The sequence below is a fragment of the Pelodiscus sinensis genome, chromosome 17, assembly GCF_049634645.1.
Source record: "Pelodiscus sinensis isolate JC-2024 chromosome 17, ASM4963464v1, whole genome shotgun sequence".
Taxonomy (NCBI): Eukaryota; Metazoa; Chordata; order Testudines; family Trionychidae; genus Pelodiscus; species Pelodiscus sinensis.
In genome coordinates, this window is record NC_134727.1 from 39,639,997 (window position 1) to 39,711,743 (window position 71,747).

Sequence of the window (71,747 nt, forward strand, 5' to 3'; positions counted from 1 at the left end):
TGCACTAACACTCAGTGCTTCCGCTGGCCCTGGCCTCCGGCCACCTCTTCTGCCTTAGTACAGTGGCCGTGGCCAGGAGTTGTGGGCCCCTTTGAATCTCCGGGCCCTGGGGCCACTGCCCCTTTTGGCCCTCCTCATCCCCATCACTGGGCCTGCACACGCATAGCAGCCTAATAGGCCGCAAGTTGCCCACCGCTGCTGTAGCATAAGCCTGGCCTGAGAGCGGGAGGCGGGGCGGGAGGCGGGCAAAGACTTGTCTGAGACCCAAATTATGAAAGGGTCGGTGGGCTATCAGCAAGCGCTTGAGTAGAGCCCTTAGCTTCACCCGCAGCCAGTGCAGACGGCAGACATTAAAGCTCATTGGGCGTCCCTTTCCTCAGCTAAACAGAGCAAATCTCTTGCCTTGCGTAAGAAAAGCAGAGCGGCACCCCCTCAAAATGACCCCCCCCCCGATCTTTCTCCTGTGCTACACAGCCCACGTGTGAGATCAGGTTCCCCGCTCAGTATTGCAGAGTCTAGGGGGTGCTTGGGCCCTGCCTGGCCGCTCTGAGCCCGGCTCTGACATCTAGTGGAATAATTGCACTAACGCATCCGACAAGCAAAGCCACTCAGGCAGTGGCTGGCTTTACTGGCGTGCTGCAGCTCGACACCCCGCTCTGCCATGCACTCGTTTGTTTATTGCACTTAACAGAGCCGACACACTTGTGGCAGGAGAACAGGAAAGCCCTGAGCCTGGACAAAGAACCAACCTTTAACTGATTGCTTCTGTCCTCTTCCCCGAAGAATGTACTTTCTTCTTGCCAGACGAAGGGTCTTCTAGCGGCAGGATTTCAGGCAGCAATTTCACAGTTATCTTGTGATTAATGCCACATGAAATAAAATCGAACTTGCCGGCTGTCCCACGGGGCTTTAGGGTAAAATCTTGGAGGCCTTGTGATAATCCCTGTGATAAATGTGTATTCATGATGGGCTACATTTTCACAGAGGTCTCTCAGGAAATACACAAATAATGTAGCTGAAGTCGACGTACTTACGTCTGCTTACCATGGTAAGTCAACTGCTGATGCTCTCCCATCAACTCTGCTTACACTTCTCATCTTGGTGGAGTACCACAGTTGATGGGAGAGTGCTCAGCAGTTGATTTATCGTGTCTATACTAGACATGATAAATCAAACCCCGCTGGATTGATCCCTCAGACTGTACCCGTGCGGTCTGGGAACACAGCTGTTGGCTTTAGAGCGGAACAAATAACTGATTTGTCTGTTTGGTGGCAGGTCTGGAAAAAAAATCATTTCAGATTTAAGTGAATTTGAAAATGTAGGGGAATATTTTAATTTGAAAAATCCCATTTCAGGACTGTTCGCAAGCCAATGTTTGAACCTCAGGTTTCACATTCTAGGGGTGAATGCCCTAAGCATGTGCCAAGGATTATAATAGGATGGTGGTTGCCATGGTGACAAATACAGCACATCTACCTCCATCTTCTCTTTTGGCCATTTTCTTAATGACCAAAGCGTTTTGTGTCAAATATTGCCAATAGTAAACTTTCAGGTCAACTGAAACGTCACGTCTTATTGAATAAACGATTTGTTGGAAAAATGTGACCCAACGCTAGTCTGCATACTCCAAGGCCCTCTCTTTTCATGCATGAGCAAGGCATTGTGCATGTAAATGGGAATTTTGTCTAGAGAGGTGAGATTTTCAAAGACACAGATGGGAGCAGAGCATCTGATTGCCCTTTGTGCCTGCGCAAATCTCCCCTATAACGGGATTTTGTGCTCGGGGAACGGTGTCCTAGCAAATGTTGTGATTGTTGTTTCAGAGGCCCTGTTATATATTTGGCTTTACTGGTGTGTTGCTGTGATATGAGCAAGAATGCTTAGACGAGGAAACTTTTTGAGGTCAGGGGGCCGCTGACCCACAGAAAAATCAGTCGGGGGCCACGCACAAGTGAGAAGCGAAACAAAACAAAACAAACCATGGGATGGTTTGATGAGATAACATGGTAACTAATTGACCATTCATTATCAGTGGGAAATAGGTCAATGGAGGGATGATAGGAGTTACTATAGAGAACCTTCTGGGTGTCTGGCTGGTGAGTCTTGCCCACATGCTCAGGGTTTAGCTGATCGCCATATTTGGGGTCGGGAAGGAATTTTCCTCCAGGGTAGATTGGCAGAGGCCTTGGAGGTTTTTCGCCTTCCTCTGTAGCTGTGGTCCCCAACGCGGTGCCCGCGGGCGCCATTGCGCCTGCCGGGGCATTTGTGTGCGCCCGCCGACAACCTGGGCCAGCCCCGCCCCTGGCGCGCGGCGTGTGAGTGGCGCCACCCCCCGGACGCCCGGCGTGTGAGTGGCCCCACCCCCGGGCGCCCGGGAGCATCTAACGGTTGAGGACCACTGCTCTGTAGCATGGGGCACAGATCACAGCTGGAGGATTCTCTGCATTTTGGGGTCTTTAAACTATTTGAAGGCTTCAATATCTGAGATCTAGGTGAGAGGATTATTCCAGGTGTGGGTGGGTGAGATTCTGTGGCCTGCACTGTGCAGGGGGTCAGACTAGATGATCATAATGGTCCCTTCTGACCTTAAAGTCTATGAGTCTATGAGTTTAAAACAAAACAAAAAACCCCTCACTGATGTGGCCCCAGACTGAGAAAGAGAAAGACTCTCCCTACTTCCTCCCCCCTCCCCATGCCAGAGCCTAGAGGGGCCTAGGCTAATAGATTTTGTCTGTTCCAGCCCCACTGGGAGGAATGTGTGTCTGTGTGTGTGTGGGGTGGGGGTGGGGGGGATGGGCGCTAGAGCACCAGCACAGGCTCCCCAATGCTAGGGGGAACCCTGAGCCTCAGGCTCTGGATCCAGGCAATCCAGAGGCCACATCCAGCCCCCAGGCCTTAGGTTCCCCACCCCGGCATAGATAATTCTGATAACAGCAGTGACCTTCCCTTTGTATGTGGTCCCTTTAGACCCGTGTTTCTTAAACTTTTTAAGACCAAGGAACACTAAACTATTTTTTTCTTTTATGGGGAACACCACGAATTTTTTTGATGAGAAAACAAAAAGCTCCCAGGCAAAGTTATTGAGAGGAAAAAAAAAAAAAAAGGAGGCTTGGCCCTTTAAGGGTGGCCATTTTGAATTCTGTTCTCTCTGCGGCACACCTCCGACTGCCTCATTGCACACCGGTGTGCAGCGGAACACGCTTTACGAAACGCTGCTTTAGACTGTGCTAGTGATATTTATGGCAGATGAGCAAGCCCTTCCAAGTGTTGCTTTCAAAAGGCTGCGCAAATGTGGGCACGCAATCGCTATAGCTGGCAGATTCGGAAGAGGACAAACCCAGTGTTCTTGTGGTCAGAGGGGCCCTGCCGTGGTTTGGGTACAACAAGTTTCTGCTTGCTTGCTGTCAGGGGAGCCTTGTTTGGTCACTTTCCCGCAAGCAGGATCTTGCTTCTGTCCTGATAAGATGCCAGCCCCCTACTCCCAGGGAAACAGCCTGCTGTCATTGTATTGGGACGGTTCTGTGAACCAAACTATAAAAGAATGATCGTGAGCCAGCTCTTGCTCCCATGGTGGGGATCGGCCGGGGTGCGGACAGGCGTCTGGCAGGGAGAGACAGAGATAAGATCTCCTGTCTGCTGCAAAACCAGAACTCAGATCTCGCTGACGTTTCAGAAGCAGGTTATGTGAGCCAGATGCAAAGCAGCCTGTGAGCGGGGGATGTATCGGAGCTAATGGCATGCTGGGCCGCAGCCAGAATCAGCCAAGCCAATCCAGGGGCATGTTGTGACTCTTCTATTTGCGCCCGAGTCTCGGCTAACACACAACTTCTTGTGTTGTGAAAACAATCGCAATGAATTCCACTGATCTGGGTTGGCCCTTCCGATCACAAGGGCCAGGCTCAGCCAGTCGGAGGCTCCAGAGATGCATCACATGATTCTAGGGTTGTCAGGTGTCCGGTGTTGGTATTTTGTGTGAAACTATCTGGCCACCCTACCTGATTCGCCCTTTCCTGAAAAACAAGGCCCAGGCTCGAACCGACAGCGTGAGGCCCTCCAGGTGGAAGAAAAAAAGCCCTGTGCTCCCCAGGGAAAATGGAGCAGGCCACTGAGACAGACTGCTCACCCAGGCTGAATTGGGGTGCTGCGTTGTCATCAGACTCAAGGCCTGTGTGTGGCTTGCATCTCCCCTTCTGGGTTCGCCGGCTAATAATGGAGCCAGGGTCACAGAGCAGCTGTCGCGCCGTAAGCCAGAAACAGGGCCAGCTGCCCGAAAGGAGACGCAGTGGCAAGGCGCTTTCATGGAGCTAACACCATTACAATGTGTACGGTTGCCAGGTGTCCTGTTTTGAACCAGACAGTCCAGTATTTGAGCTTTCTGTTCGGGAAACAAATTGAGAAAATAGAAATGTCCGTGATTTTCTAAATACGATGCAATGTCGATTGTGATGTCATAGCAAGCGTGTCCGGTATTTTTGTTGAAACCATCTGGCAACCCTAACAATGAGGGAGCTCAGGGAGATTTTCATACGCCAGCCGCTACCTACCAATGAAGAGCCGCCTTGGATATTTCCAAAGATTTGGCGACGTTCAAGGAATCGGATACAGTGCGAGGCAATTAAGCATGTAATCTCGTCTGCGATTCTCACCTGGGGTCATGGGGCTGTTACTGTGTGTGAATACAGGAGCCGCTGATAAATGAATCCTTCTCTCTGAGCCCCTGCAGCTATTTACACAGGGCAGGCGTGCTCTTTACACATGCCGAGCGGGGTGTGGCTAGAGATCAGCTCAGCTCGTGCTGTGTGGACTCTGGACTTACGAACTGGCTCCGAACCATCCCAGGACTCAGCTGCCTTTAGTTTTTGTGCCCCGCTCTGTGAGGGAGCTGGGGTCTGGGGGGGCCTCTCTCTGTGTTTAAGATGAACGTGATGTTTGTTTAACACGCAGGGCCAGGTGCAGCTGACCTGAAAAGACTGCAGCTCTTACCACTCCCTTGTGCATTACTCGGCTCCTGCCGCTGTCGTGGGCAGCCCCCCCCCCCGTGCTGTGTTAGAGAAGCCGGAGGGGAACTGTGTAGGGATGTGAACCCTTAACTGCTGATGCTTACTGGGTACAGGTTAACCGGCACTCGGGAGCAGCCCCCCATCCCCAGCCTGCTGCAGCCCTGCAGGGCTTGGGAGCCCCCCCCCCGCCCCGCCCCAGATGGGAGGGCCGGGACCAGGAGCCTAGGAATCCAAGAGTGGGGCCAGCAGCAGCCACCCTAAATGTGGGGGGAGGCAAGTGTGAGAGTGGGCAGGAGCAGAAGCTGCCCCCCTCCCCCCATCCTGCAGCTGGGATCCCACTTAATCGGTGAATTGATTAACTGGGATTTTCCATCCCTATAACTGACCCTGGCTGCAATCGTTATACAGACAGGCCCCAGCCTAATGCAGGGACATCCTGGCTCTCACTTGTAGCCCCCATGCGGGCACTGGGAAGAGGCAGCGCGTACGAGCTCTGCCTGGCCATGCAGAAGCCCCGCCTGACGTTGCAGCCTGCGCCGAGCCTGTTACACTGGGTTGGGGGCCAGGCTGCGCTGCTGGGACGGAGCCAAACGAAGGGGTGAGGCCCGGGCTGTTGTTAGTCCCTTGGGTTCCCAGGCAGCTGGTGTGAAGCAGGTCGGCCTTGTGCCGTGCACTGGGGTGGCCCCTTTTGCGCCATCCTTCCTGAGCTGTGTTGCGGGCGGCTTAGCCACAGGGCTGCTGAACGGGCCTGCCGACTGGGTGGCTAAAGGGGGCACTTGCAAAGGGGCCTGGAGCTTTTGGCCATCGTCACTCTGTGCTGTGATAAGGGCTGGGGAGGAGGGCCCAACGCTGTGTTCTGGGAGGTGCTAAAGGCTGACTGCCCTCGGCTCCGCCTCTTCCCCCAAAGCCCCACCTCTTTCTCCCAAACTCCACCCCTTCTTCCCAAGGCCCTGCTCCTTCCTCCCAAGGCACCACTTCTTCCCCTGAAGCCCCACCCCTTCCTCACAAGGCACCACCCCTGCCCCTGAAGTCCCACCCCTTCCTCCCAAGGCACCACCCCTTCCTCTGAAGCCCCACCCCTTCCTCCCAAGGCACCACCCCTTCCCTTGAAGCCCCACCCCTTCCTCCCAAAGCACCATCCCTTCCCCTTAAACCCCACCCCTTCCTCCTGAAGCCCCGCCCCTTCCTCCAGAGGCTCTACCCGTTCCAGGGCCGCAGAGCCACGCCAACCACACCTTGCCCCCAGGTCCCGCTGAGACTGAGTCATAGGCTTTGGTGCAGTCCAACTCTCCGGGGACAGTTCAGGTTTCCATTACGTAGAAGGAAAAGCCACATCAGCGACACTGGAAAGCTTGTCTGGTGCGGGGCCGGCCACTGGTCCCTTTGCTCCCCTATTGCTGCTGCTGCCTTGCAATTCTGAGCAGTGTCTGCCATGGGATGGCGCCAGCGTGGTGCTGACCCTCTGCTGCTCTGTTCCTGGTCCGGTTTCTAAGCATCCAGAGCAGCCGCTACATGCAGGAGACCTCCCACCACGCCCCGCTGAGATGCGCGGCTTTATCTCCCACCCGCTGGAGGCTTCTGCTCCGGGGAGCAATGCGCTCTGATTGGGGACCCTACCGTTCTGACGACACGTGTGTGCGTGCCTGAGCATGTGACACACGTGAATGTCACATGTTTGTGCAAGGCGGGCAAGGGAGGCGAGGCGTGTGCATGCGTCATGTGTGGCTAACCAGCATGTGCTTGCATAGGTGTCATGGGGTCATGTTCTGTAGGGGCAGGAAGGGGGAAACTGACTTAGCTATTTCCCCTTTCTCTGTTCTGCCGTAGAATACACAGGCTTCCAGCACCCCTGGGGGCCTGCCTCTTCCAACGCCCACAGCTGGGCTGGCAATGTGTCTTGTGGGCTGGCTTTGAGAACACGGCTTTACAGCTTCCTTTCTAAGAGGTTTGATTTCTTATCCCTTCCCAGCTGGATAAATCATAGACTCATAGAACACTGGAACTGGAAGGGACCTCACGGGTCAGCCAGTCCAGTCCCCGGCCCTCCCGGCAGGACCAAGCACCATCTACAGCTTGAGCTAGAAAGCCAGCTGGCTCTCGCTTTAGGCTGCAGAGCTCCCTTGTTCTTAACTCTTGCTGTAAGTGGTCTAAGTGCCACTCCATAGGCCAGTGAACCACATTAGGTGCGTGGGTTACATCTACTCATATCAACGGACTCTCGGGGTGATTTTTTAAAAAAATACGGGAAGCCCGAGGCTTATGGAGAGGCGAGGAAAAGACTCAGAAGTTGGGCTAACCAGATTTATTGTCATTAGTACTTTTTCCCGTGCCAGGTGGGATCATGGACAATGATAATCATACCTGGCTCCCACACAGCACTTTCCTTCGTTAGATCTCAACCCACCTTGCAGAGGAGACCGGTGTGGTTATCCTCATTGTAGGGAGGAGAAACTGAGGCACTGGGAGGAGAAGGGACTTGCCCAAGCTCTGCCAGCGGGATGGTGGCCGAGGGGAGAACTGAATCCAAGTCTTCTGAGTCTCAGCTCAGTTCCCAAAACACCATAGGTGGCTGCAATTCCAGGAGAGAAAAAGCAGGATGTTCCATGCTGGAGCGACACTGGTTTGTGTCTGGAGTTAATTGAGCCCCTATATCATCCACTCCATTTGATGGGAGGGGGTTGTTTCCCAGAAAGAAATTTCTTTAGTGCCAGCATGGCTGCAAAATAGACTTGTCTTCTGAGTCTTTCTTCACCTTACTCCAGCACTAGGACTTACTTTCACAATCACAGGCAAGCCTCGTGTGCCATTTATAGCTCTGTGTTTTGCTTTGTTATTTGCATTCTGCATTGAATGCCTTTATTTCAAAGGCGATAGTGACCAGATTTGTAAATTATTCCCAGCTACTATCTGTATCAAGCAGGTGAGTTCCTTCCCTGCCACCACTGGGGACTGTAACGTCTGTAATATTTCTGGTCTCTGACCCTACCTCTGCTGATGTCCATTACAAATGTTTCGTTATACCATGGCATCCATGTTCCTCTGACAAGTATATTTCACGGGTCTTGCAAAGAGCTTCCTTAAAGAGGAGATTGTATTGCAATAAGCTGATCCGATGAGTTAAGTTCTCTGTGGAGGAAAGTGTGTTTATTCAGGACAGCATGTAAACATTGCTTAAAGTTAAGCCCACTGAAGTTAAGTTTTCATGTATAAAGCAACTCCGTTTCTGGCCTTTATGATTGCAGAGAAAAAAACCACACAATCCAAAACATTTCCCCCCCAAATCCAATGATTTTTAAGCCAAGCTCGTGATTTTTGAATGTTCCATTGAATTCACTGAGACTTAAGCACCCCGTTCAAGTGAAGCATGTCTTGAGTATGGCTGGACTTAAGCATGTGCTTAAGTGCCTTACTGAACTGGTGCCTAATTGAGTTAATAATGATTTGTTTGCAAAGGCAATCCCTTCTTACTGTCACTGACAGGCACTCAGCTCCTAGAAAGGAAACAATACTGTGACAGTCACAGATAAAAACCAGGCAGTTTATTTTAAAAAAAAGCTGGATTTTCATCCTTTTCAGTAAAAGAGGAAACTTGATTAAATTCTCTACACTTGTAAGCACCGTGCTTTCAAATCAAACCTGACATTAAATATGTTAGTGGGAGAGGAGTCTTAAATTTCCGGTACCAGAACTTGTTGTGATCCTCTGACCTGAATTTTCTGCCTTAATCTGCTTTATGGAACATGCCTGACCCTCGAACGAATATGAAATCCACACAAGAGCTAAGCTGTTAATGTAAAACAACAACGCAGCAACAAAACAAAGCAACTCTCTAAGAGACATGAAACCACAACCTAAGTAAACAGGGAGGCAGCCAGTTACAGGCATGTATTGTTTTTTAAAGGAAGAAATGTTGTTATTGAAAGTGTTAAAGAATCAAGCCTGGGACTAAGCCCAAAGCTACTGAAAGGGGCTTTTCATGCTACGCCCCCCCTGAAAAACTACAAGCCTCCCATAAGTCATCAGATATGGTATTGCAAAGGCATTCAGATGTGAGGTCCTGTCAAGCAATGCAAAAGCCCATGATGTATGGCCCAAAGGAGTTTATCTTGCTCTGGGAAAAAAAGACCTTGGAACTGACACTTTATATTTCAAAGCCAATAAAAACATCTTAAAATAACGCCCCCTCCCTTCCCCCAAGAGCAACTGACAGAGAGAGAGAGAGAGAGCAAGCGCAGGGGCCGGAGAACACTGATCACAAATGATTCAGTTTCTGGGTCTGAGAACTTTGTTGTGGGCCGTGCACTGTGAGTGATTTATAATTAACTCTAACATGGAGCATAAAATGCAGTGCTTTCATAACGTCGCTACAAAAATAACCCGATTCGCAGCGCTTGCAGAATTGGAAACAAATGTCCCAAGGAAAACAAGAAGTCTTTGCAGCCCTCCCCTTGTGTTAGAGAAAGGAACATACTGGAATTCAATCATTACCGCAAACGATGAGCCAATATCATTTGTCATGGGAAATTCATCTGGGTAAAGCAGGATTGCTCCAGTACTCCTCCATGGCGCTAACAAATAATTGTATTGAACTATCTGAAATTAAAAGCAGTTCAGTTTGTTTCTTCGGCTTTGGCAACTGCATTTTCTCTTCCATTTCTGGACTTCGAGGACTGAAAGTAAAAAGCAATACACTGAGTATCTACTTTTGGCATAACACAGCTAGTGTTTCAGATCAAGAGTCTTATGTCCTGGGTGGTCATCTCAGTGTTCTTAAATAATGGAACATGTAAAAACATCCGATGGCGCAAGTGATAGCAAAACGGGGCCCAATGGATTTTGGTTTAAGGGTTTAGTAAGTTCTGATCTGCCCCTTTGGTGAGTATTAACGGTAAGCACAGGAGTAGTCTCATTAAAGTGAATGGGACAACTCAAAGTCAGGCATATGCTTTAGCACCTAGCAGTGTCAGGGTCTGAATTAGGTTAAAATTTGAGAGACTGGTTGGCCCAAAGTAATGCCTTGGAAAATAACAGTAAGGATTCTGTGTTGGCTGAGAAAGTGAAAAGTTTCTCCACTGAAATCCTGCACAGACCATAACAGTGCTGCCTGTCTGCAAGAGCTAAGCACGAGTTTTGTGAAACTGGACATCTTTCTTACAGCCCCAGCTCTGAGAGTCACGGGAAGAAGAATTTCACTTTTCACTACAACTAAAGCGTCTAGCTCTAAGAGTTGTCCATAAAAAAGAATCCCCCCCCCCGCCTTTTTTTTTTTGAAGCCTCATGATTTTTAAATGCTTTGGGAGCCTGAATCCTGCATTTTTGAATGCTAGAAGTTGGCAGTGCTGTAGAAATGAAATGGAAGGGTGTGATTCAAGAGAACAGCATGTTGCAGCTTAAAATTATTGACTGTTACTCCCATGGTTCCTTATCTCACACTCCTGACTTGCTTAGCTGTGTCTGATAAAGCCTTCCAGGCACAGGCTAAGTTCTCCACCGTGGTATTCTCTCCAGCTCCTCCAGGATTATTATGTCCTGTTACAAGGCACTCGACAGTTGTGCTAAGTGTTGTACAGAATGTAACTGAGCAAAGCATTTAGTGGTGTCCCACATGTGTATACAGTATCAAAGGCACAAGCTGATACAACCAAAGCTATGGCACAATTGAGCAAACACAAAGCTACACAGTAAAGGGAGGATAGAAAGTAAATATTCACGATAATAAATGCATCTTGTGATTCATATTTATATATATAGGCCATTGGATGATATAAAATACAAGTAAAAATGATTTTCATATATTACCCAGGGATCGATCGATCGATCGATCGATCGATCGATCGATCTATCTATCTATCTATCTATCTATCTATCTATCTATCTATCTATCTATCTATCTATCTATCTATCTATCTATCTAATCTTTAAGTGAAAGGCATTAGGTAATGTTGTCAGTCATTATTTGGGTTCAGATAGTAACTTTTCTTTTCTTTTCTTTTCTTTTCTTTTCTTTTCTTTTCTTTTCTTTTCTTTTCTTTTCTTTTCTTTTCTTTTCTTTTCTTTTCTTTTCTTTTCTTTTCTTTTCTTTTCTTTTCCAATAAGGACTCCAGTCAAATGCACCTCTTAGAAACAATATGGTCAACCTCCTCTGTCATTTCCCTCCACTGGAGGAAGTCTTAACAGCACTGTTTATTCATTAACCCCCCCCCCCCGGCTTTGTGAGCATTCGTCCGCACCGTTATTGCAAAGTTTGATGGTTTGAAACCTAATTTTGATTCATGAGCTGCATCTCCATAGCTCGGCCTTTGTGGAGTTTGAAATCTGGCTTTTTTTTTAACCCATCCTCATGGACAGGTCATCAACCTATTGACCACGTCTGGAAGATTTGGATGCCATCCTATGGAGCAAGCACAAAGATGTCTCCCTGGTGGACAGACCCTTCAAAGTGGATTGACAAAAAAGTGAGGTTCATAACCAGGGCTGGCCTTAGGGAAAATGGCATCCTGGGCAAACTGGCATTTTGGCGCCCCCCCCCCCAGCATGGTGCCCCCCCCATTTCCCTTGGAAGCTGCTCAGTCCCTTGCTCCCTGGCGTGCAGGGCTATCGTCTCTCCCCCTTGCAAAGGGAGTTGTCACAGCCCTTCTTGGCCAAGCCCTTTCTGTAAGAGCGCCATGCCCCCTATGTCTGGTGCTTGGCCTGCAGCTCAGGGCGATCTCCCTGCTGTCACCTGCGGGCTGCGTCTTGCCCATGGCCCTAATACAGCCCTCTGGCCACTCCTGACTCGCCAGAGTGCCTGTTCAGATTGTGGTGGGGCTGGGGAAGGCAACTTGCACTGTGATTCCAGAGGAGGCCTATTAGGATGCGTCTACACTGCACTGTTATTCCGAGATAACAACGGGAGTGTCTACACAGCCATTCTGTTATTTCGAAATAAACAACCCCAGCCCCCTCTCACCACTGCCGCTTGGGGCCAGGTGAGAAGCACCATGGCGGATGCAGCTCCAGTGGGCACAGCCAAGGGAGGGGGCATGTCCCCCGGCTGGGGCAGGTCCAGGTTCATCTGTCCCCTGCACCCCCCATCCAGAGTGAGGAATGCAGCAAACTCTGCACTTTCCCCTCGCTCCCTGATGAGGGGAACAGCCAGCAATGTTCCCATATGAATCAGGGGGCATTTCAGTGCCTTCCACCCTCCCTAATGGGCATCGGGGTGTGTGTGATAGGGCTTGGGAATGGGGCACTCCTGGATGGCAGGTGGGTGCCCCCAGACAGCCCTTTCATCTGCTTGGTGATTCTGTCTCTTCTCTGTATGGCTTTATGGGATGCAGTCTCATTCCAAGCACATCCCATTTTCCTGGCACAGCCAAACTCTCGCCTTGCTTTAAGTTATGACGAGCGAAAGCTGGATACTGAACTTGGTGGTCCTAGAGCTAACTGTTGAGGAGGAATTCTTGAAGAAACAGACAGACAGATGGACACACAAACTCTCTCAAATATTTAGCAGATCCATAGTGTTTGGCGAGATCCCTTTGTAGCTTCTCTCAGTCACCTTTCACCTTAACTATCTTGAGTAATTTTGTAACATCTGCACATTTGGCCACTCCCAAGTCATCTTTTTTCCAGATCATTTAAGAATATACTGAATATAAGATCCTAGGATGGATCCTTGGAGGACCTTGCTGTTTATCTTTCCCCATGGTGAAAACTGACCATTTCTTCCTACTCTTTGTTTCCTGTCTTTTAGTGAGTTGCTGATCTATGAGAGGACACAGTCCCTTTTCTGCCATGATGATAGCTTGCTTTCCCTAAGAGCCTTTGGTGAGCGAAGTTGTCGAAGGTTCTCTGTAAATCCGCATGTGCTATATCCACTGGATCATGCTTGTTTGTACCCTAAAAAATTCTAGTAGATTGGTGAAGCATGATTTCTCTTTACACAAGCCGTGTTATGCTGACTCTTCCCCAACACGTCAGCTATGTCTACACTGCGCCTGTTTGGCGCAAGAAATATGCAAATGAGATGAAGTGTGGACTATTGCCATGTCTCATTTGCATAATTAATGAGGCTCCATTTTTGCGCAAGAGGCTTTTGCGCAAGAGCCGTTTTTCCTGGAAAAAAATGCGGAAGAATGGCTCTTGCGCAAGAAGGGGTTTTTGCGCAAAAAGGAGCCGTGTAGATGGCTCCTTTTTGAGGAAAAGCCTCTTGTGCAAAAATGGAGCCTCATTAACTATGCAAATGAGGCACGGCGATATTCCACACTTTGCCTCATTTGCATATTTCTTGCGCCAAACGGGTGCAGTGTAGACATAGCCATCATGTTTATCTGCGTGTCTGGTAATTGTGTTCTTTACTATAGTTTCAATCAATTGGCCTGGTACTGATATCAGATTAGGTTTATAGGCCTGTAATTGCCAGGATCACCTTTGAAGGCATTTTTAAAAATCAGCATTTACATTAGCTATCCACCATCCATCTGATGTAAGCGATTGGTTACATACCCAGTTCGTAGTTCTACAATTTCACATTTCACTTCCTTCAGAACTCTGGGCCGAGGGAGGGGCGGGGGAGGGAGGGGATATAATCTGATCCTGATTTATTACAGTTTCATTTATCAATTAATTCCAAAATCTCCTGACTCTGGGACAGTTCCTCAGATGTGTCACCTACTGCTATTCTCTTATTATTCTAGACATTTCTACCTGTTGAGAATCTGTGGGGCAGTTTGATGCTTTTAAGATTTTTATTCTACTTGACTCTATGCTTTCTTTTACATGTAGTGCCCCTCCCCTCACCGACATGACCTACTCTGTCACCCCTAAATATTTTGTACCCTAGAATTACCATGGCCCATTGATTATCAGCTTGCCGCCAAGTTTCTGTAATATCTGTTATATCAATATTTTCCTTTAATGCAAAGCACTTCTAGCATTTGTAGACAAGCACTTACAAAATTTGTCACTTCTAAACCAGTTCCAGTTGTGATTAACTTTCTTTAAGAGATAGCAAAGCAGACTTGGATTCAAAGAATCCTTTCACGTATTAAAAGTCCCTTCTTGGCCTTCACATCTATGAATCTATGACGACGCATTTTTAGGGGTACAACACTGTCGCGGATGGCTAGCGGTTTGAAGTAGGTTTATATCGGGCAAACATACGGCATAGATAGAACTCTGATAAAAGCCAATAGAAGCACGAAGAGGCAGATTATTTCTTAGTCTTCTTGGAAGATGTGAGCTGGCGGCTTTACAGTGCTTTGGTTTTAGATGGTGTAACTTATTGCACATGATCGCTGTACATTACATTGCAGCCCTGTTAGTATAGAATGAATTATACATGCAGCACCCCCTGCACCGCTACATCCCACACCCATGCAACACCCCCCAGATTTTGGGCATCTTAGGCCATCAGCTGCCCAAACTCCATTGCCAGCCTGTGAACCTGCTCAGCCACCATCCCCTGGGACTCAACTGTAGGCCCCAAGGTCCCTCCTGGCCACCTGCTCTGCACCTGGGGACTCTGCTGCTGGCCCCAGGGTTCTGGCTGTGCACCCCATGTGTGGGGTCCCACTTGCCGGCCTCCCCACTATAGGGCGGTCAGGGACACAGAAGGAGTAAGGGGGATGCAGGTCAGCATCGCCCTCCCCCAAATCTGTTCTAGTGCCTTAGCTAAAATACCAGAGAGCTAAATCCATCACTGGTGTAACATCATCGATTTCACTGGTGTTCGTTGGTTCATGTTTGTCTGGCACGTTACAGTGCCTCTCACTGGCAGAGGAGTTTGGCTTGCTCTAAACTGTGCATCACACATATAACGGAAATAGTGCTGGTTTATCCCAGAGAGTGAGATATGTATCCAACCCCTCTGGCTTTCTCAGAGCATGTCTTTGTTTTAAGAAAAATTGAGTATTGTTGAGAAAATCCAAGCGGGCCCTTCATTGCTCATCCAAACACAACACACATTTTCCGCTACAGATCAGTAAAAACCTTGGAGTCACAGATGGGGAACCACCCACGGAGAGTGGATTCATTTACATGAAACTAAATGTCACATCCTGGAGATATGTCCACTCAAGCGGGTAGAAAATTGCAACAGGGGTTTCCACTGGAAAATTCTGATTTGACCAAAGTGTGTTGTGCTACAAAGTAAAAGTGGAAATGATACATTTGAAACAAATTGTTTCTCTAAGGTCAAAGCAATTTTCACATGCAAAATTTTTCAATTTTGACTTTTTGTCTTTATTTTGGATGAAACTAAGTTTTGAAATGTTGGGATTTCTAGTGGCATTGAAGGTCATGAGTGAGCTTGTGACCCAGTTGAAGTCAATCTAAGGTTTGCCATTGACTGGGGGGGGAGGGGCAGGATTTAATTGCGTGCATCTTCTTACAGGATTTAAGTCAAATTGGTCATTAAAGTAGTATCTATCTTTCATTTATTGGATCAGCTGCAACTTACGGAAGAAATTCCATTTCAGGCAATTCTAACATTTGATCTGGGGCTATTGAAGCAGTTGGCAAACATTGGTTAATTAAGAATCACTTTGCATCTGAGGCTTTATATCATCAATTTTATAGGTGGGTAAACTGAGGCATACAGGAGTCACATCACACATGAATTCAATGGTTGGGATCAGTAGCAGGAGTCTAGACTCTCAGTCTCTTAGGAGAACAGAGAGATGATACTTTCCAAGAAAACAACAAATGATTTAATCTATTTATCTAATCAATAAGGCTTCAATTCACTCATCTCCAGAGGATCTGGACACCAGATAATCAGATCATACCTGTAATTTTCCTGTTCTTTTTGAGTTTTCAAGTGAACTTAGGTCTTGGATTCTGAAGTCTTTTGTCTAGCAACATCATAAGCTCAGGGTATGTCTACACTACAGCACTAATTCGAACTACTTAATTCGAACTAGGCATTACTCCTCATAGAATGAGGTTTACCTAGTTCGAATTAAGCACTCCGCTAGTTCGATTTAAATTTGAACTAGCGGTTTGTATGTGTAGCCCCTATAAAAGTTAATTCGAACTAATGGCTGTTAGTTTGAATTAACTTTGTAGTGTAGACATATCCTCAGAGATGTTAGGCACAGCAGGGGGCGCACCTCAACTATGCGCCAACAACTTGTGTCAACACCCTGCCAGATGTTCCTCTGGATGTGTGTCTGGATGTCTCGGATTGACAGAACAGTCCCATCCCATGGATATCAATGTCACCAACCCGACTGCTGAGACCCAACTGGGTTGCTAATGTTGGTGCGGGTTTCTGCAGTAGGAATATATGACCAATTGGAATTGATAGGTTTTAACTAAACTTGAAATCCCTAAAAATGAGTTCTTGGTAAATTCATTCCTCTTTGGCTGTGCAGTGCTAAAATCAACTCTGGCGTAAATGATTTCCAGGGAGTTTTACCAGCTTACCTCATGGCAGAATTCGTTCATATTTCATTCCCCTATGGAAAATGATTCCTTCTGATTTGGACCCCAAAGATTCTTGTTCTGAAGCCATTAAAGGAGGAACTTGGCCGCAAAAGATCATGACAAACATGCCAAATAAAAATAACTTTTATTTTCCGTGCCAAAAACTGCAGCGCCATTTCCGGACCCTACAACATTCTAATAACAAACCCTGAAACAGATGATGCTAATACGGTGCATCGTTTGATGATACACATAAGCAATGATCTCTTTCAAAGAGACACAGGGATGAATAACACACAGCAATTGCCTTTCAAAAGAAAAATGCGGAAAAAGAAAGTGACATTATACCAGTGGCCATAATACACTAAAATTCCTGGACAGTGTGAGCTTAGGGTAACAGTGGAATAAACAGGAAAAAAATGTTTGGGAAGACAATGTGACATTGTCTCACATTTGGCAAAAATCTAATGATTTCCAAAGCTGGTATGAAAGATTTACCCTCCTTTTTTGGCATTCAGAATGACACCGGGGCTTTTTCTTGCCAACTAGAACATTCTTGAGGTGGGTTTTTTTTTCTTCACATGAAGTTCATTGTGATCCCATGCTTGCTATTGTCCATAAATTAATTTCTGGCACAGCAAAACATTCTAGGAGAACCAATAAAACCACAAACTTTGAGTTAATTCGTTGTCATTTTTCTTTTTCCCCTCAAACCGTTCTGTGGGAAAGACTGGGATGGGGGAGGGAGGGGGTGGAGGAGGGGAGCATTAAATGTTTGCCGAGGTGCTAGCTTGGATCCATAGACCGAATTTGTTTCCAATTGGTCTTCCTTACTTGTCAGAGCACTGTAATTGCATTCAACATAACATAAGAACATAAGAATGGCCAGACTGGGTCAGACCAACAGTCCATTCTGCCGACAGTGGCCAATGCCAGATGCCCCAGAGGGAGGGAACACATCAGGTAATCATCATGTGATCCCTCCCCTGTCACCCACCTCCAGAGAAACAGAACCTAGGGACCCCATTCCTATCCAGCCTGGCTAATAGCCATTGATGAACCTAATCTCCATGAAACTATCGAGCTCTCTTTTGAACTCTGTTAAAGTCCTAGCCTTCACCATATCCTCTGGCAAGGAGTTCCAGAGATTGACTGTATGTTGAGTGAAGAAAAACTTCCTTTTGTTTGTTTTAAACCCGCTGCCTATTAATTTCATTTGGTGATCTAGTTCTCATAGTGTGGGAATAAGTAAATAACTTTTCCTTATTCACTTTTTCCATACCAGTCATGATTTTAGAGACCTCTATCCTATCCCCCCCTTAGTCTCCTCTTTTCTAAGCTGAAAAATCCAAGTCTTTTTAATCTCTCTTCACATGGGACCCGTTCCAAACCCCGAATAATTTTTGTTGCCCTTTTCTGAACCTTTTCCAAGGCCAATATATCTTTTTTGAGATGAGGCAATCACATCTGGACGCAGTATTCAAGATGTGGGCGTACCATGGTTTTATAGAGAGGCAATAAGATATTTTCTGTTTTATTCTCTATCCCTTTTTAAATGATTCCTAACATTCTATTAGCTTTTCTGACTGCTGCTGCACACCGAGTGGATGTTTTCAGAGAACTCTCCACAGCGACTTCAGGATCTTTCTGTAGCTAAATTAGTCCCCATTATTTTGTATGGATAGTTGGGATTATTTTTTCCAATGTGCATTACTTTATGTTTATCAATATTAAATTTCATTTGCCATTTTGTTGCCTAATCACTGAGTTTGGTGAGATCTTTTTGAAGCTCTTCACAGTCTGCTGTGGCCTTAACTTGAGCAGTTTGGTATCGTCTGCAAATTTTGCCACCTCACTGCTTACCCCTTTTTCTAGATCATTTATAAATAAGTTGAATAGGATTGGTCCCAGGATAGACCCCACTAGTTACCTCTCTCCACTCTGAAAACTGACCATTTATTCCTACCCTTTGTTTCCTGTATTTTAACCAATTATCAATCCATGAAAGGACCGTCCCTCTTATCCCACAACAACTTACTTAAGAGCCTTTGGTGAGTCACCTTATCAAATGCTTTCTGGAAATCTAAGTATACTATATCTACGGGATCCCCCTTGTCCACATGTTTGTTGACTGTAATAGATTAGTAAGACATGATATGAGTCCTTCAAAGAACTGTAATAGATTAAGCAAAATGCAGGACAATGTAGCACTTTAAAGACTTTTAAGTTAGTCTTTAAAGTGCTACATTGTCCTGCATTTTGCTTCAGCTACCCCAGACTAACACGGCTACATTTCTATCACTGTAATAGATTAGTAAGACATGATTTCCCTTTACAGAAACCATGTTGACCTTCGGGGCGGCCCGTTCATATAGGTGAACTAGACGGTTGCCTAGGGCGCCAAGTTAAATGGGGCGCCAAATGGTGGCGCAATATCGTTGAGGGGTTTGGAGGTGAGGGTGCTCATTGCATGGTTCACCTAGGGTGCCGGTTGCTGGCAGCTAGTCTAGAGCCACTCCTGTTGACCTTTGCCCAACAAATTATGATCATCTATGTGTCTGACAATCTTATTTTTTACTATAGTTTACTATAGTTTCAACGAATTTGCCCGATACTGATGTTAGACTTGCCAGGATCACCTCTAGAGGCCTTTTTAAATATTGGTGTCACCTTAGCTATCTTACAGTCATTAGGTACGAAAGCTGATTTAAAGGACAGGTTACAAACCACAGTGAATAGTTCCGCAATTTCCCATTTGAGTTCTTTCACAACTCTTGGGTGAATGCCATCTGGTCTTGGTGACTTGTTCCTGTTAAGTGATATTCTTTATTGGTTCGGGTGGGTAGGCCCGGCTTTGGAATGTGTCATAGTTTGAATCTCTGTGATTCCTAGGAACACGTTTGTGGTGTCTCTTAAAGCTGGGCCAGGCCCTGAAATCCTCACGCAGTTCTTTTTTCATCCTCACAATGGCTTTGACAGGAGTTGTGTCTGGATAAGGATGGAGGGTGAAATTCATCCAATGGGTTGTCACGTGGCTGTGCATTGTCCAACTAGTGGGATGATTCTGTCTGGCACCATGGAGGAGGCCTTTTTGCACTACAAAATGGCATCTTCCATGGTGCCGTTTGTCCTACAAAATGGCGTTCTCCACCCAGCATGGCCTCACACACACTGCCCATGAAATGTCATGCCTCATGGAAGATACCATTTTACATGGCCTCAGGCATGCATATGAATCGCTCCATGCCTTACTAAGACTGGCATGGCATGCCATCGAATTTACCCCTCTGCATAGGCCTTGTGGGACTTACGTGACAGGGTGTATTAATGCTGTGCTGGGGCAGAGAGGATTAACCTGGCTCATCTGGCTGAGAAGACCCGGCCCCCACAGCCCGCCTGGGCTTGCTCCAGCTATCAAGGCCTGTGGAGCGGTTCAGTCTGGGATGATTGCCGCCAGAGAAGGTGTTGTCGGAGCTCCTGAGGTGGCACCACCGATGAACCAAGCCACGGAGGCTAGTCGGCCGAGAGCCTGCAGACGAGGCACCTAGTCTGGTGGGAGAGACAGAATTACCTGCAAGATGCTGGTAGGAAGTAGCCTGGGGCTTGGCGTGTTTTAGGTGGATTCCCCACCAAGCTAGCGGTGGTCCGCTCCACCACTGACAGGACCCTGGGCTAGGACCTAGTGGAGTGGGCAGGCCTGGGACCCTCTAGCGCAGTGATCCCCAACGCGGTGTCCACGGGCACTATGGCGCCCGCCGGGGCATTTATGTGCGCCAGCTGAATGATCTGGGCCGGCCCCGCCCCTGGCACATGGTGCATGGGTGGCCCCTGCCCCGGGTGCGCGGCGTGTGGGTGGCCTCTGCCCTCAGGCATTGTTCCAGATGCTGACTAGTAGATCACATGACCAAGCTGCCGGCGCGATGCCTTACCTCCCGGAGAGGAGTAGCACCAGGAGCCCTGCGAAGGAGCTGGCGTGGCACAGTCCAGCAGCAAGTGGCTCTTTGGATGGCACAGAGAAGTGGGAGCCTGTGGAAAGCAGGACACAAGGCCAGCTGGGCCAGGGAACTGGCATTTTGGAGAGGAAGTAGATGTTTGCGCCTTGTTGGATACCTTCCTTCCTTTTTTGGCCTCCTCCTACTAGGGTGACCAGCTAGTGAGGGTCATGTTGTAAGTATGTCCCGTCCTGAAGCAGCACAGCCCAATGGCCACAGTCTATAACGTAGCCCTGATTCAGGGCAGCACAGCCTAATGGCTAGAGTCAGTAAGAGTCAATAGCAAAGCCCTGGAGTTCAGGGCAACACAGCCTAATGGCTAAAGTCTCAGGGGCTTGGGGCAGCAGCCTCGGTAGGGGGCCTGGGCCCACCCTATTCCACTGGGCCATGACCCAGGGCCCTGTCAGTGGGGGCATGATCCGCCACTCACTCAGCAGGGAATCCCGCCGCAACACGCTGAGCTCACTCAGGCGGGAGGTACTCGCCCCCCCCCCCCCAGCCACTTCCTACCAGATCCAGGGTTGGGTGCTCCATGTGGTCTCCAGATCCTCCGGTTCCACAGCACCAGCCTCCCCCTGAGGCTCCTGCAGCTCTGGTAGCTCAATGCTGTCTCTTGGGTCTCTGTCTCCTTTCCTCCAGGTCTCTGGCTCGGCTGCCTCTGGCGCTCTTGCAGGTCCTTGTCCTCTAGCATCCAGCACAGATTGAGCTGAGCCACTCCCTTTTATACTTCTCCAGCACTTGGAGCATGCCCAGTGTGGCTGGGGGGGGTGGGACTTCCTCTGCCCACAGGGCACTTCCTGGTGGAGTGTAGGATATGCACACCCTGTCACAGAGGCTCTGATATAAGAGAAAGCCCAAATATTGGGACTCTCCATAGAAAACCAGGGCATGCGGTCACCCTTCCTCATGTCCCCTCCTGGAGTATCTCAGTCTGAGCGGTACAGAACCATCTGGTACCCACGTCAGGCTTGGGAGTGGCGGACAATCAGTGGCAAAGCAGCGGGCAATGATGGATTTTTCCATAACACTGCGCCCGCTCTCTTATAAGGCATATTAGCATTGTTATAAATCAATGAACATGGTTTATAATAGCAACGTTGCCCTTGAAAGCTGTTAAAACTGCTGTCAGCAAGCGGCTTGCTAGAGCATTTCCTGCCCTTGGACTCACCTTGGGCTATTAACTAACACATCGGTTATTAGCCAGCAGTGGTAATGACCAATTTTCTAGGGATGATTGCTTAAATATTGCCCACCTTGACGAGAGAATTATTGCTCAACTGAAAACCGAACCCTTATGGCCAAGCCGACAGAACTAATGATCTTATTTTTTTTTAATCTTCCCCCACCTACTCTAGGGGACTCCGAGTGCACATTACTGGAGAACTGTTTCCCTGTTTGCCTTCTGTGACTTGAATCCAGGAAAAGTTCCATATTTAATATTTATTCTCTCAGCCTCAGTGGAGGAAGACAGGCGGTAATGAAACCAGCATTGCTGCAAGTGACCACAAGGATAATAGATTCTTTACGATGTCCAGGAATTCTGGACTCTCAGTCTCAGCTTAAATGTACCACGGCGCCCAGTTTGTTGCCTTAAGCACAGTGTTCCTGCCATCGTCATGACCTGTCGTTAGCCCTGACGAGTACAGGCTGCTCTAAAGATATCAACCCCCTCCCACTGGCTCCCCTAAATGGTTTAAACACCCAAAGCTGGGTGTGAACGACACATTACAAGCAGGGAGGTTTTCAGGGAAGGGGGAAAATATCCAGGAAAGAAAAAAATAAAAGACCTCAGAGCCCCTTAGCTGTTGCTTTCTGCTTGCCGCAATCTTTTCCCCAGAGCAAGGCAGAACTCCTAGCCAGAAGCGGCGCCTTCTCAGGGCATGTTTACACTAGGAAACTATTTTGAAATAACTAAAATTGATTTAATAACAACATTGAAATAGCGTGTCCTCACTACGGCGACACGAGTCCGAGGCAGGCTCTGTTAACGTGGGCGCGCTCCTGTGCCCCACAAAGCACTCTGAGGAGTAATTAGTTCGAATGCCTCTGGGGAGTTGTTATTTTGACATAGTGGCACCGGAGTGTCCACGTTATCGCTATTTCGAAATAACTCTTTCAAAATTAGCATTACTGCCCGAGGAAAGCAGGAGTCCAGATTTCGAAATAAGCGGCCTGTGATTTTGCAATAACGGGAGCGGTCGTGTGAACGCTCTGCTTGTTAATTTGACCGAAGGGGGGTTATTTCGAAATAAAGCCCTAGGGTACACCAGGGCGTAGTGGTTCTGGTATTCTCTTCTGCTCTCTTCCTGCTTGTGCAGGAAGGCTGGCTTTTGTCTACACTTACCGGGAGGTTGGTGCTGTGGGGATTGATCTTCCAGGAGAGGCAGGAAGCTGCCTTAGCCTGCCCCCCCCCCCCCCGCACCGCTGCACGGGAAACCCCTCCTGCCCCCACCCTGACCCTTTCCCAAACCGAAGCGTGAACCCCGCTGCACTAACTTACCATTACAAAGATAGTTTCCCCTATTATCACCCCAATGTCATTACCTCACAGACACTAACCTACTGGGTACGGAAATGACGCGGTCACTAACGCAGTGTCAGAGGGGAGTTTTGCATTTAAAACCAGGGTACGTCCCCTTCGTTCCACGTGAAGGATACAGCATATTCTCCACCCAAAACAGAGCATTTACCCCAGGTAGGGTGGGTGTCAAATGCCACCAGACCAGCATGCGCTTTGCGCTGCCGATCAGAGCCCTTTTTTGTGTAGACAGAATTTTCTGAGGCTAAATTAAAACAGGTAAATAAACAGCCACTTTTCTTCCTGGGGAAACATGAGCGACAAGCAGCGCTCTTCGCCTGGCTGGGCCTGGATCTCTGCCGTCTGCCGGGGGGCTTTGGGGAACATCTTTCCTGCTCTCCACCCTGCCAGCACAGGGTCAGTGGCACCGGGCTATGCGAGATTCCCAGGCCGATTGGAGTAAATAATGCAAGTTGCACCAGCTGGCTGGGGAGCCTGTAACCTTCTGTTTCTAAACACAGGATCTAAGAAAAAAAAATAATGCGGCTCTTGTCTGGGCTCTCAGTCGTTCTGGCCTGAGCTTTACAAAATAAGATCGAAATACTCCACAGAAGTGAGTTTTAAAGGGACACGCTCCCGTTTTGTTCGGCCACAAATGCACCAGTCTGCGTCTAAAGGCCACACAATTCTCTCTCTCGATTGAAACCAAATGGGTCGGTAGTTTTTACGTTCTGATGGCAAAAGCATGGCACCTGTTAATACTGTTCTAATAATAAAAAGTTCCTATAATAACAAACCCGCACGCATCTCCCAGCTCTACAATCACAAACAGCCATGCACCACCCGGCTCCCACAAATAACAAACTGGTCTGCACATCCCACTCCCCTAAATAGCTCTAGGCTAACAACCCCAGGGCTGTGTCTAGACTGCATCCCTTTTCCGTAAATGGGATGCAAATTAGACACTTCACAATTGCAAATGAAACGTGGATTTAAATCCCCCCCGCTTCATTTGCATAAACATGGCTGCCGCTTTTTTCTGGATCGGAGCTTTGCCGGAAAAAAGCGCCAGTCTAGACGGGGATCTTGCGGAAAATAAAGCCTTTTTTTAAGCGGAATAAGGGCTCTTTCAGAAAAGGCTTTATTTTCTGAAAGATCCCCGTCTAGACTGGTGTTTTTTTCCGGCAAAGCTCCGATCCAGAAAAAAGCGGCAGCCATGTTTATGCAAATGAAGCGGGGGGCGGGATTTAAATCCCCGCTTCATTTGCAATTGCGATGTGTCTAATTTGCATCCCTTTTACGGAAAAGGGATGCAGTCTAGACACAGCCCAGGTGTGCAGCCCACAAGTCACCGGTGCAGGCCAACGCTCATGAGCAACCGTACAACAAGAAACTGGGTGAGCACAAGGAAGAGAACAAACTCAGCATGAAACAGCTTATCTTTTGAAGCTGCCGAGAAGCAAAATGATTTTAAAAAATGTCTTCTTAAAATACTGTACGTGGCAATGCCTCAGTCAAACAAACCTTGGACAGCGGAGCTAGATGCAGTTCAGAGCCCAACTACATAGACGCCTTCCTGCCGGGGACCATGCACATGCATAAGGCCTCAGAAATGGGTTTATTGTCTTTAGTTTCCTAGCAGCTATCTCACTCCTAGCCACTTCCTTGAAGCTCTTTCTGCTCAGCATGACACACACAACAAAGCAGCGGAAAAGCAAACCCCAAAGCCAACAAATATTGGGGCACAAGAAACCCAACCTCATCCTTCCAGTGGCTTCCCAGGAGTTCAAATGACACCCCACATGCTGTGCCACCCAAGCAGAGCAAGTGAGAAACATTCCCCTCTCACACCAAAGGGGCCCAGACAAGTAGATTTTGGGGTGCACCAGCCCCAGAGGGGAGACAGCACCAACTTGGGCTCCCCCACACTGGAGGGACCTTTGAGCCTCAAGGACCCAAATCCAGCTCCCCCCAAGATTCCCCACTATTGATTTAGGCCATCCCTAACAGGTGTCCGTTTAAGCTACTCTTAAATATCTCCCAACCTCCCTAGGCAACTTATTCAGGTGTTTAAAACTACCCTGCTAGTTAGGAAGTTTCTCCTTGTGGCCAAGATAAACTTCCCTTGCAGCAATTTAAACCTGCTGCTGCTTGTCCTATCATGTTCCTCCTTGTAACACCCTTAAAGGCCACAATAGGGCATTAGCTGGGAATTGAACCCACACCAACTGCTCTGGAGGCAGCTCTGCTCAGCACTGCCCCACTTAGGAGCACTGCAGAGGGCTGAGCAGAAGGACAGAGATAACCCTTTGCATGCTAACTCTGGCTAGCAAAAGAGCCACAGGTGATGCCCCAAGGGCTGGGTCACTAGTCCGGGCCAGGTGTGGGGAATGAATTCATCTGCCCCAGCACACTATAAGAGGGAGCAGAGCAGCACCATCTTTTGGAAGCAGGGGGGTGGATGGTTTTGCTGACTGGGCATGCACCATGCTTGCTAATTCTCTGCTCAGGGAAGCTCATAGGATCCTCTGGTGAAAATTCACCAAGCAGCAGGGAGGTTTGGGGTGACTTCTTCTGATTGTGCTCATGCCTCTCCTAGGATAGTGATAGAGATGTAGCCGTGTTAGTCTGGTCTAGCGGAAACAAAAGACAGGACTAGGCAGCACTTTAAAGACTAACAAGATGGCTTATTAGGTGATGAGCTTTTGTGGGCCAGACCCACTTCCTCAGATCAAAATAGTGGAAGAAATTGGTGTAACCAATTCAGTTATAAGATCAAGAACATGTATTCCTGCTCATCCAGAAATATAACATATGCTATCATGTGCTGATAGTGTCTGTCTGCTATGTATGTTGGACAAATGTCTCAGACACTTTGCCAAAGAATCAATGCCCACAAAACAGATATTAGACCGGATCACAAAGAAAAAACAGTTTTGTGCCATTTCAACCTGAAAGGGCATTGTCTCAAGGACTTAACTTACCTGCATCCTGCTTCAAATACATTTTAATACCAGACTTGAAAGAGAATCCTCTGAACTGTCATTCATGCTTAAATTTGACACTTTACACCTAGGTCTCAACAAAGATGCTAATTCTTACCCATTACAAAGATAGCTTCCCCAGTTATCACCTCTAATATCATTAGCTCTCAGACATTTGCCTTCTCCCCTCCTCCCCCCCCCCTCTGTTCTGAAATTTGATTTGTCCTTTTCATATGTGTTCATTTTTTTGATTGTATCCTTTGGTATATATGGTCCTGCCAATTTTCTTCCACTATTTTGATCTGAGGAAGTGGGTCTGGCCCACGAAAGCTCATCACCTAATAAGCCATCTTGTTAGTCTTTAAAGTGCTGCATAGTCCTGGCTTTTGTTCCCCCTCCTAGGGTGTTGCTAGATGGTTCATGCCAGAGAGAATGTTTCACCGGGAGGACACTTAGCCACTGGGAGAACTGAGTAGGGGTGGCGGTGGGTTATCCATTGGGGGAGTCTTTAAAACCAGATGAGCTGGCTTTCCGAAAGCTTGGTTGGGGTTGAAGCAGGGATGAATTCAGAGAAATCCTGGGGTCTGGGCTATGCAAGAGGTCAGATGAGAGGCTTGTAATGGTTCCTTCTGGCCTTAAAAATCGACAAATCCTGGAATCGTGTAAGATTCTGAAGTGCCAGTTTTTTGCCTTTCCAAAGGCCTGGCTTGCATCAAGTGTCAGGCCTTTTCCAAACCCTTCCCCAAGACCCTCCGCAAACAGAACAGGCAGCATTTGAAAAGCTACACGCTGCACCCTGGGCTAGATACGATCCATCTACTCGCTTGTGAGTGCAGAATAAATCTTTCCAGCCAAGTGGACCCAGAAGAAGTCTGTGTGTTTGCTCAGCTGGCTTCTGCCTTGATGATTGTAACACAGCTTTTTTCTGGCTTGTTTAAAGGGGACGCTTGAAAAATTGAGGGACCGTGGCTCTCAGGTCATGCATGGTAGTGATGTTTTCTTAGCCCTTATCTGTCTTTGGGGCTTAGAGCGGCAGTAGAGTCTTTTTGTGGACCTGTCTTGCCACAAAGATGCTGACGCTCCCAGAGAGACGTCTTATCCTTTCCTGTTTCAATCAGCGCACGAGTACTGTATTGTCCAAAATAATTTTGTGCCAAGAAATGAGTGGGAAAGAAGCACAAGAGCTGAGACTCAAAGTAGGCCTGTTCCAGATGCAAAAGCATCACACCCCTGGATGTAGCTTGGAGTGATTCCTTATAAAGCCAGGCACAAGTTTAGGCCTGGTTACTGGGGTGATTGTATCCCACAAACCCGAGGGGCCCAGTGTACAAAGGCATAACAGCTCTTTGGGTAGAGGACTGTTTGCCAGGGCCCCCATAAATCACCCCTCCCCCCAGCAGTTCTGTAGTAGTGATGCTGAGTTGCAGGAGGGAGCACACACAAGATGGCAGGAGTTGGGAATAGTGCGACCTGTTAGATCTAATGCTTTCTGCCAGGGCCCTGGGCAGGGTTGATCCCTCGGGCAGGGGTGGGCCAACTTTTTGGTTGGAGGACCATGAATGCTCATGAGATGGGGGATCAGGAGGCTGGGGCGTAGGTGGAGGTCAGGGGTGCAGGCTGTGGGCTGAGCCTATCTCCTCAAGCACCTCATCCCCTTTCTGGCTGGCTCCTCTGTTTAGGTGTGGCCAGGTGGCTCTGTGTACTACCCCCGCAGCTCCTATTGGCTAGGAACGGCGATCCGCAGCCAATAGGAGCTGCAAATACCCGTACTTGCGGAGGTGCAGGGAAATATACCAGCAGCATCCCCGCCAGGAGCTAACCCTGGTGAGCCACGGCTGTCTTATTGTCCTACGAGCATCTGAATCGCAGGCTAATGTTCACCAGTCCCTACGCTTCATTAGTATTTGTTATCTTCCAGCAAATGGTCCCACATGGACGGCGATCCAGGAGTTCCTTTATTTCACCTCAGACAGATACATCAAGAAACCCAATCGGTATTGAAACAGGCCTGTGGTGTTCTGCAGTCTTTAGTACAGGTTGAACACAGTCTGGTGCCCTCGGGATCTGACCGATGCCGGATCAGAGACTTTGCCAGACCACAAGAGGTCAATATTGTCTAGCAGCTTCATCAGCACTGCCACTGCTTGCTGGGCGGTCAGAGGCACTGAGGGGTCAATTAGAGGTAAATCACAGCCCAGAACACTGAGAGCCAGGACTAGGGGCTGTAAAATCTTTATGGGATCGCGGGAAACTTAGCCACACCCATGATAAGTGGACATCCGGCGAACTCACATCATGCTGGGGCCTCGGCTGTTGCCAGACCGGGGAGTGCTAGATTAGAAAGGTTCAGCGTGTAATCACTTAATAACTGCACCGTTTGTTAAGGGCCCGGGGTAATTTTAAAGGAACTTCATATTATCTGGCGTACATTTCCAGAGTGGCTTGTGGGTCGTGTTAGCCATGTGCCAGAGAACACAGAGAATTTAGAGGCAGGTACCTGATGAAGGCTGAACCATGGCGTCTTAGCGGAATCATAAACCTCACGCTATACCCCCCCATCTAAAAGTTTGACATTTCTTTGCAGTCAGCTAGAAAGCTCCATTTCCCAGACTGCAATCACACACATTTAGCCTAATGCGACAGTACAGTAAGTTATCCGGTGCGCCTCATGATTATATCACCAGCACTTTCCATCAGGTGACATATCAAACGTGTTTAAAATCACTCGACCAATGCAGATGCTACGGGGCTTTTTTTGTACCTACCAGATGGCCCAATTACAAGAAATTTTGGGGGTAAGAGTGGGGAGGGGGGAGGGGAAGAAAAGGAAAAGAAAAGCCCAAATGGAGAGTTCTTTCCACACCAGCACTGCCCAGTGGCAAAGACTAGCAGAGTGATAACTCTGTGCTTCCACATGGCAACACACTGACTAGTTTAAAAACTGTCACCGTCATGTCCTTTTTGTTGTCTGGGTTGCGAGGGAAATGAAATGAGGCCGCACGCCTCTGTTTCCTGGCTTTCAGAGAAAGCAACCTCAGTATGAAAATTAGAGACTTTGATTTTGGTTGTGAGCCAGACAGCCTGTTCACCTATTGCAATACAACATATTGCACATTCCTGTTCTGGTATGTACGAAAGCAACACAATCACCCCTGTTTGGATGCCGCCAGCTCTTGGTGCTACCCAGCTGCGGTGACAAGAATGGTACATGGAATTAGTTCCACGTTTTTTCTGTTGCAATTAGCATATTAATGCACCAGACAGATAACGCGAAATGCCGGGATGCTTAACCACTCACAGTCCCTTCTTCTTTGAGCTCAACATTCAGCTGCTTGTAGCCTGCGGGAGCGTCAAACTGTCTCATATTTCGTCAGAAGAGCAACCCTGAACCGTGCACTGCCATTGAGACACTGCTCGCTCTCAGTTATCGCTGCATCAGGAAGTCTTCACCTTAGGCTGCAGACATGCTACGGGTTTCATTGGTTTTGTGCGTGCTTCTACATATGTTCGCACCTACAAGTATAGGTCAAACCTCTCTGGTCCGGCAACATCTGTGGTCCGGTGTGATGTTAGTTAGCCAGATGTCTATTTATCATGGGTGTGGCCAAGTTTCCCGCAGTGCCAAAAAATTATTTACAGTCATCATAGAATCCTAGGGTTGGCAGAGACCTCGGGAGTTCATCTAATCAGACACACTGCTTAAAGAAGGACCAACCCCACCTAAATCATCCGAGCCAGGGCTTTGAGAGCCAGGACTTAAAAACCTTGAGTGATGGAGATTTCATCCTTCTCCGTAGGGAACCCATCCCAGTGCTTCCCCACCCCTCTTGGGAAATCGTTCTTTCTAATATCCAACCTCAGCCCCCCCCACTGCAACTTGAGACCATTGTTCCTTGTTCTGTCATCTGCCACCACTGAGAACAGCCTCTCTCCAGTCCTGACTCTTAAGCTACGTCTACACTGGCAGCTTCTTGCGCAAGAACTATTTTGGGTAAGAGTTCTTGCACAAAAAGTCTTCCACAAGAGCGTGCCTACACTGGCATGTGCTTTTGCACAAGAGCATCCGTGCCAGTGTAGACGCTCTCTTGTGCAAGAAAGCTCTGATGGCCATTTTAACCATCGGGCTTTCTTGTGCAAGAAATTCATGTTGCCTGTCTACACTGGCCTCTTCTGGAAGAGCTTGTGCGCAAGAGGGCTTCTTCCTGAGATGGAGCGTCAGAGTTCTCGTGCAAGAAGCCCTGATTTTCTACAGTTCAACGTGAAAGTGTCAGTAAGGCTGCTGGTGGTTCAGCAAATTCTCTGGTTCGGCACCGGTCAGGTCCCCAGGGTGCTGGATTAGAAAGGGTCTAGTCTAATCTAATCTACTCTAATCTAATCTGTGCATCTACAGGTATACACGTGTATTACCACATTACTGATGGGATTTTCAGAGTTACCCACGGGAACTCTCAGCCCCGCCCCCTTCACCTGTGCATGTATGTATGGGTGTATAGAGATCCATGTATGTATGGGTAGTGTGTGTGTGTGCGTGCGTGTAATGACATGAAGGCTGAGCCTCAATTTAGAAATTAAGCATGACTGGTGAAAGTTACTAATCTTCCGTCTATCTTGGTGAAACATTAATGAACTTGTAAAAACAGGAAGCAGTGGGAAACAAATGCAGTTCAGCTGGTGTTTGAAGAGCTGTCGGATCCTCTTGCTGAAATATTTCAGCAGAACATCTTTCTGATAAACCCTCTGAGAAAAGTGGAGGAGTTTCAGAAGAGTGATTGGAAAAACAGGATGCCGGCTTGCAGGCTTCGCTAATGCATTGCATCTGCAAAGACTCTGCCAACTACTGGCTGTGTGAGAGCTGCAGAACTGGGGAAAGTTATTACATCTGAGTGTGATGGGCGGAGGGGGAGGAAACAGGCTGTTCCCTTTCTGCATCTTCAAGTTTGGAAAAAAATTCAAGCCTTTTACATTTTTTCATTCCCTGCCTACTCTGCTGTCAGCCCACAGCCTTAATTCCTGGAATCTCAGTGCGTTTTACAAACATTAAGTAAACTCTCCTCTGCATCCCAGTGATGGGAAAATCAGCCTCTTTGGCTTTGGGCAGTGAGTTTGAGCTTCCTGTGTCCCGTTAGCTGATGTTTTCCCCATTTTGCAGATGGGTAAACCGAGGAATAGAAATGTAGTTGCTTATTTTGAGCTCTTGAATTTATCATAGAATCATAGAATACTAGGACTGGAAGGGACCTCGAGCGGTCATCAAGTCCAGTCCCCTGCCCTCATGGCAGGACCAAATACTGTCTAGACCATCCCTGATAGACATTTATCTAACCTACTCTTAAATATCTCCAGTGATGGAGATTCCACAACCTCCCTGGGCAATTTATTCCAGTGTTTGACTATCCTGACAGTTAGGAACTTTTTCCTAATGTCCAACCTAAACCTTCCTTGCTGCAGTTTAAGCCCATTGCTTCTTGTTCTATCCTCAGAGGCCAAGATGAACAAGTTTTCTCCCTCCTCCTTATGACACCCTTTTAGATACCTGAAAACTGCTATCATGTCCCCCCTCAATCTTCTCTTTTCTAAACTAAACAAACCCAGTTCTTTCAGCCTTCCTTCATAGGTCATGTTCTCTAGACCTTTAATCATTCTTCTTGCTCTTCTCTGGATCCTCTCCAATTTCTCCATATCTTTCTTGAAATGCGGTGCCCAGAACTGGACACAATTCTCCAATTTCTGGGTGTCCATCTTGAGAAACTTAGTAATTGGGCCCTTACCAATAGTGGGTGTGTTGCAAATGTAGGCAAAAATGACTTGACCAATGTCATGTAGCAAATCAATGGCAGAAGTGGTAATAACAGGAGTCCTGACTCTCAATTTTCTGCTTCACCCTCTGATTACATTCCTTTCAACCCCTTGGGTGTGTCTAGACTACATGCCTCCGTCGACGGAGGCATGTAGATTAGCCAGATCGGCAGAGGGAAATGAAGCCGCGATTAAAATAATCGCGGCTTCATTTAAATTTAAATGGCTGCCCCGCTCTGCCGATCAGCTGTTTGTCGGCAGAGCGGGGCAGTCTGGACGCGACGCGCCGACAAAGAAGCCTTTCTTGATCGGCACAGGTATGCCTCGTGAAACCAGGTTTACCTGTGCCGATCAAGAAAGGCTTCTTTGTCGGCGCGTCGCATCCAGACTGCCCCGATCTGCCGACAAACAGCTGATCGGCAGAGCGGGGCAGCCATTTAAATTTAAATGAAGCCGCGATTATTTTAATCGCGACTTCATTTCCCTCTGCCGATCTGGCTAATCTACATGCCTCTGTCGACGGAGGTATGTAGTCTAGACACACCCCTTGAGTCTTTCTGTTGCACTCCTGCTGTACATTAGTCTCCTGAGCCATTAACATTTTTCCATTGACCTGAATGGGAGCTGAATGAAGCCCAGAGAGAACTCACAACCTTACTAAGGACATGCATGGAACAAGCTCATTGAGTTTTAATCTCTTTCCTTGGGACAGCTGCTTCCTATTACTTGCAAGACCAACAACAGAAGTGTTATAAGAGCAGGTTTAAAACAAACAAAAGGAAGTATTTCTTCACATAGCGCACAGTCAACCTGCGGAACTCCTCGCCAGAGGATGCTGTAAAGGCCAGGACTTTAACAGGGTTCAAAAAAGAGCTAGATAAAGTCATGGAGATTAGGTCCATCAATGGCTATTACCCAGGGTGGGTAGGAATGGTGTCCCTAGCCTCTGTTTGGCAGGGGCTGGAAATTAATGACAGGAAAGGGATCACTTGATGATTCCCTGTTCAGTTCACTCCCTCTGGGGCACCTGGTATTGGCCACTGTCAGCAGCCAGGATGGCAGGCTGGATGGACCTTTGGTCTGACCCAGTCTGGCCTTTTTGATGTAATACAAAACTTGTTTCAGCAAAACACTTAAGCACGTGCTTAACTTTAAGCATGTGAGAAATGCCCCCTTGATTCATTAATAACCTCGTTCACGCGCTTACGTCCCACTGACTTCAATGGGCCTCGAGCACATGCTGCAGGCAGAGCCCGTGCGCGAATGCTCGGCTGGCTCCAGAGGGATGCCCGCTACAGGAGGGTAATCGAGAAGGTTGTTGCTGGTGTGTATCCCTGGTGGAGCCTTGCGAACAGGTCACAGCCCCAGCAGGACAATTCAAAACATCCTGGTGTGAAGGAGGCAGCGTAGCAGCGGGCCCAGAAGAGCCAAGGCCGAAGCAGCCACCGGAGCAATGCAAACAGGAACACGTCTTTGAAAACATGGAAAGGCTTGATGCAAAGCTGCTGCCCCTACGTCCATTTTTCTGTTTGACTGGCTCCGCACCGGACTGTGGTTGCCTGAAACTGCCCCTTTCGGGGAAAAGGTGGGGCCACGGCTGGCCGGTACCGGAGGGGAGGGTAGGTAGAGCCTTCCCACGACTGCCTCCACGCCTGCTCGCTGAAAGATGGGGCCGCGGTGCGGCAGCCCCAGTCCTCCACGTGGCCAGGAAGAATCAGGCTGCTGGTGGGCGGGGCTTGGCTCCAAGGGCGGGGTCTTAAGCAGAAGGGGCGGGGCTGGGGCTTGCCTTTCCTAGCTGGGCTTTCCCCTGCCACCCAGGGGTGGAGTCGTCTACACAGGGGACTGGACTGGGAGTTAACGAGGAGGTCTGCTGCTCTCCCTGGCTTTGGTGGCAGTTTCCCTTCTCCCCAGGTCTGTCCTACAAACACTTAGGGACACGGTTAACTCTGCATGCCTGAGCAGCGCCATCGGGCAGCAATGGGACTGCTTGTGCACATCAAGGCAGGGGGGCGACCGCCTCTGCAGGCCCCAGGCAGGGTGTGTGTGGGGGGAGGGCCCGGCTCCGTGCCCCTGGAAGGGGCGGTGCCTCAGGCGGAAGGGGTGGAGCATAGGCAGCTGGGCCCCTCCCGTCAGAGCTGTGCGGAACAGCACTTCGGTGTCAATTTTAAGGGCCCAGGGCAATTGCCCCGTAAGCCCCTCTCTGGTCGGTGGGCCTGCCCAAAGCAGGGACCGTCGCTTGCTATTTACGCTTGCACAATGGGACGCCGCTCTCCGGGGAGGCCTCGCAATGTGATTAGAAAGCAAACCCACTTCCTGTTCATCATGACTAATCCTGACGCCCATCAAGCGCTGGACACGCACCCCACGCTTTGCAAACAGTCCCTCCATCGGGGTGCTGTCCGGGGAGCGCACAGCTGATCGAATCATACCAGGCTCAGTTTGTAGAGGGGGACACCGAGGGAGGGGACGGGCTCTCTGATGATAAATTACAGTCCTCTTTGCTGAAATGTGCCAATATTTTGCTCTGGTCTCAACAAACCTGTCTGTTTTAAGGGCAATAAAAGCTTTTACAAGCCCTGTTTTTCCTACCACTATGCTAGAATCAATCGCTAAGTATATTTTACTCATTTACTTAAAACAATAATTGGTTTCTTCTTTAACGATAACCTAACACTGTCTAGAACGGTGTCTGTCGTGTCTTTATTAGACTGTGAGACCTTTGATGGAAGGACTTTCTACCAGCCCGTAGTGGCTAGAAAACAGGCCTTAATCTTGGTTGGGGTCTGCAGCTGCCCTTAATTATTCTTATTCCTATCGAAGGGGGAGGAGTTTAATTATTAAATCCATGTTGTCACTGAGTTGTTTGATTTGATCTGGGATAATTGAGAGGGGTGTTTATTTTTTCAAGACCGAGGGCACTCACAGCCTTGGGTGGGGGCTAGCTTTTTTATAGCGCAGTAACAATCGACCGGATCAACTGTGCTGTGCGTTAGAGCAGCGTGAAATGTCATGGTGGTGACTAGCCGAGCCATTTATATGAATAATAAGAATCTCCCCAGAGGCTGAGTCCTTTGGGGAAGGTAACGTCTCTTTGCTGGGTGTGTGTATATGCAGCCTCTAGGAACAATGGGCCCCGAGGTGAGACAGTAATACAAATCTACATATATACTGTAGTGTGTATCTGTCTGTCTGTGAGTCTGTTTGTTCAAGAACTCCTCCTACATGGGAAGAGCTAGGGCCAACACATTTGGGAGGCAGCTTCCTTGCCTCCTAACTTAAAGCAAGGTCAGGGTTAGGTTGTGCCAGGACAACCGGAAGCCCCGGGAAAAGGACTGTTTTCCATAACATGCAAAGGGAGGGGCTGCTGTTCGGAGGGACGCAATATGAGAGTGGCCATTAGGGGCAGTCGGACCAGCCAGGGAGTGGCTAGCTAGGGCCGGGCTCTACCACCTTGCCTGCCCCCTCACTGAGTAAATACCTCCCCTGCCCCAAACTCTTTTCTCCCCTCCTGGCCCTCAACGACAGCACCAGAGGGTGGGGGTGAAAAAAGGCCCCTGGTGGCTGGGAGGCCTCAGGAGAGGGGAGAGAGAACAGGCTCGTGGTGGCTGAGGGGGTAGGGAGATGAGTTCCCTGGAGAGCTTGGGAGGGAGAGAGAACAGACCCCTGGCAGGTCGGGGGGAACCTCCGCCCTGAGCCCCCCAACCCTCACTCTTGCACCCCCCTCACACCTACAAGGCCCTGCCCACCCGGGCAACACTGGGTACGTCTGCTAGTAATACCTAATCTCAAATATTGCTTACAAAGTTTTGGGAGGGCCATCAAACTTCAGGTTTCAGGGTTTAAACCAGTCTAAGGGTTACAGCCGTGGTCCCCAACGCGGTGCCTGCATTTACGCGCGCCTGCCAAGTGCTTGGGGCCGGCCCTGCCCTGGGCGTGCGGCGCATGCGCGGTGCCAGTCCCGGGCGCATGCCGCATGGGCGACGCCGGCCCCAGGCGTGCAGCGAATGGGCAGCCCCGCCCCCGGGCGTGCGGCTATGGGGGGCGCCGGCCCCGGGCATGCGGCAAATGTGCGGCCCCACGCCTGGATGCATGGCGCATGGGGGACACTGGCCCTGGGCACGTGGCTATGGGGGGCGCTGGCCCCGGGCACGCAGGGAACGGGCGGCCCCGCCCCCGGACGCGCGGCACATGGGGTTGCCGTCCCCGGATATGCGGCACATGTGCGGTCCTGCCCCCGGGCACCCGGCAGCTCCAAAAGGTTGGGGACCACTGGGTTACAGGTTAGGTGGCGACCTCATGTGGGGAACAGCTTATTCTACATCCATCTAGCATGAGGTTTCGTGTAGCTCCCTGGAAGCACTGAGCCCCGATCACTGTCGGAGGCAGGATTCTGGGCTAGGTGGAACACAGGCTGATCTGTCTGACCATGCCTACGTGCCTGTGATTCACAGCTGGCTGGAAGAGCATTTCATTTGGTTTTGCAACCCCTCCGCACGCGCCCTTTAAATTCCACGCATCCAGTTTTAATGGCTGAGACTCACCCGGCTTCAGAGCTGCTCGCACCTGTGAGTGCCACACTCGTTAGCTGCGAAACTCTCCATTGTTCTAGGTTTGATCAAAATAGAAAACACCGGTACAGGTCCCTTAATAAACCATGTGCATCGATGGGTCTTTTGGAAAAAGGACGTTTATTTTCAGACAGTGCTGTTTTCTAATGAGTTTCCTGCTGCTTACCCCAAAATAACCGGAAACCCTGCCCTCTTCCTAGGTTTTAAATTAGAGGGCTCCAGGTTCAGAGTTTGTAGTTCACATCTATGGAGTGGATCCAGTCTGAACCTAGCGAACTTTGGAGAAAGTTCTGAACCCAATGTAAAAGGGTAAGGTCCCAGGAATAATTGGGTCTGATGTTTTAGTTCTGTTCATGACAGAGATATGGGGTTTGGATCCAGGGTTTGGGCTGAAATAAAATCAAATTAAATTTATTGTGCATGTGTGAGAGAGAGGGATAGGGTGGGGAGAGGAGTTGGATCTTAATGACTTGAGAAGTCTCCAGTTCTAATAAAGGGAAAAAGCTTTCTCATAGGTTCCCACATCATCGGTCAGCTCATCCCAGGCATTTGGTTGCAAGACTTTTTTTTTCTTGTAATGAATTGAATAATCACATCTGGTCCCTCGAAGCTTGAGAAAAGTTTAAAAAGTCATTAGCGCTCTCCCGGTTCCAGCATTGGCAGAACTTACTTTCCTTTCGGTCAGCAGGCAAGCTGCGTACGTGTGGAAATGTGGCGACATCTGTGTGCACGTGCAAAATCCTGCCCTTCCCCATCTCCGTACCCGTAGAAAGGAGAGAGAGAGACGATAGATAGATGTGGGCTAGCCGCTCCCCCATAGGAGAGAGCTCTATTTGCTCTGCCTGTCTTGGGGGGCGGGGGTGACAGATGGCCCAGGAAAGGTGGGGGGGCAGCTCTGTGCTCCCTGAAGGGGCAGGGCTTCAGGCGGAAGGGGCGTGGCTGGGCAGCCAGCCCTCAGCACCATCCGGAGCGCGCCACGCTCTCCCCCCTACCATTCCGCCAGCCCTGAGAGCTACCCGGAGCGTGCCACCCAGCGTTCCAGGGGTGATGCCGCCGCCGCCGCTCCAATGTTAGCGTCAGCAGTGGCCGGGCCCCCTTCGCCCTCCTCCCCCTTGTTGTCGGACTTGGTCTCTCTGTCTGTCCACACACACAGGGTACGTCTACACTACAGAGAAAATCGAAGCTGCCGCTGTCGATCTTCCAGGGTCCGAATGAGCGAATCTAATGAAGCCGCGCTAATTGGAACTGAGAGGGGCGTGTCGGTTGACGCCGGCAGTCCTCCTTTCATGAGGAGTAAGGGGAGTCGAAGGGAGAGTGTTCTCCCTTCAATTTCCTGCAGGATGGACAGCGCCAAAAGTCGAGTTAAGCTACTTCGACTTCAGCTCCGCAATTAATGTAGCAGAAGTGGGTGTCTTAACGCGACCTCGTCCCATTGTGTAGACGTACCCCCAGCGATCTATATATTCTAGCTCCGGAGACACACACTCCCACCCGTTCGGCACCAGAGGGCAGACTTCCCCAGTCCTGGCTCCTGTGCCCGGCTCCCGGCTATTGTTATGTTTATGCAAACAGCCTTTGACATAATAGCTTTGAAACAGTTGAAAATTGGATTGTGCCTGGAGGCCAAACATCCAGACCACCACCTTGGCGCTATTCATCTGCCACAGTAGATCGGGCTCAGCGCCGGCGCTGGATTTCAGAGAGCGATCGCAGCACGGCAATAACTTTTGCACCGAAAAGACACATGCGACCCCCTGGCAGAAACGCTGCCGCTCGGTTAGTTTTGCAGCCTCTATCTGGAGGGCCAGGAATTTCTTTAGACATCAGAGGCACAAATAAAACACGTTCTCAGACTGAAATCTCCCTCTCTTTCTTTTCCAGCGGCCTTAGCTCAATCTAATTATGGTTTAACCTTCTGAAATAAAGACCTAATAAAGAACGGACCTATTAGGAGAGTAAATTTACTGCCCGCTAGTTTGTACAAAGCCTCAGCATGCTCCTTTCATGGGATAATGTCAAGGGATGGAACATGGTTGGATTGGCTAATGGTCTCTCTGCCACAAGACGGATTATAGAGACAATAAACACTGAGGTAAAGTCAGTCCCGGTATTAAATTCCACGGATGATATTGCTTCTGGGAGATTGCTCATTTATAATGAATGAGAGGGCAGCAGCGCCTCCAACAGGAGACCCGCAAGAACCCAGGGTGGGGTTTTAGAGGAGCGACAATTTACCCTTGGGACATTTTAATCAGGCTCTGGCGCTGAGTTGTGTTGCGATTCTGTGATGTGTTCAGCCGAGTTTGAAGGTTTATTTGGGCCCAACCCCACAGACAATGCTCCGATTTGGGGCTTTTCTGGGGCAGCCATGTGTGTGTAACTCACTGCCCAGTGTGGGTTAAAGGTCCCCCTTTGCGCCCGTGCCCAGCTCACACGAACTGTCAGGGAGCTGTGGCTTCGTTGCTAGTAATCGAAGCCCCACGCTCCCGAAGGCCCTGGCTCTGCTCCGCCATTTTCTCATCCCAGTGGCTTTGGATTCACAAGGAGTTCTGCACAGGGGTGGGGTCGAATGTTGCTCCCATTTACATACTGCAATCCCAGCGAAGTTAGGGATGCTTGTCACCTAGAGATGGGCCAATCAAAGACAAGCTAGAAGCTCCCCGAGTTTCTCAATTTAGTCCCTCCCCCAGAAGGTCAGAGCCCAGTGGGCCTCCGGAGTAGAAGAGGTTCAGTGTGGAGTCCCCGTGCCCATCCCCAGGGGGTTCTGCAGAGCAGAGGGGGAAGTCGAGTCCAGCAGTGCTGGGGATCCAGTTAGGGTTGCCAGGTGTCCAGTATTCACGTGGACAGTCCAGTATTTTCGCCTCCTGTCCGGTAAAAATATTCAGAGAATACTGGACACCTGAGATGTCCGGTATTCTATGAATTTTTTCCCCGGCCAGGAGGCAAAATTGCTGGGCACCTGGCAACCCTACAAACACTCAATGCCCGGCTTCCCCCCCACCCTGGACACCCCCCTGTCTCCCAATACTCCCATCCCCTGACCCTATCCCCCATGCTTACCTGGTTCCCCAAGGCTGCGGCACAAATGGCTGTCAGCCAAAAGACTTAGGGGAAGCAATGCTTCCCCTGGGTCTTAGTGCTTAACCACTCCCCTGTTCCTATCCCTGCACTCACTCTTAAAGGGGACATGCTGTTTTAATGCTGTTTTATTTTAATTTTTTGGGGGGGCTTAATAAGTCCTTTGGTCTCTCCCTCTTTTTTTCCCTTCAACAGAATTTTTCCCCGGTGTTTTATTTTTATTTTAACCATCTGGCAACCCTAGATCCAGGCTGGAGGGAGCTTCTGTTCCCCCGGCGTGCCCCTTCCTATCCCCAGCCTCCACCTCACTTTTCGAGCCCAGTTGCCAATGCCTGGAGTGGGACCCACTTCTGCCTGGCCTGCTGGCCACCCATGCCCTCTCGCTGTGGAGATGGACTGACTAACAGGGGTCAATAGCCCATGGGTAGGGAGCTCTAAAGGCCTCGCCTAGCGGCTGCCCTTTTATCCAACATACTGGGTTGAATTGGGGACCTCTGGAGTGAAAAGAATCTGTTGACACAGGCAGGGCCAGATTGTCCATTAGGCACAAGAGGCTGCGGGCCTATGAAAAAGTTTAAGGCCTACAAAAAATCCATAATTGACTTGAAAATAAGAACACTGCTAAATCAAACTTAAATAATTTGCTGTGTTTCGTGAAAACTTGTGCTCCCCTCTCCCTGGCCCAAAGAGACAGAGGTTTTCTCTGGTTTCCTGATGGCTTTTTTTTTGTACTTGACAAATTCCCCACCCCCCCAAGCTCTAGGGGTTCCTTGAAATTCTTCCGAGTTTAAAAGAGTTCCGTGGTCAATTAAAATTGGGAAACACTGTGTCTGTCTACACTGGCGCGATCTTGCACCAAAGCGACTGCTTTTGTGCCAAAACTTGCTGCTTGTCTACACTGGCCGTGAGTTCTTGCACAAGAACACTGACGTTCTAATGTATGAAATCAGGGCTTCTTGTGCAAGAACTATGATGCTCCCACTCAGGAATAAGCCCTCTTGCACAACTGTTCTTGCTCAAGAGGCCAGTGTAGACAGGCAACATGAATTTCTTGCACAAGAAAGCCCTATGGTTAAAATGGCCATCAGAGCTTTCTTGCGCAGGAGAGCGTCTACACTGGCACGGATGCTCTTGTGCAAAAGCACGTCTCTTGTGCAAAAGCACATGCCAGTGTAGATGCTCTCTTCTGGATGAGTTTTTGCACAGGAATTCTTCCACAAAAGAGTTCTTGAGCAAGAAGCTGCCAGCGTAGACGTAGCCTGTGATAGGGCATCTCTCTCTTCTATACAATCTAATTGAAAGGCCTATGATTATGAGAGTGCCGAGGGCCTACCCAGACTTTAATCCGGCCCTAGCCGCAGGCAGGTTGCCACCAGTGTTTCCTGTAAGCTGAGTGTGTGGGCGGCCGCAGGTGAGATTCAAACGCCGCCCCGCCATTCAGCTGAGTTCCTGGATCTGCGCCTTCCTCAGAGCACACAATCACATTTATTGCACACACGGGGGCAAAAATTAGAGGGAACGTTGGTTGCCACCATCTTGGCTTTTACCCAGACGGGGGGAAAGCCAAAGGTTTTGGCTTCTGTATCCAGCTGCCATAGAGGGTGGCCAGTTTTTGACTAATTTTTGCAATTGAAAAGGGGACCTGACAGTGTCCCGACACCAGAAATCTGGTGACTGCAGGGTGGGGAGAGGGGATGGGCCGTTGACCGCGACAAGGCCACCTCCTCTGTACAAACAGGTTCCTTGCTCACGAAGGGGCACATGCTGATCCAAATAGCAGACCAGACTTTTGCATGTACAATCCTTGACTGTCTCTTTAATAATAAATACACTGCAGTTCCTTGCATAGTCAGCCAGCACTTGCCTGTCATTTGCGTGGGGGGATTTTTGTCAGATGGAGCGCAGCGGAGAAGTCAGTGATGATTGTGCTGGAATAGAAAAGTGTCCGAGTTAATCCACTTGATGTGTGTCTTTATTGTGCTAATCCGCTCAAGAAGACACCATCCTCTAAGCCAGTGTTTCCCAACCAGGGTTCCGCAGACCATCATCCGGGGTTCCGCGAGAAATCTTTCTTTTGATTTGATATTTTGATATTTGAAAAAAAAAGACAGGAAAAATGCTCCAAGTTTTTTTCTTACAATGTAGGCTGACATATATACGTATAACAGTAGTAATTGAATTGTGCTCCTCTCTGTCAACTTTTTCTGGCCTGCAAACGTTTTCATAGGTAGGGGGTTCCTCAGGATATGAAAAATTATTTTAGGGGTTCCTCCATGGGAAGAAGGTTGGGAATCACTGTTCTAAGCAAACTGGTTTTGACAGGCGGGTAAAATTTTGGGGGCTACCACTTAAAAGCAGTGTTGTCTTCAAGTCGTCATTGTCAAGTCCAAGTCGAGTCTCAAGTGACTACAGTTCAAGTCTCATGTCGAGTCTCGAGTCCCCAAAGTCACTTTTGAGTCAAGTCCTGAGTCGAGTCTCAAGTCTTAATTTAAAAAAATGTCAAGTCACTTTTGTACAAGCCATCAATATCAGCATTTTTGGACAATTTTTTCACCAAGTCGATTTAACAATTGGCAAATCTCAAATCGAGTCTCAAGTCACAAACAATGAACCCGAGTCGAGTCTCAAGTCAAGTCACCGAGGCGACTTAAATCGGACTCGAGTTCAAGTTGTGGGACTTGAGTCAACAACTCTGCTTAAAAGCAAACAAAAGCCTCAAGCTGAAATTGATAGGAAACAATACCGAGCTAGAAAAGATATATTTGCATGCTGATATGAGAGAGTTTGCGACTTGAAAAATGCTGGTTTTATTACAAATAATTTATCTTTCCCAGCCGTTGCACAAAAAACTCTCTCGTTGACTTCAGTGTGATTCCCCCCTTCCCTGATTCTCCCCCCCCCAACACCTTTCAGACCACTCAGACTAAACTGAAGGCTGTTATTTTTATGGGCGAGATGAAGTGTGTTGGCTGGTGTTTGCTGTAACAGACTGTGATGGGGTGAGATTGTGTCATATATCACGGTCAGAAATAATTTAATCTGTTTAGTTTGGGGAAAGTAGGACTCCTTTGAGGAGACTGTTGTGCTGTGGCAAAATAACCAGATACGAGCTTTCTCTTTTCTCAAGGCCAACTGTGGGTTTATTATTATCATGTATCACTGGGACTGTGGTACCACCTAGAAACTCTTCTGTGGTGAACAAAGACCAAACGTATTCATTAGACTCCAGAGAGATTGTTTTGCCTGGTTCCTAATGCCCTTGGACCTTGGGCTTCAGAGGCCGTCAAGCCTGGTTCGTGCCAGTGTTTCCGAGGCTTTTGGCAGGCCTGTGAACCTGGGAGGACCTCCGTTTTCTTCGAAAGAGAAACGGTGCCTTTGGAGCCTTTGCAGTTGCAGTGAAAAGCTGGGAAGATAGAACCCAGCTGTACCCTAAAGGTGCAAAAACCAGAAAGCAAATAAAATGAGCCTCAAATGTTTTATTTCATTTTTTAAAAATACCCTTATGATTTTTAAAGTCACTGTTGTGATTTTGGAGGGTCTGGAGTTATTCGACTTAATCCCTGCCGATTTTACAAAACCAAAATAACGTGTCCTTAGCGCAGGGGAACCTTGAAATTAGTCCAAGGTGGGCTCCGTGAATGTGGACGCGCTACCTCGACTGAGAGCCCCTGAAAGCACTGGGGAGTCATTAGTTCGAATGACTCTGGGGCGTCGTTATTTGGAAATAGTGGCACCGGAGCATCCACATGACCACTATTTCCAAATAACGATTTCAAAATTAGCGTTATTCCTCAAGGAAAGCAGGAGTACAGATTTCGAAATAAGCAGCGTGTTATTTCAAAATAACTAGCTTGGTTGTGTGGATGTTCTGTGTATTTATTTGACGGAAGGGCGGTTATTTTGAAATAATGCCTTGGAGTTGGCCATTCAATGTAACTAGTCTCATATCCTACATAGGAGAGACTGAGAAATTATGAGCAGAGGGTATGGGGGAGGGGGAGGAGAAAGACACTACGGACTCCTTCCGTTGGTCTCAGTGTCCCCCTAAACACAGCAGAAGGTACACGATCCATAGTAACTGTCTGTTTTACCGACTCTTGATCTTTGCCTTGCCCGTTGGCTTCGCATCTTGGAGCCATGAATCCTTTGGTGCTTCCTCTCCTGCCTCCAATAGCCGCCAGCCTAGGAAGTTTATTTCCCAAAAGCACCCTCACCCACAAGAGACGAAGGGCATGAAATTTCCCTTCCTTGAAAGCCGGACCAGGAATTCATAGACTCATAGACTCATAGACTTCAAGGTCAGAAGGGACCATTATGATCATCCAGTCCGACCCCCTGCACAGTGCAGGCCACAAAATCTCACCCACCCCTCCTAGAATAATCCTCTCACCTAGATCTCAGATATTGAAGCCTTCAAATACTTTGAAGACACCAAGATGCAGAGAATCCTCTAGCTGTGATCTGTACCCCATGCTACAGAGGAAGGCGAAAAACCTCCAGGGCCTCTGCCAATCTACCCTGGAGGAAAATTCCTTCCCGACCCCAAATATGGAGATCAGCTAAACCCTGAGCATGTGGGCAAGACTCACCAGCCAGACACCCAGAAAGTTCTCTATAGTAACTCCTATCATCCCTCCATTGACCTATTTCCCACTGATAATAAATGGTCAATTAGTTACCAAGATCATGTTATCTCATCAAACCATCCCCTTCATAAACCCATCTAGTTTAATCTTGAAACCAGATAGATCTTTTGCCCCCACTACTTCCCTTGGAAGGCCATTCCAGAATTTCACTCCTCTAATGGTTAGAAACCTTCGTCTAATCTCAAGTCTAAACTTCCTACTAGCCAGCTTATATCCATTTGTTCTTGTGTCCACATTGGTATTAAACTTAAATAATTCCTCTCCCTCCCTGGTATTTATCCCTCTAATATATTTAAAAAGTGCAATCATGTCCCCCCTCAGCCTTCTTTTGGTTAAAGTAAACAAGCCGAGCTCCTTGAGTCTCCTTTCATAAGACAGGTTTTCCATTCCTCAGATCATCCTAGTGGCCCTTCTTTGTACCTGTTCCAGTTTGAATTCATCCTTCTTAAACATGGGAGACCAGAACTGCACACAGTATTCCAAATGGGGAATTGCCAGTGGGAAATCCCTAGGGCCTGGTCTACACTAAGATCTTAGTTTGTAATTACACCCCCTTTCCCAAGTTGGATTTGTAAGCAATGCATCCCCATTACCAAGCCTGTTATTCCGGAATAAGGGGTTGCAGAATTGGAACTCTAGTCCTGCTTTTCACGAGGAGTAACGCTAATTCCCAACTTGTAAATCCGAAATAACGTTAGTGTGGACACTTCAGTGCTGCTAATTCAAACTAATTGGCCTCTGAGTGTCTCCTGCAGCGCCTCAGAGTGTTTCCTGGGGCTCTGAATCCAAGGTAGTGCATCCACATGAACGGAGCCAGCCCCGGATTCTATTCGATGCTTCCCCGGAGCGAGGACACACAAGTTCGAATTTGTAGCATCGGGTGCCCAGAAATCCAATGTCGTAAATTCGAAATAATCGCCTAGCGTAGACACGGCCTGGGAGCGCACTCTAGATCCTACTGAACATCTCCCTAAGTGCACATCCTTCACTCCTTTGCGGCCAGCCTCACTGCCATCGACACCTCTCTCTACTTGTCTGAGCAAGGATGAGTCGGCTGTGCGAGGGGTTCAGGATTGGACCCTTTTGCTGCCATTTCTCAAAAGGCTGCAAGAAGAACTCCTGGCCCTGTCTTTCCCGGGAAGGTTTTTTCCCCTTCCGTCCTTCCCTTCCCCTTACAATTAATTAGCTAATAATTTTGCTCCTGATCCATTCCTCATTAAAAAGCTGAATCCCTTCGTTAGATCTGGTCGGCACAAAGGTGGGAGAATTTATGTCTTAATTTTAGTTCATTACGGCAGAGCGCCCCCTCTCCCATCACTCTGCCTCCCTGCGCTCCCCCTGCCCGCCCTCCCTCCCTCCTCCAGTTATCACCGTGCCCCGAAACTCCTCACGCTCTGTGGAGGCATCGGAGGAGCCATCACTGCCCTTTATCTTCCACTGCCTCATTAAGAGAAATGAACCTGAGTCGGAGAGAAACGACACCAGGGAAATAAAAATGTAATCCCTCGGTGCCGCCTATAATGAATTGTTATGAAAACCATGAAAATATCTGTCTGCGGATATTGTTCTTTGATTTGAAGTCAGTGTTATAAGCGGTAATTTTTGTCATTAAAGCTGTTAATCTGCTCAGGGTTCCTCATAAGCTTTATGAAGAAAAACAACCCTGCTGCCAGCATGTGCGTGCGGGGAGCGCCCGAGCGGGGCTGCACGAGCGGAGCGCCGCTGAATAATTAGCTTTAATTACGGTGGAGGGGGCTGGCTGTCTCTGTGACGGGGCTGCCGCGTGCGGGCCACCACAGCGATGTGACGGACCTTCTGGCCCATCGCGGGCCAGCTGGCCCGCTGCCCAGCGTCATTCTTCCACTCTGCTCTGTGTTGACTAGGACTCTGTTGGAGGATTGTGTCCCGTTCTGGGCACCACGTTTCAGGAAAGATGTGGAGAAATTGGAAACGGTCCAGAGAAGAGTGACAAAAATGATGAAAGTTCTAGAAAACATGAGCTCTGAGGGAAATCTGAAAGAACTGGGCTTTAGTTTGGAAAAGAGAAGACGGAGAGGGGACATGACAGCAGTTTTCAAGTCTTTAAAAGGGTGTCACAGGCAGGAGGAGGGAAATTGTTCTCCTCGGCCTCTAAGGACAGGACAAGCAGCAATGGGGTTAAATTGCAGCAAGGGAGGTTTAGGTTGGACATTCGGAAAAACTTCCTGCCTGTCAGAGTGGTCAAGCATTGGAATAAATTGTGTAGGGAGGATGTAGAGTCTCCATCACTGGAGATATCGAAGAGCAGGTTAGACAGACATTTGTCAGGGATGGTCTAGATCAGTGTTTCTCAACCTTTTTTTATAAAGTACCTCTTTAAAAAAAAAAAGATAAGTAGCCTCAGTACCTACAGTTTTCAGAGACACACAATTTTTTTCTACCGTGGCAACACATTTGTTTAAACAACTTAATCGCAGCTGGGCGGGCGATGACATTTTTGGGTGTAAAAAGTACAAAACTAATAAAACGCTGTCAAACTGATGGAACCGCCAAGGAGATGACCTAGGGTATGTCTACACTACATGCCTCTGTCGGCAGAGGCATGTAGATTTGTTTGTTCAGCAAAGGTAAATGAAGCCGCGATTTAAATGATCGTGGCTTCATTTACATTTACATGGCTGCTGCGCTGAGCCGACAAACAGCTGATCAGCTGTTTGTCCGCTCAGCGCGCTAGTCTGGACGTTCCCCCTGTCGACATCAAAGCCCTTTGTTGGCAGCCCCGGTAAACCTCATTCCACGAGGAATAACGGGGCTGCCGACAAAGGGCTTTGATGTCGACAGGGGGAACGTCCAGACTAGCGCGCGAGCCGACATTTAAATCGCGGCTTCATTTACCTTTGCCTACAACCCTAATCTACATGCCTCTGCTGACAGAGGCATGTAGTCTAGACACAGTCCTAGAATCCTGGGGCTCTGTCTGCTGGCAGCTCAGGGACAGGCACGCTGAGTTTGCCTTGGCTCCCCCTCCCTACCAGGGTCAGTCTGCCCGGCAACCCATAGGGAGTAAGATGCCCCCCCCCAAGGAGTTCAGGAGGGGAAGGAGGGGCCATTGTTGGGGGAGTCTGGAGCCAGCCAGGGCAAGGGGGGCTGGCTGTGGGCGAGCTAGTAAGCCCCAGGCCTGCATGCAGGGTTCCCCCTGAGAACTGGCCTCTAGGGACCTGACGGCAGGATCCCTCAGCTGGGTTTTATGTCTCCACTGTTGATTCCCAGTGTGTGGAGTTTGCTGGGAATCTTCCCCAGCCAGGCTGAGTTGGCTCCAGCTCCCTAGGTGAGACCAGTCACCGCATGGTCAGCTCGGCTCTAGCAGCGAGTTCAGGGCTGCTGCCTGCTGGGCGGGTCTGCATGCTGGGCTGGGAGGCTATAGTTTGAATTTTGGTGCAGTTGTGTGGTCTGCATCTTGAGCCCTGCACCCCTTCGCGGGGAGGGGAAATCCTGGGACCGAAGCAGCCTGATTCCTGCCTGAAGAGGACCCCGGCCAGAAGAGAGCAGCCCCTCTGCAGTGACTGAGTCATCTCTGAGCCTGAGCCTCATTCCTGGAGTGTGTGAGTGAACCATCTTTTAGTTAGTCAGTCGGGGAATTTGTTTGGGGATTTTATAACCTGCTGCATATTAAACCTGCGGAGGGATTTACCAGCTTCTCCCACTTGTGAGTCCTTTGGGCTGTACTGGACCCGGTCACTGGAACCTTACAGTCACTGGGCACCAATGACCCTAAAAATAGTGCTTTACCCTGTTCTATTTGTCTCCTGTTTAATATAGTGCATGTGTTTGTGCTATTTTCTGGGAGTCTCCAACTATCTGGCTAGTATGTGGGGATTCCCCTGGGTTAGAATTTTCCTCCCAAGCTGCCCTGGTGACCTGCCAGGAAGGAGTGAGGGGGGTGGAGGCACCTCCAAATAAATCCCTCGGAAAAAATGAAGTTGAGTGGGTGGCGGGATCCAGAAGTACCCAGACCTGTCCATCAAAACCTGCAAGCAGATTGGCCTTAAGGAAGGTATCCAGGTGGAGAGGGGCGCTACACTTGCAACAAAAATTCGGTTTGCTCCAAATTTCAGTTGTGTTGACGTATCTTAGACACCCCCACAGCTACCGGCCTTCTGTCCAAGGAGCAACGAACGAGGCTCCCTTTGGAGTCTTTCAAAGCCTCGCCATCGTCACACGCAAGCCTTGACATGCCCTTCTAGCCCACGCATCCAACTGCAGGCCTTGTGCATGGTGGTGCAGAAAGCGATGCACCAGGCCGTTGGAAAAGAGGAGCTTTTAATGGTCCCTTCTATTCTCCGAGCAGCCAGGAAATGGAGAGCCCGAGATGAGAGAGTCTCTATTGATTTTAATTCAGTCCCCCACCCCCAGCGAGCCTCCGTCCCGCCTCTATTTCCCAAGCGGCTGGGCTCAGCTTTCCATCATTGCGACGACGAAAGGTGTTTTCTGCCGGGATGTGTCCAGCCCAGTGCCCGCCCCCGAGGGGCACGGAACGGGATCTCGCTGCTGGGCAAGGCGGGAGAGAGCCCAGTGCAAGGAGCAGCCCAGCCAAAGAGTGGCTAAGCCGGGGGGCCAAGGGGCACAGGGCCGGAGCCTCGACTCTGTGCTGCTTCCGTGGAAATGGAGTCAAATATTCGGGGGTGGGGGGGGAGGCAAGTCTTTCCCCTCCATGGCTTACAGCTGCATAGAAGATGCATCTTGCCCAGTTAGCTGCAGTCCGGTGGAGGGGAGGGAGTGTTTTCCCAGGGGGAAACGGGCAGAGAAGGGAACTCACAAGACTTTTCAAACCACCATATAGGCCCATGGTGGGCAACCCGCAGCCCATCGGGGATCTACGTGGGGCCCAGGAGACACTTCGTTTACCACCGTCCATGCACAGGGCTGCTAGATTCTGCTGGTTTTTGTCCACAGAGCTGGGTTTTATTTTTCTATCGGTAAAGCAAAGGCAGGCGCTGTGAGTCGAGGGCTGATTGCACACGACATTGTGAGAGCCGCACGCTCCCTCTGCAGCCAATCACAGCACTGCTACGGTTCCCCTGGCTCACCCTGCACATCCTAGATATGCACGTGCGGTTAGCAAAACGACCCCATCCCGGGAGCCCGTCTTGGTGACGACAAGCTTGCAGCCCCTGAGATTAAGGGGGGCTCCTCATGCAGCTCTCTCTCTAGCCTGGGTTGCCCATTGCTGACTCTCTCTTGTGCCCAGCGGACACTGGGTCTTCTTCTACGTCCGCCAGTGCTAGGGAGGTCGCTCGCGGACCTTGTGGCTTAAGGAGGAAAAAAAATGCAGCGCACGAAAAAAAGCAAGGCCACTGCATTAGTGAGATGTAAAGCAAACCCTGAGCTCTTCTGCATTCCTGGGAGGAAGGCCCAAGCCTCATGCAGGCGGCTGAAGTTCGCACCCTCGTGTGTCCTAGTAGTAAGGTGGAACAACAGCACCACTGGCCAGTTCTGAGCTCCCTCGCTGCCTTTGGGCCACTGCTGGGAGGTCAGTGAGAATGTGAAATCTGCCTCTAGCACCAGGCTTGCTGGGTAGTGCTTTTTTCTTCACACAGTGCATAGTCAACCTGTGGAACTCCTTGCCAGAGGATGCTGTGAAGGCCAAGACATTAACAGGGTTCAAAAAAGAGCTAGATAAATTCATGGAGGTTAGGTGCATCAATGGCTATTAGCCAGAATGGACAGGAATGTTGTCCCTAGCCTTGGTTTGTCAGAGGGCGGGAATGGGTGACAGGGAAGGGATCACGTGAGGATTACCTGTTGTGTTCACCCCCTCAGGGGCACCTGGAACTGGCCACTGTTGGCAGACAGGACACTGGGCTAGATGGACCTAGAGATCCAATTCTGCAAGCCCTCACACCCAGCCGGTGGTCACACTGAAGTCACGTGCAAGACTTGCCCACGGATCTAAAAGATTAGGCATTAGGTCCAATGCATGAAGGGCACCTGCAGACTCTAACCCCCCTGGGTCACTGATTCAATCTCTCTTTCCCTCTGAACAGAATGAGAATGGTCCGGGGTCTGGATGACCTCTCAAATGGAGAAGATGGGTTTGGTCACCTTAGAATGAGGCAAAGGAGAAGGGATGCATTAAAAGTATGTTTATAATGGTGCATCGGGGACTTCCGTTCTGCCTGTTTCACAACACACGAGCAAGGCACCAATCAGTCCCCCTAGAAGGTGGCAAATTCAAAAATTGGCACAAGAAAACGCTGCTCACGCAATTCACAACCGAACTGTGGAGCTTCAAAAAAGAGCTAGATGAATTCTCGGAGGTTAGGTCCATCAATGGCTATTAGTCAGGATGGGTAGGAAGATGGGCTTGGAAGCCCTTGAGGCCAGGAACTGAGCACGATTCAAAAAGAGATTGGACATGTCTATGGCTAACAAGTTGGTTGTACCCACGAAAGCGCATGACCCCATCTACTTGTTTTGTTGGTCTTTAAGGTGCTGCAGGACTATTCATTGTTTTTTAAATTTTTCAAGTTACAGACTCACTTGGCTCCCCCTCTGAAGCATAGGGTATGTCTACACTACCACCCTCGTTCAAACTAGGGTGGTTAATGTAGTCATTTGAAGTTGCAAATGAAGCCCGGGATTTAAATATCCCGGGCTTCATTTGCATCTTGCCAGGTGCCGCCATTTTTAAATCCCCGTTAGTGCGGACTCCGTGCCCGCGGCTACACACGGCACGGAGTAGGTAGTTTGAATTAGGTGGAATGAGGTGTACCGGTAGTTCGAATTAGAAAGCCTAATTCAAACTACCTACTCCGTGCCGCGTGTAGCTGCGGGCACAGAGTCCGCACTAACGGGGATTTAAAAATGGCAGCACCCGGCAAGATGCAAATGAAGCCCGGGATATTTAAATCCTGGGCTTTATTTGCAACTTCGAATGACTACATTAACTACCCTAGTTCGAACGAGGGTGGTAGTGTAGACATACTCATATACCGAGGTGTCATATTCAAATATGAGAAGGGGTATTAAATATCACACTTCGGGGATTAGGACAATCTCTAAGTATCAGAGACTAGGTTGACGTAGGTCTGAGGGCTGATTATACCACATTTACCGACTGCGTAGGGCTTCTCACACCTTCCTGGCCTCTGTCAAAGTTTACGGGCCAAATCTGGTCCAGTCTGGCAATTCCTATGTTCCTACAAATAATGGATCAGGGACTGTGGACTTAGCCTGATTTTATCCCAACTGAGGATCTGGCTCAGTGGCTTTGACTCTTTTAACCCTGCCAGGGTCAAAACCGGTCTGCACAAGGAATGGGAATCGAGACGGATCTTCATCAACGAGCGAATGTCTTTTCCCTTGTAAGACCCAGGGAAAGAAGCACCAGGAGAAGGAAAGTTCTTCTCTGGGTTGGATTTTCCATATCCACTGTGGAGGTTCTTCAATCTTTCCCTGAAGATTTGGTCCTGGCTAGTGTCAGACACGTGATCCTGGGCTAGCAGGACCAATGGAAATTCCTGTGAATTTCAGGGGCAATTGCATTTCCAGCAGAGACAGAAGAGGGCAATGGGTGACAGCTCATCTACAATGGCAGAGTCTGAGGAGTTCTGGATCCGCTAGAAGAGATGTCCTCGACGTTCTACTTCAAGATAGAGACGACCAAAATACAGGGCAGATTTCCCATCTCGATCCTTAGGTTCTAGGCAAAGTAGCAGCCAGACACAGATGTTTCTTCCACTGCTTCTCACCTCCAAGAACCTCATCAACATTTAAGTTAGATAAATATCTGCCCAGGATGGTCTAGATGGTGCTTGGTCCTGCCAGGAGGACAGGGGACTGGATCTGGTGACCTCTCAAAGTCCCTTCCTGTTCTAGGATTCTCTGGTCATCCTCGGGATGCAGGAACGAGACGATCCGCTAATGTGGTGGGCCGGGCCTGCCGGCAGGAGGTCGATGATTCTGTCTGACGTGACTGGAAGAGTAGCAAAAGGATGAGTCATGTTAATAGCAGAAGTGAATGTCTGACCTGAGATTTAGGACAGATGTCAGGTTCAGAGAAGTGCGGTCTGAGGAAGACCATTTTTTACAGGCACAGTAGCAGGAGACAGTGTGTCAGAGTGATGCTGGCTCCTCTCTCTCTCGATTTCCTGTATTGTTTTGGCAGGTCCCTGGCAACATCCCTGACCAAACAGAAAAGGCCACTTCCCAACACGGAAGTGACCCATACAGAATGCTGGGGATTCAGCAAATCTGTGCCGTGGAAGAAGTGACCGTCCAGAGCTCATAGAGATGCCTCGATCTGACCTGCAGATTCTAAGGGTGCGTCCAGAGCAATGTTCCCTCTAACGTTCTCCATCCAGGTGTGGAATACATTTTGTTCTGTGCACCCAGGCATGGGCGGATGTGCACCACCCATAGCAACATATGCTGCTGGCTGTGGGCGCACTTGCTAAACAGCTGGGCCACATTTGCATCTCTCCTGTGTGGCTGCCCCAAGCGCTCATCTTACAGGGGACGCCGCGAGAGGAGCGCTTCCTTGCTCTCGGACCTTGTCTGCACACTGAGGTTCCACCGGCCCAACTCAAATCCATTTAAAACCCAGAGTAGTTCAGCCAGTGCTGTCGGTGAAGCTGGCTCCGTTGGCTTCTCTCGGTCTAGTGCCTTGACGGACAGAAGCCCGGTTCTATCTCATGGTAGAATGTGCCCAGCAGGGATGTAAAAATCCCGTTTAATTGGTGATCCCTCCCCCCACCCCAGATGCTGCTCCGGGGCCTGCCGATGGAGATGGGGGCAAAGGGGGCAGATGCCCCAGGACCTGGCAATTCAGAAGGGTCTGGGGCTCTGGCGGCTGTTTCTGCTATCACAGCGGCAGCTGGAGCCCTGGCCCTTTAAATCGCTGCCGGAGCACGAGGCCGTACGCTCTGGGCGGCTCTGAGGGCTGCCTGGCGGGGAGGGGCCACAGTGCGGTGTGCTCTGGGCAGTGCTGAGGGCTGACTTCCTCCAGCCTGGCCCCTTCTGCCTGAGGCCCCGCCCACTCAGAGAGTGGGACGTTACATCGCTCCAGGCAAGAGCACGTCTCCTCGCCGTCCTTTGCATTGAGAACGCCCCCCACCCCAATTTTGTTTGCACAGACGGGGGGCCCGGCCAGATGCCTGAACGCCAGCGTGTGTGTAGCTGGAGGCCGTTTTAAAATGCAGGGTCACGTTTCCATAGGTACAGCCCCTTGCACAACAGGGGCTGATTCACAAGTGAGCCCCGTAGGGCTAAGGCAATACGGGCCCATAGCAATGAGAGTGGTCCCAATGCACTGCGACTCGCTAAGAAACCACCCCAGAGCTACACCGAGAATAGGCAGAGCCATCCTATCTCCAGCTTACGAGTGGGGAAACTGAGGCAGAGTGGCTCACAGAGGGAGGATCAGAATGCAGGCGCTCCTCGCTTTCAGGACTAGGCTCGAACCATTAGAGCGCATCATCTTCTCTGTGTGTCAGCAAAGCATGTTGCTTAGATCCCTGGGGAGTGCTGATGGCACCAGATGGAAACAGAGAATCGTGTTTTCTGCTGGCTTCAGGCTAGCTGTTCCGAACCCCCATGCGTTACTAACTGTGGGCCTTTTCACTGAGTTCTGTCTGGTGAGGTGGGAAGTGGGGCAGGAGGAGAGAGGAAGCATGTTCCAGAGTTTGATGAACTAGCCTAGGATTCTGCCACAAACTTCCTAGGAGGCCTTTGGCCCATCACTTAGCCTTTCTGTGTGTCAATAGCTCTGCCCTTCCTCACTGGGCTGTTGTTGCATATAAATACCCCAAGAAGTGGTGGAGTTCTGCTGAATTGGCCTCTGATGCCTTCACAGCAAGAGTTGGGCTCAGTGCGGCAGCCAGCACAATCTGGCTTGGAAGCGTGGGAAATGGAACAAATCTCCTCTATCAAGGGCTGTTTTCCTGGGGCTGCATTTTCCGATGCATCCGGCCCATTTATTGGGTAATCTGTGATCCTGGAACAACACTGGAAAGAGAAATAGTTTATCTATTAAAAAACATTGTGTCCCACAAATCGGGAAGGTCCCTAATAAAAGTAAATGAAACACTTCTGGGTTCCCGCTGCCACCTTCTGCTGAATCTATTAACCATTTGTGGTAAGTGCTGGAGGGTGAAATGGGATTTTTCCTCTTGATTCTTTTCAATATCGGGCATATTTTTAAGAGGAAAGGCCATTTATGCCAATGAATAGCAAGCACATTGCTGGCATGCTTTCCAGCCTGCAGGGCAAGTATTGTTGCTGTCCCTGGTCTAGCCACTGGTAAGGAAAAGTTTAAAAGTGAATCTTAAAGGTCTCATTGAAGTATTTTTCCTCCCCCCCACTAACGGTGGCAGCAGGACTATGTGTCAGTGACAGAACCCTGTAGAGAAACATTTACCTGAGGGCTGATCAGGGGTGCATCATTTTGCTGCCATTTCTCTGTCTCGTTAAGCTGTAAATTCTCTGGGATGTAGGGATTTGACCCTCCCTGGCGGTTTGTACTGTGCTTACCATCCTGGGATCTACTCTTGGTTGCGGGTCCCAGGTGCTCCAGCAATCACTGAAGTAGCAAAACCAACGAGTAGTCCTGTAGCACCTTAGAAACGAACCAAAATATATCGAGTATCACGAGCTTTCGTGGGCAACATCCACTTCCTCAGATGAGCCGAGCAGCGAAGAATCTTTTCTTTCAATTGTCTCCCCACTGCCTCCTGCTGGAGGTGTCCCGGAAATGCAGTTCTGAGATGTCTCAGCCCAGTGGTCACCAACCAGTCGATCGGGATCTACTGATAGATCTTGGAACCTCTGACGGGTGATCCTGAGAGGTTTGGCCAGGAGGTTGTCAAGTGCTGGCACTTCATCTTCCCCTCTCAGCACTGCCGTGCTGCTCCTGCCCTCTGCCTTGAGGTGCCCCTCACCCCTGGAAGCCTCCTGCTTGCTGTGCAGGGCACAGGAAGAAGAAGAGGGGGTGCTGATGTCAGGGTGTCCCTCCCTCCACCCTGTACCCCTTCTCCATGGAGCAGAGGAGGGTAGGGATGGAGAGAGTTTGCTGGCTGCTTTGGGAGTGGTGCAGGGTCAGGATAGGGGTGAGCTTGTCTTAGCCCCCTGCACCACCACCCAGAAGCCACCTGTGGCAAGCGGTGCCCAGCTGGCGCTCGCATTCCAAACCCTGGCCGCAATCCTGCACCCCTCCTCCACCCCAAACTCCTGCCCCCAGCCTGATAAAAGCGAGTGAAGATGGGGGAGGGAGGTCGGAGTGAGCAGGGGCAGGGCCTCAGAGAAGGGGTGGGGAGGAGGCGGGGCTAGGGTATTTGGATTTGAGGTAGATCTTGGATTGTGCTTAAATTCCAAAAGTGATCTCATGCTTTAAAAGGTTGGGGACCCCTGTCCTAGCCTGAAGAAACAGGATCAGCCCTGAAGAGACAACTGAGGCAGGCAGGACGGGGCCACACCTTTATTTAGGTTTGAGGCATGTACTGGAGCGCTGCGATGCTATGGGCTAGGAGGAGGCAGCTTCCATCCTGCATGGCTGAGGGACACGTGTCTTGCGCTGCAAGGTTTTTTCCAAGAGGAGATGTTTGGTTATCTATCCACGCTAATCTCTCTGGAACCTGAGGGCCACCAGATCTGTGCAGGAGCAGTTGGTGTTCTCTAGCTGGAGGAACGTCACTCATCTGAGGTGGAGAGCTCAGCCATACACGACCGTACACGAACAAAACGATTCTGTGTCTCTTTGCCGGCTGGTGATTCCGACTGGCCGAGGCGAGTGGTATTCACTTTTGAGCTGTTCACTAGAGCTGGTTGACAAGGGAGACATCATTTTCACAAACATGCTCACTATCTTGCCTTTTTTCCCTCTGATATTTTGGAAAGCTTTGGAGCATCTCCGTAAGCTGGCCAAAAACCCGAAACAACATTTGCATGAGAAATGGACCCTTTTTCCCATCAACATTTCAACTTTGTAATCAGCTGAAAGGTTCACCTTGGAGTAAAGGCTTAATTCAAACCTGTGCCTGGCACAGCACTGGCTAACATGTGAGAGGAAGTCCGGTGCACTTAAATCAGCCTTCTGATTGGTTAAATAGATTCTGCCCAGGAACTAGCCAGGAGTACGTGTGGTATTTCTTATCCTCTCTTTCAAGTACAAGTTCATCAACATTTCACTATTGAAACACTGCTGTTGAACCGGATCCCCCGTTCCGGTGGGATCTGAGTGCCTCACAAGCTTTGTAACGGATTGGTCCTCACGGCATGCCCGCCGGCTCATGGACTGCCCATCTCCCTTCCTTAGAGATCTGGCCCAGAGGCAGAGAGCGAAAGAGATCGTGACTTGCCCAACATCACTCAGGAGGTATTTGGCCAACCAAATGGGACTCGGATCTCCCAAGTCCTAAACAGCACCCTAACCACTAGTCCTTCCTCTGGCTCTCCTCTCAGGCCAGCACAACTCAGTGAAAGGATGGGGGCAGAGTCCCTATTTTTAGTTTTTGGTCTTGAATCCAGCTTGCCAGACAGTTTTAAAATCTGCAAGTATGAGCTCCACCGTTAGTATTTATCTTCTGTCAGAATGCCAGGGTAGGGGATTCGTGGAATCACTCCTGCTTATCTCTATTGCCGATGGTTCTGGACGAGGGCTGTGGTATTTTTTTTTTTAGGCTGTCTCCATTCAGTGACACCATGTCTAGGTCTCATTCTCACAACTCCAATGAGAAAGCAAACCCAGCTACCCATCACCAGGTTTGCACATCCTGTAGGACTCGCTCGTAGCATGGTGAGCCAAGCTGAAACTCCGTCACGTTGGCTGCGGTGTTTTATGGCTGCCCCGGCCTGCTGATGTCATGCGGTCATGTGGGGTGAGCAGCATGCTGTCTCCTAGGAAACAGGAAAGTCCCAGCGGAGATGGGAGGGTAGGCCGAGCAGCACCGATCTGGGTGAAAGGAGGCAGAATTTCAGTGGCCCAGAGAGGAAAAAGTGGCTTTTTGCTCCGCTTGCCATGTTTTCATCTGGTCCTCCAAGCCAACAGATCAACATTCTCCTGCCAATGAGCTGTGGCATTACAGCCAACCAGATTGCATGCCGATAGCTACAAATGTGCACAGAAAAAGCCACAGTCTGCAATATGAGCTGTCCACAAAGCATCATGCAACCTGCATCTCTGAGCTCTGGTCGACACTAAGACTTTATTTCAAATGAACCCCCCCAAGGCTGAATTTATAAGCAGAGTGTCCACATGACCATGCCTGTTATTTCGAAATAATGGGGCACAGAATTAGAAATCTGGCCTCCTGCTTTTCATCAGGAGTAACGCTAATTCCGAAATCGTTATTTTGAAATAATGGTATTGTGGCTGCTCCGGTGTCGCTTTTTCAAAGTAACTACTTCCCAGAGTCATTCGAACTAATTACTCCCCAGTGCTTCTTGGGACGCTGAGTCCAAGGTGGCACTTTGACATTAACAGAGCCTGCCTTGGACTAATTTTGGGGCTTCCCTGTAGTGTGGACACACTCGTTAGATTTTGTTAAATCAGGAGTTAAGTTGAATTTATTAATTTTGAAATAGTTTCCTAGTGTAGACATGGCCTGAGTGACTTACAGATAAGACAGCAACTTTTCTATCTAGCGACTTTTTTCAAAGAGTTCTTGCTATCTGTGGCATGTATCATTAAAGGCCCTGGCTACGTCTACACTGGCATGATTTTTCGCAAATGCTTTTAACGGAAAAGTTTTTCCTTTAAAAGCATTTGCGGAAAAGAGTGTCTAGATTGGCGCAGACGCTTTTCCCCAAAAGTACTTTTTGCGAAAAATCGTCTGTGCCAATCTAGATGCGGTTTTGCGCAAGAAAGCCCCGATCACCATTTTCACGATTGGGGCTTTTTTGCACAAAACAATACCGCGTTGTCTACACTGGCCCTCTTGCGCAAAAGCATTTGTGCAAGAGGGCTTTTGCCCAAATGGGAGCAGCATAGTATTTCCGCACGAACACTGACAATCTTACATGAGATCGTCAGTGTTCTTGTGGAAATTCAAGTGGCCAGTGTAGACAGCTGGCAAGTTTTTCTGCAAAAGTAACTGCTTTTGCGGTAAAATTTGCCAGTCTAGATGCAGCCTCTGTTTCCTGCTGTGGGGTTTATCTACCTTAGTGGTTTATAATATCAATGCAGCAGGCTCACAGCAATGATCAGCTTCTCAAGCCAAAAATTTTCCTCTCTAAGGGTATATCTACACTGCAGCATTATTTCAAAGTATCTAATTTCGAAATAGTTATTTTGAAGTATCTTATTTCGAAATAACGTGTCTACACACAAAATGCATTTCGAAATAGCACATCCACACTGATTGGATGCCGAATCGCATTTAAGGCCAGCTGGAACAGGTTCCAGCAGGGCATCAGGTCAGAAGTTACCTTATGGCCAGGGCAGCCAGCAGGGTACCCTGGGAAGGGCTAGAGGCTCCCTATTTTGAAATAAGCATCTACACGGCGCTTATTTCGAAATTGGCGCTATTCCTTGCGGAATGAGGTTTACCAGTTTTGAAATAAGCCCTCCACTATTTCGAATTAATTTCAAAATAGCAGTTGGCTTGTGTAGATGCTAGGAAAGTAATTTCGAAATAACGGCTGTTATTTCAGAATAACTTTGCTGTGTAGACATGCCCTTATAAGTAGCACAGTCCCTTGATCTTTTATGGAAAGTGCCTCTTTGCCTAGATTGAAAGCTATCATCTGAGTTTTCTTGGGTGCACTAGCTACACTGCTGCTCTTTCTCTAGTTGGGATAATGATGTCATTTAATGTATTATTATTCTTGATGTTATTATATTACTATATTATTATGTTATTATACTTGTTGTAGTATATTCATACTGAACCTAGGAACCTAGTCTAAGACCAGCACCGCATCGGGCTGGGTGATGTACAGACATATACCAAAGGCGCCCCACTACATTCTAGCCAGGATGCAAGAGGTGGGAGGCAGCAGGTTCCAATGAAATTAACAGAGTGTAGAAGAAAAGCAGAAACTCCACTTGGCCACTTCCCATCGTCATGGTGATGGGAATGAGGTGCAAGCCTCATGGAACAGGTAGGGGGTAAGGAATGATTTGCTAGAGAATTAGGTGCAAAAAAAGCGAACGTGCTTCTGGGCTGCATTAACAGGAGTGTTGTGAGCAAGACACGAGGAGTTGTTCTTCCGCTTTACTCTGCGCTGATTAGGCCTCAGCTGGAGGATTGCGTCCAGTTCTGGGCACCACATTTCAGGAAAGATGTGGAGACATTGGAGAAGATCTAGAGAAGAGCAACAAAAATGATGAAAGGTCTAGAGAACATGAGCCATGAGGCAAGACTGAAAGAACTGGGCTTGTTTAATTTAGAAAAGAGAAGCCTGAGAAGGGACATGGTAGCAGTTTTCAAGTACCTAAAAGGGTGCTACAAGGAGAAGGGAGAAATTTTTTTCTCCTTTAACATCTGAGGATAGGACAAGAAGGCTGATATTGCAGCAAGAGACGCTTAGGTTGGACCTTAGGAAAAACTTCCTGTCAGGGTGGTTAAGCACATGAATAAATTGCCTTGTGAGGTTGTGGAATCGCCATCACTAGAGATATGTAAGAACTAGTTAGACAGACACTTGTCAGGGATGGTCTAGACCAGGGGTACTCAACACGCGGCCCACGGGTGGGATCCTTTGAACATGGCCTCCACTGGGAACACGCTCCACAATGGCGAGGCGTCTCCTAGGTGGGCTGAGCATTGAAAGACGCAAGCAGATGGGCTGGCTGGAACAGATGGGTACAGGATGCTGGCGTTTCTAGCCCCCAGGGAGGAGGTGCCAGGAGCGCCGGGGGCATTGTGGGAAGTGCTGGTTGCTTAGCCTTGTGGGGTGCTGATTGGCTTACACAGGCCACGTTTGGGTCTGGTGCCACAGCATAAGGCTTAATCTTTGTATTCATGCCCGTCAGTATGAAAGAAGCTATTTGCATATATTTGCATGTATATTTGCATGTATATGCCACCACACTTTAGTTGCAGCCCTTGGTGTGTGCTGTGAGTATCATTGTGGCCTTCCAAAGTTGAGTAGCCCTGGTCTAGATGGTGCTTGGTTGTGTCGTGAGGGGACTGGACTCGATGACCTCTTGAGGTCCCTTCCAGTGCCAGTGTTCTATGATTCTATAAAGGTGCTGGCTTTGTGAATTTCGACACGGAAACTTCTTCCTGTACAGGGGGTGGCATGTAGGGTTGGCTTGAAGACAAGTTTGAAGGCAGCAGACAGGTTGTTAGGCAGGCTTCATGTGCAGCATGAAGGCAGGATGTTCAGAAGTCTCTTTGGCTAAGTCTACACTACGAGTTTTCTTGACAAAAAATATGCTAATGAGGGACTCATTTGCATGAGTTGCGATCTCATTTGCATATTTTCTGCCGATCCATTTTTGCGCTGGGGTTTTTGTGCAAAAACTAGCAGTGTTGATGTTTTCTTTTTGCGCCAAACCCCCTTTTAGTGCAAGATCCTTATGCGCCAAAAAGGGAGGTATACCGATCTTGCAGAAAAAGGGGGTTTTGCCTAAAAAGAAAACATCCACACTGCGAGTTTTTGCGCAAAAACCCCAGCGCAAAAGCGGTTTGGCAAAAAATATGCAAATGAGATCGAGACTCGTGCAAATGAGTCTCTCATTAGCATATTTTTGCAGAGGAAACTCGTAGTGTAGACGTAGCCTTTGTGTATTGAAACAGCCTTTTGGAAGTGCTGGATATTAGAAATGGTCAAAATAGCAATGTTTTCTTTCAATTTAATTTAATTTAATTTAATTTAATTTAATTTAATTGACTTCAATTAAATGGGATTTTACATCCCTCATAAAACCAAACAAAACCCCAAAATAAAATAAAAAAATGAATTCTCATTTTTTGGTAGACATTTTCAGGTTCAAGTTACAAAAAATTAAAATTTGAAAAATAGAGATTGAAATTTTAATTGGATAGTTTAACTATCTATTTTTTTATTCGCCAAATTTCAGTGTCTATTTTTCATTTTTTATAAAACCCAGTGTTTCAACTGAACTAAACATTTCCTGCAAAAATCGGTGGGAAAAAAACTGGATCAAAATTGTTTGACCAGCATTTTAAAAGTAAAATGAAGATATGAAAAATACACTTACCAAAGGCTATTTAAAGGGAACCCAGGTCCGTGCGGGATCAATGAGAACTGAGCAGTTCCCGGCTAAAGGCCTTTTTTTGCAAATCACTAACCAACATTTCCGCTACCTCACTGAGTGATTCTTCTCCTGTGCGAGGAAATCATTGATGACAAACATCTTGGAGATGCGCCGAATATTCCACCACCAAGGAGTGAGACAATTAAAGGTCAAACTGTTTTCTCAGCTGCCGATTGTCACTGCAGGAGCGACAGAATTTCAGCAGGTATTCCTTCTCCTTGCTTGTTTGTATGACAGTGGTGCGTTAGAGGCCTCAGCTCAGATCTGGGACCTGCTTTGCTAGACGCTGTATAAACACGTGGCAAGGAACGGTGAAGAGCTTACAGCCTAAAGAGATGAGACAAAGGCTGTGAGGGGAAAGGGATGCAGAGATAGCTTTCGTTGACCTTACTGGGCGTTCCATATGGAGATTAAGTGCAGAACGCATGCTGCCTACCGGGAAGGAAAAGATTGCTTTAGAAGACAGCGTGGTTTCACGACAGGTGGTGATGGATAACTTTTTAAATATAGCTCCAGGGAAGATATAGTTTACTGGAAAGGAAAAGCTGCACTGGCTAAGGAAGACTTGTGAAGAAAAATGATGCTCTTGGTTCAGAAGAATTTTTAGCCTGGAAAGCAACTCACTGAGGGAACTTATCCAGAAGGGCAGTGCAAAAAGAGAAAGCTTTGGGGAGATTTCTGCTGAAAATTGTGAAATTTCTCCCCTCCCCAATACTATTAAACCACGAGAGCAATGCAGCACAGTTTATGAAGCAATAATTCAGTTCCCAAATGGAGAAAGCAGGACGCGGATGGTCAAGTTGCTTCTCCTGATGAGGGAAACAAAAGGATGGCCAGAGAAGCTGGTTGACAATCAAGATGGGCCTGACATGCCATGGATTTCAGAGGTGGGTCCAGGATTCTTTTGGGGACCATAGAATCATAGAGCTCTAGAGCTGGAAGGGAGCTCGAGAAGTCATCGAGTCCAGTCCCCTGCCCTCACAGCAGGACCAAGCCCCATCTACATCATCCCTGATGGATGTGTTATCATCGGCAGAACTGGCCCAAGGTACGGGCCAACCGGGCTACCACCATGGGCGCCCCATTGTAGCGGGCGCCGCGTGGGGCAGGGGCGGCACTGCGCATGCTCCATGCGCCCGGGGCAGGGCTGTGCATGCACTGGGCGCCCGGAGTGGGGGGGCGCCGCACCACGCATGTGTCACACTCCTTGGGACAGTGCTGTGCTCCTGGGGCCCAGGGCGCACACATGGCTCGGGCCGGCCCTGACTATCTGTTACTCTTACATATCACCAACGATGGAAACTTCATAACCTCCCTAGGCAATTCCACCCTGACAGGAAGCTTTTCCTAATATTCAACCTAAATCTTCTGTGCGTCAATTTAAGCCCATTGCTTCTTGTCCTGTCCTCCGAGGCCAAGGAGAACAATTTTTCTCCCTCCTCCTTGTAACACCCTTTTAGGTAGTTTGAAAACTGCTCTCATGTCCCCTCTTGGTCTGGACTGGACAGATCAGAACGGGACACAACTCTGCATGGACCCAGTCCTCAATCCTGGAAGAATCCCAGTGGTTCCAACGAGCACTGAATTGATACCTGGAAGAGGAAAGAGCATAGAAACAGAACACAGTTGTAGCTTGGCTAAGCAGTGAAACATGGGAGAGCAGGATGTCAGCTGGAAGGTATTCAAAGGGCATGAGTTGATGGCCACCATTGTGATTAACATACTGGCAAGTGAGCCAGGGATTTCCAGGACTAAAAGCGAGCCGTAGCCAGATGAGCTGACGTGCTGAGCCCTGGAGGAGATAACCACAACAGACCTGTGTGTTGGGACCACAGGGGTATGCACGGCACACTCACACATTTGTTCGGAGTGTGTGAAGCCGGCGCACAGCTCCTGCTTGCATTTGATTATGCAAACGGGGGAGCCCAAACTTGGAGCCTGCTGAGAAACTGGCCTTTGCATCCAAACCCGGTTCTCAGCCCTTGCTCACGAGGTGACTTTCTCGCATCGTCATACCTTTTAGCTAGCTGCCTGTGTGCAATTTCCCCTGTTGCAGCTGATCCAACCCCTCCCAGTCCACATCTGCACCCCCAATGCACTTACAATGTCATCGAACCCCGGTGGAAGAAACAAAAGGACTTTCTTCCAGTTTTCACTTTCTAGTGCCTGGTTGTTTATGGCTCTTCTAATTGCTTTTTTCTTGCAAGGATAATGTTCATGGAGCTGGCGTATATTGGCAAAGCCAGTTCTTTTGTGGCTCTCCAGCCCCGCCGGCTCATTGTGGTGTGGAGTCTGCTCCTAATGCCTGTTTGAACACAACGCTCCGTTCTGTGGAGTGACATGCATTTCCCCATGAGCTGTGCAGTCACTAACTAAAGAATCTGGCCGTAGGGAAGTGTCATCAGCCCCGTTTTGCAAACAAGGAAACTGAGGCAAAAAGCAGTTACAATGACATACTCGGGCATTTGAGCTGGGATTAGAATTTAAATCAGCCCTGATCCAATCCACATTAGGTTATACAAAAAGGCACTTTCCTATACACCAACACAACATGGCATGGACACGCTCTCTTGAATGACGGAGACATAGCCTCTCGGGGGACCAAGAGCTATAATTATTAATACACTTAAAGAAACAGGTTTGATGGCTGGATAGATGTACCATGATATTTATTCTAGCACTTTTATTATTATTGATCCAGTTTAATGCCTTTAAATCAGCGAACCCCCTCTCCTTGCTTGCACGAGCCAACCCGTCCTTTGATCATGAACACATGCTCCCCTTTTGTATTAGCTCAGACGTGATGAAATGCCGAAGACAATGGGGGAACTATATAACAGCGGGTGACCATGCAGCTTGTGTCTCGGGTGACCCTGCAAGAGTTAAGCACTCCAGGCCTTGAAGAAGGAAGCCGGTTATTGCAGATAATGTGCCATAAAAGCGATTAAAGCCCAAAACCCATATCAGAATATTGCCTCGTGCTCTGTATGGGTCCCATTTGGAATTTAGATCCCGTTGCACCAAAAAGTTAGCAGCCGTTTAGATTTAAAAACTCTTGTTTCAAAACACACTTGCCTGCTGACGGCTTTGTTCCCTTTGCTTGCCTTTAACGCAGTAAGATAGCAGAATGCCGATATTCTGAGTCTTGCTTATGTGAGGTTACTCTAACATCCGTCCGGAGCATTTATTGTACCTAAAGAGAGAATTCTTTGTTTGGGGGATAATGGGATGTTGCCGACAGAATTCGCAACACAAAACAAAGGGTAAATATAAAATAAAATACATAAAAAAGATCAAATGACATTGAACTCTCTGTAACTGATCGGGCTGCAAATGGCCATTCTAAGCCCACCAGCTCCAAGCAAAGAGTGTTGCATGAATTTGCTTAGTTCAGTGTAAACAATGGGAACAGAACAAGGGTTTTTCTGATGAGTATTTTTTAATGTGTAAGTACTGGAAAGCCCCGTCGGATGCTGTTCTGCACTGGTGACATAAGATGGGGCTAAAATCTCTCCAAACTTCCTAGTGTTAACTTACCCAGCTTACAGACTGGGAAAGCAACGTCACATCTGGAACGTTATAAAATCGGCAATGCTGAAAAGGCATTAGTAAACATTATTAAGAATTCCTCGCCAGGCAATTAGACTCCCACACTATCTTTGGAGAGGGCATTTTGTGTGTGTGTGTGTGTGTGTGTGTGCATCTTTATTTCTATCTTGCTAATGAGAGACTAATGAGCCATAGACTTGTTACCTAGGAGGAATATCAGCAAAGCTCTAGTGAACTTAAAAACAGTATTTACAAACTGATTATTGTTCGCATTCATTATGCATTTTAAATGAGGAGGGACTGCGATTAAAAAAAAAAAAAAAAAAAAAAAGCCGAGAAACAAATCACGAAGAGGTTGCTGAATGTTGAAAACGTAAGTTTCTGAGGGCAGAGGCTGGGCCGTTGTGGGATTCCCAGAGTTTGTTTTGTATCATAGAATTCCTGCCTTCTCTAAGCACTGTAACACTAGGCCAGACTTTTGTCCTGTTTCAGAGAGGACAGTCCTGGGTTTTGCTATTCTGTCCTCTGTTGAACCAAAACAGGATGCCTTCATGACCTCTGTTTAGCTCTTGAGACCAGAGGTGAAAATAAAGCAGCGTGCCCAGGTGCTGCTTCCCGAAAAGAATAGATAAGGGGCCCGTAGGTGGTGCTGGAGAATCGACAGCACAGTTCTTGGGTTTGTGGGGCCAACGTCAAACTTGCTCCGTCCGTTAGACGGATTCCTAAGCGTAGCACTGTGCATTTTCAGTAGTCCTTTTGCACCTGGCTCCATTCTTTAGAATGAGCTAAACTTAAACTTGCAACCATGTCCTGGGAAGGTAAAAATCCAGCCATGAATTGTGTTGGTTGACCACATTCCTAAGCATTGCCCCTCTCTGCAAACCCACCGGAAACCACCTTGTCAGGGGAGAAAAAGTCTTTATTTCTAGAGCTGGTCAGAGCCTTTGTCTGAAATGTTTTGTTTTTTCATTGAACTATGCTATTTCGTTGAAGTCAAACATTTCACTGTGCCACATTGATTCCGCTGATGGTTTTCATAGGAAGGTTTCTGAGGTCCAGAGTCGACCGTCCGGTCACTTGCAAAGAGAGACAGAAATAAAAAACCTGACCGCTGGCATCCAAAAATTGGATGTTTCAGTGTCATTCCATTTGTTGTAAAAATGTTGTTTTCATTCCCACGCGGAATGAAAATACATTGCGAAACCTCAAAAGTCCCTGCCAAATGAAGCGGGCGTGGTCCTCCAGCCAGCTCCTTTTCTTTCTCTTTGATTGTCTTGTTTTATGTTTCTCTAGGGATGTTGGGTTAACTTACATACATAGCACCTTGCTCGAGTGCCCTATCGTATCTTTCTCCTGGATTCCCTTTCCTTGCGCTTTCCCCGACAGTCTCTATTCCCTGTGCTCAGTTGATTTTATTTTATAGCGTGTTCACCGAAGGCTGCAGCCAGAAGGCTTTCAGGACTTGCCATCCTTGATAAGGTTAACGATAAACCCTCATCCAGGTTTTTGAACCATTCCTCCCCACAGCTCTGCATCAGTTGGGCTGGACTGTAAACTTATGATTAGCAAGCACAAGGTAACCTGTTCCCTCATTCCGCTACCCTATGTGCACTCACTGTGAAGACTGCAAGCAATTATGCTAGTAGGTATTAAATACAATATGCAGCACATGGCAGGGTAAAATTATGGAATTTGGGATTTTTAATGAGCTCAGGTGTGACACAAAAGAACCATTTTTTTTTCTGTCCATAAAATTATATGGCTTGGAATCAGGGCTTTACACAGCCCAGATAAAGCCATTTTATTTAAAGGGAGAGGGAAAAAAAATCGAACAGTGCTTTGGCCCAGCACAATTATATGCAGATTTGTTCATAAATCGGAGGCTGGAGCAGATGTGCAGCACATGTTGAAAATCCAGAGCATGTCGCTGGAACTTGAAACATAAACATGAACCTGTTTCCAAGGAGGAAAATCTGTTCACAGCGAGGCGTTGACCCTGCGCTTTAAACAAAGATCAAGTCCCTTCTGCCTATTGTGCCTTTGCCGTGTGTTTACCCTCCATGCTCGGTGCCTAGGGTAATTTAAGGAACAGCCGGCACAAACCAAGCAATTTCCCTAGGTCACATAGCACCAGTGGCACTCGGGGCATAAGAAAACACGAGGTAGAATGTGACCCATCCCTCCCAACTATCAAGGGTCCCATTAGACCGGGTCATTGGTATCCTGCCAGATCTCTCATCTGTATTTTTAGATGCTCTTTTTTGCCCTGTAGAGAAATCTGGTAGAAAAACACAACTGTACTTCACAGTCGGTAGACGCTGTAAGAATGAGCCAGCTTTACGCACCCGTGTGTGCTGTGTGAGAGTCGGGGGGAGTGAAGTCCCCTGCTGTGGCTGCACAATTACAGTTCTTGGGCAGCCCCAGGGACACTGTGCACCCTGGCAGGATGCTGCCTTCCTTGCTCGTCTACGGGAGAACAATCGGAATGACAACAGCCGCTCCTCCCCAAGGGCTCGCATTTCCCCGTCTTGGTGATGCGGTGCGTGGCCAGTCGTTTTCTCTCACGCTTCATTTTCTTCATTGTGTGTGTGCATGTGCGGGTGTGCTTGCTTACATGCATGTGCGCGTGTGCATGGGCGTGTGCGTGTGTGTGCGCGTGTGTGTGTGTGCATGTGTGTATGTGAGGCAGGAAGCACAGGGCACAGTGAGAATGCAAAGTGCTTTCCTCTTGCTCCTTGAAAAAGCGAAGCCCTCCAGGTAAGGGCGAAGGTCGTTGCCTGGTTAATATGGGACTCCTTGCTCTCCATCTGCTCCCACCAGGTCCACAGATGGATGGAGGAGTTAATTTACCTGCACTAATGATGTCATGACCTACAGGAACACAAATGTTCCAGGCTCCTTTCTTCTTTGGGTGGCGAGGCGGGGGCCAGGGCTTTGTGGGAGTGTGTTGTGAGAACTCTTGCTAGGAGCTTCAGGTCTGATACTCGTCTGAGAAGCCATGGGGACCTCCGATGGGGCTGGCTGGAGCAATAAGCACAGCAGGACGGGGGCATCGCATGGCCCAGATACCAGTTCGGGTCAATTATCACTTTCACAGCTCAATAGCGTTATCCTGCCTAGCGGAGGAAGGAAGAGCAAGCGGGCTAGTGCAATGGTGGGGGTCTAGGATCAGCCATTGGCTTAAGCCGATTCTCAGTGAGACAAGTCTCTTTTTCTACTGTTTGTCCCCTGTACTGGGAGAAAACTGGATGTGGCTTTGTCCGGTATCACAAATGGAAGAGGTGCCCTCACGTGCATCAAGTTCCTCCCCCCCAACTCAGTTTCCCCTCTGGGGGTAGTGTTTCCTCAGGGTGTTTTGAGGATAAAGACTCTCAGATCCTAGGCAGAGCAGTGGAAAATAAAAGCCTGCATCACGAATGGCCAAATACCAGCCCGTGTCTAGATCCGGCCCACCCCGGTTAGCCCCTGATGGGCCCCCACACCGATGTATTTCCCTGTGCCTCTGTAGACAGGCGATCGCAGCTCCCATTGGCTGTGGATTGCTGTTCCCAGCCAATGGGAGCTGCAATCATCTGTGCTTGCGGATTTGTAGGTAAATATAGCAGCCGCGGCCTAGCAGGAGGTAACCATGGTGAACCGCCGCCATTTTATTGCCACCCTCCGCCTAGACAGAATTGAAATGGAGGTTTCACTTGAGAAATGCCCCGAGAAGTAAATTCCATTTGCTAATTAAGTTTCCAAGGATCTTTTTAGAACGAGAGCCCCCAAACGACCTGACTCTGACCACGCATAATCCAACACGGAGCCACTGAGGCAGCCAAAAAGGGCTGTCAGCGCTTACAGGGTTGCCTTACACTGGAAAACATTTAAATGTTCCCCGTGGCCCAGTCATTTGTCCTTCCACATGACTACTGATCCGTCCATCGCCCACAAGAGCCGAAGAGAGAGAAACAAGGGGGCTGCATCATTATTAATAGACGAATGCAGCTACTTGCTATTTATTATTTAAGCTCTCAATACCAGCAGGCTTGAGTGATACACGAAATATAGGCAAGTAATTTATTTATTAGGAAAAATAATGATTTCTCCCTCCACCCCAGACCATAGCCTCTGTGACCCAGATCACTAGGGGGTTTATCAAATACAAATACGACAACTTATAATTTTAGAGTCTTTCACAGCCTGTAACTGACAAGCTTTTTAACGTCCGCGCACTGAGCACATAATTTATAGAAGTATTCTGGGGATATTTTAGGGTGTTTTATTGCCACTTTTGAAAGCTATGGCGTGCTATTGATTTTGGCATATTAATATAACCTAAAAGTGGGCCCCTAATCCAAGTCAGCGTTGATGATATCCCATATCTTTCATGGAAGGAAATGGCAGGGGTTAGCAATTACACGTCACCACCCAAAAGTTTCAGGTAATGAAATTTTGCTCATTAAAGAGCTCCGGTAATTTTTTACAAACCAAATTCCTCTGGTAACTCTGTCAGAAATTTGAATGTGCGTCATGCAGTTTACACGGTGGTCATGAGCAAGGCTCGACAATTAGGGCAATCTACTTGCTTGTAGCGAGTAGATTTTAGCCTGGCACGGCACCGCAGCGCTAGAGCAGTCAAACCGCGCAGCCGGCGAGTGGGGCTCGCCGCCGCTTGTCAAGCCCTGGTCATGAGGACTGCATCCCAAGGGAGACGCCATGATTAGCACTTTCTGAATGCCACAGAAATAAGCGTTTTTCTCCAAAAGGGGGGATTGCTCTCTCACTGGACTCCTAGGCTATGTCTCAACTACAAAGAAAAGTTGCAAAAAGATACGCCAATTGCGAACTTGCCTATCTTTTGCCGCTTTTCTTTCGAAAGAGGCTTTTCTGAAATTTGGTGGTGTTTACATGGTGCCAAATTTCAGAAAAATCTGTTCTTTTGAGCGATCCCTTCTTCCTCATAAAATGAGGTTTGCAGGGATGGCAAAAGAACGCATCCGATTTTTTGGAAATTTTTCAAAGAAATTGGAAAATTTTTGGATTTTTTTTGGGAAAAAAAAGGGAAATGTTTCCAAAAAAGCAGACACATTCCTTAGACATGACATTGCTTTTTCTGGGATACCCAAAATGCTGCTGTCTAGATGCAGCCTTAGAAAGAGTTACGTGCCCATTTCTGTATTTACGTTCCCCGTTCTTTGTATGTGAAATGGAATGTTGATTAGGGGCACTGGGTACCATTTCCCCCATCCACAGCTGCCTTTTAAAATCCATCTAACGAGCTCAAATGAGCCTCTGTGTCGAGTGTCACAAAGAGCAGCAATGGCTGGCGGTTTTGTGCACCAGACACATGTCTGTTGAAAAACATGTTTGACTTCTTAAGGCACCTTGCAACCTACATTTCTATGATTTCACCTTTGCCATAGACAGCTGTCAGACAACATCTATGATCTTCAAGTTACAGTGTGGGAGGTGTAAGTTGGATATTAGGAAAAACTATTTCCCTTGGTGGGGGCTGAAGCACTGGAATTGGTTCCCTAAGGAGGTTGTGGAATCTCCATGCCTAGAGGTTTTTAAGTCTCAGCTTGACAAAGCCCTGGCTGGGTTGATTGAGTTGGGATTGGTCCTGCTTTGGGCAGGGGGCTGGACTTGATGACCTCTTGAGGCCTCTTCCAGCTCTATGATTCTATGATCTTACCTAGATGCCAAACAAATCTCCAAATTGTACTTCCCCCATTTCAAAATTAGTTCAATCACCCTCATCTCCTCACCCAAGCTTTCTCTAATCCAGCTAATTAAATTGTTTCTCTCTCCCCCCCTTCCCTTCTCCTATTTATTTTGAGTTTTCTTATCCTCTACTCATAACTCCAGTCATCTGAAGAAGTGGGCTGTGCCCACAAAAGCTCATGATACCATCCACGTGTTTTGTTAATCTATAAAGTGCTACCAGAACATTTGCTTGCCGTTTAAATTAATCAAGTTTGGTAATTTAAAAATGACAAATATATACTTAATTCTTGCCTTTGAAACTGTCCACTGTAATGTCCTTTAAACAAAACATTAAAAGTGCCCCATAGAATAGTCTTCTAAACAGTGGTTTCCTTACAGTTACAGATTCTCAGATGCTGCCAAACAAATCTGATTGTCTTCCCAGTTTTGTTCTTTTCCTTCTGGCAAACGCTGCTTTTCCTCTTGTGTTTTGACTTTCTTGTTTGTGCACCTGCTGTATCAATGGTGTCTTCAGTGGGTAATTATTTTAGAGTGAACATCTGGGAATGAATCGGTTGGTGGGATGAGCGGTGAGGATTTTTTTATCGGTCCTTCAAGATCAGGGACTTTTCAAAGATTTTCTTAGCGAAACCTAAGGGATAGCAGGTATCACGGGCTACATCTACACCGCAGCGCTATTTCGGGATACTGGAGATATGCTGAAATCGCTATTCCGTGTCTTTTGAGTGTGCCCGTTATTTCGAAATATAACGGGCTTGCTATTCCAATGTCCCTGTAGACCTCATTCCATGAGGAGTAAGGGACGTTTCGGCATAGCAACTTATTTCGAAATAGGTGCTGTGTAGACGGCGCCAAATTTTGAAATATGCTATTTTGAAATTAACTTGAAATGAGCTACCCAATTTGCATAGCTCAAACTGCACTGCTTATTTTGAGCTTTGGGTGCGGTGTAGATGCACCCTCAGGGAGCAGGGAAAAATGGGGAGGGAATTCTAGGGAAAAAACCCATCTCCTGACAGATCCTCCTCCTGTCCGCCAGGTTTGTATCCTGCTCTGGAAAATGCTTTGAGACCTGCTGCCCAAATCTGATTACTGCAGGGAGCCTCCGAATTCGGAAGGGTCCAGGGGAGGCCAGCATCTTCTATTCGCAAGGAATACCTCTGGTCTGATTCTGGTCCCTTGTATCTGTCAGGGATTAGGACATGGACAGTCATGCCTTGTGGACGGAGAATGTGTCAGCACCCAGAACTAGGGGCCCCCGGTGTGAGCCGAGAGGTCTGAGCTAGATTACTTAATGT

At 48.5% G+C, this 71,747-nt stretch overlaps 1 long non-coding RNA gene across 2 annotated transcripts; it reads right to left on the minus strand.

The window, feature by feature from the left end:
• Window positions 1-698: 698 nt before the first annotated feature.
• Window positions 699-36,699, minus strand: LOC142818755 (uncharacterized). Of its 2 annotated transcripts, XR_012896411.1 has the most exons (4): window positions 36,241-36,699; window positions 9,489-9,670; window positions 7,987-8,126; window positions 699-4,375 (listed from the first exon to the last, which is right to left on the minus strand). It is a non-coding gene; the product is annotated as an uncharacterized LOC142818755 (long non-coding RNA). The 2 variants fall into 2 exon arrangements; XR_012896410.1 differs by lacking the exon at window positions 699-4,375 and having other exon boundaries at window positions 6,277-8,126.
• Window positions 36,700-71,747: the final 35,048 nt, after the last annotated feature.